A 72089-nucleotide genomic window follows, 5' to 3' on the forward strand; every position below is an offset into this window, starting at 1 on the left:
TCTGGGTGTAATATAAATTACTCATCGATGAGTTCGAAAGTACAGGTCGCACTCGGAACATTGTCACGCAGTGAACAAGCATCAAAATTCCTCATTTCCAACATAATACAGCCAAACAGCGCAAAAACTGCATAGACGTCTTGGAAGTTCTAATGACAAGAAAGTAGGACGATCCTATCATAATCACTCCCAAGAGCCAGTTGGTCCAGAAACGAGCACATGAACGAGCAGCTAATAAGAATAAAGCCAGCCTAAATGAACGACGGAGCTGCAATTGTCTAGGTATAGCACAATACTCGTAGGTTTACTGAAGAATATTCGATAGCCAATAACCAGCTTTTCCATTGTATAGGCTAATCAAATAGGCGTAGTTCCGACGTTTTTGTCAACGTTATGTTCTACTTGAAACCAACTTAAGCGGACTTGGCCGAAAAGTCTCATTTGCAAACGAATTTGGTTGACTGAAATGAATTTGGTTTAATCTTTTGTTCATGGTAATCTTCCTTCAAAACAAATTAGTGCTAAACTGAGGGCATTTGAAGGTGTGATGCCTCTGATGATAAACCACCCATCGATGTCGATTCCACGACAAGGGAAGAATACGGCATCCTTCAAAGAAAACGATTCCGGTTCCGCCGAACACAGCGCCAGGAATCAACTCTGAAGCACAAGACCTAGGCCAATGAAACACTTTCAAGAAACAACGAAGAATGTTTCATTGAAAAAGTGAAACGCTTTAGTCATTTTTGGACTATCGCTTTCACGAAACTTCAGTTTTCTGAACTACGTAATAGAGCGGGATTGATGGGTTTGAGCCCTAACGTACAACGGAGGTCACATTGCAACCAAATTTCATGCAGCCACAGAACTGCAGACTTCCATAAACATGTTGGAACATGAAAGAGTAGTGCATTTGTCTGGCCTGCCTACGAAACTTTTCAGTCTGGAGGAATCATTGCTACCGAACAAAACTCTCTACCTTCTATACAGAAGTTGGAAGCGGACGGACATTTCATAGAACAGATTCAAGAGGAATGCCTTGAGCAGACTCAACAGCTCAATGAGCTGTCTGAGGACGTCACCGGAGCCACCGACTCGGTAAGCTGAGATGGACTGCCTAATGTCCCACGGAAGACGAGCTGTCTATTCAAATTTGTTATGCCTCATCAAAGTTTTCCATAATGGGATTATAGCTTGGGCGTGAGGCCGCGCAACTATTTTGAGTGGGTTAGAAATTTATAATTCACTCAATCAGGGCTGTTCTTGCTTAGGCTCTATTCATCTCCTGCCTAACAACCACCTGCTGGGAGCAGTTCTGTCACCGCCATCGCAGAATATCCTACTCTCACTGTTTGCATGACTACTTATTTATTTCGAGGATTTCCTCAGCCGAACTACCACTACCATGTCCCTACACTGGTACTTGCAGACGGCTGAGTTTTAATCTCAGGTTGAGGCACCGTTATACCTGATTACTTGTCTTTTATCAGCTTGTACAAAGAATTCGCCATAAAATGTCACGTATTCTTCTAGCTGGTTATCCGACAGCGTGCTGAATTCATTTCTGCTGTGTTGGTGGTACACTATCAGCAGGCCTGATATTTGGTAATGAAATAAACACAGGTTACAAATGAGGGCGTGGCGTTTCGTCGTTTTGAAAAAGGGCCCCATGCAGCCATTACGTGCGTTTAAACATTAAGACTGTAGTAAATAGGGTTGTTGTGCTCTCCCTGCGACTATGCGATAGGGAAGTGTGGACACTATACAAACAACATGTTCGTGTTCCTGAGTGATCTTACGTTCTTTGGCTGCGCGAAATTCGCCAGATCAAATGAAGCACCGAAATACATGAAAAGCATCGATTTGGGAGTTGATTACAGCTTGATGTTAAATCAGCTGCGTTAGTCAAGACTTGAAGCGGGCGGCTGAAACTCGCATTCCAAGAAAATTGAAGATGGAAAATGGAAGAATCTGACTTTCAGCAAAACGTAATGAACGACGGCTACTCATCGGATCCAATGAAGATTTGAGGCGATATGCGTTATAGTGCTTGAGAAGTATCTAGCCGATCGGAGGGGTTTGAATCTCCCCGTCGCAACGCCTACAAAGTAAACTGTGTGGTACGCAGACGCAGGTGACTTAGTGGAATGGGTCTGGTGGGAAGTTAGCGTACTGATTAGTTCTGTCAGTAAACACAGTCACCTGGAACTGAGGTAGGTTTGCTCTATTTTCTTATGGCTGCCTGTCCATGTTTATTTTACTAACAATGATGGCTTCTTTAACCGTAGATATGGTGGAGTATTTTTGGATACCACCTTTACAATTTCTTAATGGATGTGTTCCATGAGCACTCACATGGTGAAATATTAGGTGGTAAGTTATCAAACTAACACTTGGAAGCATTGAATGATTTTACGGATCCCCCAATGGTAAATGTGTGACTGGTACCGGTGCCCATTATTATGGCATCTTACTTAAGCCGGTTGTCACCTTGCAACTGACCTGTGAATGTTCGACCGCCAAACCCATTCTGTTGATTCTACGCAGTCATTAACAGCTTGTGCTCAGCACCACATTCGGCCCACTACAAACCACCTACGGCCCTCTCCCCATACGTTGCTCGGGGGCTAATCGACAAATTTTCCCGCAAACACGATTAGTCTGTTTGCCGTTCGAACGTTTTCCCATCGTTTTGCAGAGCCGAGTTTTGAATCCCAACTTTTGGTTTTAATCACTTATTTCCTATCCCTTGGTATCCCCACTGACATTCCCATATGCTCAAATGGTATCTAGAACCGCCAAGATGCATATTTCTATAGACCACTTCTCCATGACAGTAGGGCATTTTTAGAAGGCACATCATAGGGACAACCAGGCCTGTATTTCATTATGGAGATGGCCCTTTGTAAATGTAGTCGGTTATCCAAGATTAACTTTGACTGACATTATCTTACAAGATTCCCTTGTCTAGCAAAAACAGGTTTCATGCCAACATATTTCAGAGACCGATCGAAAATAATAATTCATCCTGCACTAATAAAGACAATACCTGAAATTTTACCGTGTGGTATCAAAAACCTTTCAGAATATCGTTGGATCAGACATATTCTCTTGTTGGTGCTGTGTTCATTAATCCTAAGAAATGGTTTGCGAACGGAGTGCTAAGCGATTACTAACCCCAACGAGCAGATCGAAATGAATAGTGTTTTTCCGCAGAGCCTTCGAAGGAAACTTCAAAGGTGCTATAAACTCGGTGTCTTCACACTAAAGGTATCCTCCCGTAACAGTAGCAGTAGAATTCTTGGATATGTACACTCTTCGAAGGCCCCATATATATTTTGTCACAACATAGAACCGAAAATTGGGTTTCAGTTATGAGTGATTTCACTCACTGAGTATGGTGTGTTGAGCGATTTGAGTCGAATCCCATATTCCTAAGAATATGAAGTGCCCTGAAATGGTCAGACAAATTTAGCATAAAGTTCTCTGGTATATGTTGATTTGGTTATGTGACTTTGTTGAAGTTTCATTTGAAATTGCTCCAAAGTTGACCCTTCATCACTTAATTCGCCTGAATGAAGCTAGAATATGGACTGACATACGCCTTCTAAGACAAACAAACGATTTAGTGGGCAACAACCGTAACGTGAATTGCGCACAGGATGACGATTCGAAGAAAGTTTGAATATGTTGTTCGGGCATTCGAATGAACCAAATATGATTTTTGTGTTGACTCAAATGGAGAACATGAGAGTAAATTTCCATACAAGTATTAGGTCGCTGTTAACAAAATAGTGTCCCCGTAGCTCGCTGGATAGTTTGCACTGTTTGGTGTTGATTGTGCAAATGCATTTAGCTGAACTACAATTGAATTTATACATCTCGAACGCCAACCTGATAACAAGCAGATAGAGCTGTTTAAAAGCTATTTAAAAATTACGCTTATTCTGCCTCTGGAAGAAAATTTCGGAGAGCAAGCACAGAAACAGGCTACTTGTTATATTACTTAATTTGAGTGCAAATAGTATGAGAGATGCTCCAGACGAACGGCTTGGACTATTTTCGGTTTATCCAAGAAGCGTTTTGCTCAAAAAACGTTGCTGTCCTCGTATTGAGAGTTGCGTGTTTCCGTGATGATTTTGTTCTGGAAGGAGAGCCAGTCTATGTCGAAATGTCGCAAAACACCGTACAGCTGCTTTATCAATATTGTGAATCAAAAGTAATATGCATCTCACGAAACTCCGGAGTGGTTCAAATCGCAGCTTTCCCGTTCCTGCAGACGTCTACTGTCTCATACTGGAAGTTGTTCCCCGCATGACGTGCGTAGGCGTTTGTGGTCACGGGCTAATCTAACGCACTGATTGACTCCATTCGTGATTCACTGTGCGGCCGGACGCCAGTGTGTCGTACTCGTGCACTGCAGGTTTTGGATGGTCAGCTAATGAAGGGTAATTTCTTTCCTTGCTGCGTTCTATATACGGGACATAAGAAACATCAGTCTGAATCAACGCTTCTTCGAATTATGCAGCAAGCTTCATCAATTAGCCCAGAAACCAAATGGAATTTCGTCGATAAATTGTACGTAGCTGTTCCGCATTTGTCTACTTTTCCCGCCGCATAAATTTATTGTGCTTTTTGAGTTCGGCACCTTTTTTTAGAAGCACTGTTTAAGATGTCATTCACAATGGGCTTCATCAATGAACAATGGCAACGCGACATCCTTTCCAATTGCAAGCTGATGACATCGCTGGTTCGTCACTCGCGGCAGAAATATTGAAGTAGCCACCGAAATGCAAGATACTGGCATCCTTGTAGAGCGTTGTGAGATCCGGGTGTGCTCGATGTACAATGTTTCTCATTTTTATGATCATTTGATCTCAATTTTCGGAGTACCTCTGGTGTATACATTTGATGTGCCTATAGGGTAATTCCGTTCAACACAGCTAACAATTTAGCCTATAGTAACACTATCGCCTGGTAATTACAACATCATAATGACAGCGTCTAGAGGTAATGCATTTTGTAAATGTAGTGTCGATGGCCCGTTTAGATGTGGTGACATAGACCATACAGCGGTCCTATTTTTCCGCTTCATTGAACCGCTGGTAGAATTGCCATAATATGCTTCTTTTGGCAGAATAAGGTAGGTAAACGCTTTGACCGCTGTTCCGAAAAAATAACGACAGACATAGTACATTTGTATCATGCTTTTTAGATAATAAGTGCAGAGCTAAAGGCGTTTCATTCCCGCGATCTTCCGGTCAGTGCTTGAACAATTAAACGTTTGGCCACGAGTGGCTGATCAGCGGTTTGATCAGCTCTCACGTACCCTGGATATGTCGCTATTCATACTTAATTACAGAAACCATATCATGTGGTCATGTATTGACTAACTCCTTGCGTGACTTATAAGAAGAAAGTTTCACTTATCTTGTGATATTATTCACCCATTGAAGTTCTTGCTGACTGATAGTAATGAAAAGAGTATGAGTGATGAAATCTCTATAGCATGTCCATATATATATGGTAGCCGGCTTTTAGGAAGTGTCTTCCAAAAAGTGCACAGCTTTCCATCCTACCTAAAAATATTGTACGTTTTGCTTTTACCCGTGTTTTTTGTTATGCGCAAGCAGATGTATTTGATCTAAGGCTATTTTTAGCTATTTTTAACCAGAAAACTAGCATGCAAGCACAATAATTGGTATTTTGGTTTGCCTCAAGCCACGGAGGTTTTGTGGGACACCGATGAACGACATAAGGCGGGGCCACTTCCCCTAAATCCATACGAATGAAATACAGAGGTTAGCTTTGTTTAACTAGTCTTTCCCAGTGTAGTCCTTCTGCATAGACGATGAATATTCTGACAGTACTTACTAAACCCTTCGGTGAATGAAAAGTCATCTATTTGAACTATATTTGCTTCAGTCTTATTAGACTATGAAAATTTTCTGAACCGTAACATCTAAAAGGTGCTCATTATTTGAAGTCATGATTCATACACGGTTGAATCTGATGGTCGTTGGCTTGTTTGCTGTGCTGGGCAATTGGATTGCAGACGTTTCATCACCAATCGAGGTGACATCATCAGTGCGTTATCGCGGAGCGTAGGAGTGCGTAGCGGTGGGTTGGTGGTTGTGACACAACCAGCACAGCGAACAAGCCAACGACCACCATCTACGCTACATGAGCTACCAACATTTTCCTCTATAGAAAACGGTTGAATCTTTGGTTGACGTACAGTTTAAATGAACCGAACACACCAGCATCAAACTGATACATCAAACTGTTGAAGGAATTTCTACGACCTTATCGTTGCTCCCAGCAAGATGACAAATGCAGTCAAGGAAAGGTATTGTATGGTTTGAAGATGAACAGGGTGAACATAGATAATCGGATTAAATAGATCCAAACAGGATCAGACATGCACTCTGCTTCTGCATTTGCCTGAGGGGTCGCACTACGTCCTAATCGACTGCACCTGTGCACCGGCAGTTCGTGCGTGTGACCGGTTTTTGCGCAACTGTATAATTCACTCCCACATCTCTCACAGACGTGTTTTTTCTGATGAGTCCTCACCAAAAATGAGAACACTGAACTGAACTTTCGTTCTCATTAGAAATCATCACACAGGATATTCTTGGTTAGAGTTCGATCTTCAAATATCTAACATGCGATGGGATCATGCTAACAGCAATCCTGCAGCGCATGCCGAACCCACTCCAATTACCATTATTATTATTATTTTATTCGGGAAGTAAAATAGGTTCGTGTTTACCAAAGATGACCTAAAGGCGTCTCAAACATCTGGAGATCGTCTGACTGTGTCGTCTAAAGATAAACAGTATCACACTTTCGTAAGAACGTTTGGTGTCCGAAAATTGATAATGGGCAATGTTGCATACAACTGCAAATATCTGAGCAGAATGAGTTAGAAAAAAATTGTCAATCGACGAAGCAGAAGAAGAACCAACCAGCTTGCAATTAGTTCTTCGTTTTACGAAAAATTTCGACTGATCAGATAGGATATCGGATTATAGCGACTAACATTCCAAACAGGATAACGTTGTGACAAAATCTAAAGATAAAAATGGACATGCTACTAATTAGCGCGGGTGCGCTTCGCTCATGATAATTTTTTGCACGTAGCAATCAATACAAATTTGTGTTCCAGAACGCCTGTGGACAAGCAGCTCAGGGTTTGTTCATGCACAATTTCCAACTGTTCGCACTAACTTAACCAGTTTGTTTTCAAATGCATGTTTGTCTTCACCGACGTCGCGTTTTCTCCATTGGGAGAAGGCAATACGTTTTTTCTGCGTTCTCCAGTTGATACTTGATCGAACAGCTCTAAATTTATTAAAACTATCACGCTATCCAATCTGAATTAGAACAAGGCTAAGTTTCTCAAATGTGGAATTGGGAACAAGTAGGCGTCCTACTCTTTTGTTTCAACAAAAATTTAACCAAAAAGGAAAATACAGCACTTATTTAAGCTACATGATTTCACCCATGTTCATTCACAAGGGCTTAGCCCTTATCAAATCTGACCATGATCTCGTAGTTAAATCTCATCACTATAGAATTTCACCTAAAACTACCGTAATTAAAAGGTGCATAATAATAGTAAATACTGGTGCTAAACTATCATGCCATTTTGATAAACGAATCTGCTAACAAATGAGTGGAAGGAAGGCAAGCGGGTGATCACTTAGTGGGACTAAATTCCTTCTAGTGTTGCAGGAATCGAGCAATAGCAATTTTACTAAACCTGCCAACGGGAAGGAGACACACATGTGAGCATCGCATCAAGGAATTAGCTTAACCAAGGGTGCCTTGAGAACTTCAGTCACATGTACACAGAATTTAGAACCACAGCATTCACAGAAAGACCTGCATAGGTTGAAAACGACAGCAGTTCAACAACAAGATTCAATACACGTCATGTCCTACGGGTTTTTCAAAGAATTGCGAAGTAAAGAATGTTGTCACCAATTAGGAGGGTTCGTTGACTAAGTGACCCATGGTGGAATGTGGACGTTTTCACTTCACATAGCTGCGTCCTGCCCGTTCTTCCGTAAACAGTGAGTACTCGCGCATAGTATAACCGTCTTATCTTGATTAGCCCATTTCCTGCTCCAGCGAATCTTTTCCCACATATGTAGGGCGAATGTACTGCAGTCCGCCAACATTCGCTGTGCGACGAAGGTGCCGGTGTTTAAACATTAGCAGAATCAAAGTGGGGTTTACATTTGAAGGGTACAAATTTACAATCCGAAAGCAAGCTCTCAAAATGGCTTTTATGCGGCCCTTAGGGAATTTAAATTTTGGCACCATAATATATTGCAGGGGTACAGCATCCTCTGTGGTTGTAAGGCCTATACCTGGATGCTTGGGTTTATCTCTACATCTAAGGAAAACGATGATTGGTCCAAATCTTTTGGACTCCATCGTTCTCCGCAGGACAGTTTTGGTGATCTACTGAATGGAAAAGATATCCAGCCATATGTGAATAATACTAATGAAAGCAAGACATCCTTCGCTGCGGAGTTATTTATTAGAAAATGCCAACTGACCAGTTACAGACTATTTTACAGGGAAGCAAAACTCTCATTTGCATCTTATTTGCAAAAACTGAACGTCCATTTCTCTTGAACACGTCTACTTGAACTTTCCTAAATATTCACTGTTGCTCAAATCCCAGCAAGTGCTACAAAGCGACTCCACAAATTCCGCTACAGATCTCCTTTTTCAAGAGACGCAAAGCGAATTAATGAGAAGAAAACATACTATTTGCATACTTTCCCCATCAGTAGTATCACCGTTACACATCTTTACCCTTTAAAGGTGGTTTCCATGCCGTTAGTTTTCATTTGCCTCTGTCAGGTCGGCTTCGGCAGCGGGTCCAGTTTTCATTTGCCTCTGTGAGGTCAGCTTCGGCAGCGGGTCTACGCGGCCACACTTCGGGTGTATTATGTCACTTACGAAGCTGTGTCCCATTAACTCTTTTCGAACCCGACCATCTAGAATTGTATGGACGTTCCCCCGGGCGTTCGGTAACGACAAACGGCCCCTTCCATTGAGTTCCTAGCTTCCGCGACCCCAGTGCACTGCTTCTAGGATTCTGATGATACTTCCACTTGACCTTCGCGCCCTTCTACTTGCCGTTTTCTTCCTAGTCCTTTCCTGAACGGCGGTTAAGTTATCTCGAGCTCTTCTTCTTTTTTCCTTTGGCTCCTCCAGAGACAAGCGTTTTGCCGGCCACAATCCCATTTCCTAATCAACCGTAAGGCGTGGATGTCGACCGTACATCAGCATAAACGGAACTTATCTGTGGTGGACTATATGGAATCACGATAAGCTAGCAACAACATTCGCAAGTTCACTTACTAATCACCTCCTTTGGTCGCCAGCCACTCCTTGATCGTTCGGTTATTACGTTCGGTTAGGCCGTTTGTTTGCGGATGACATGGCGCTACTTTGCCGTCTGATACCCAGCTTCTGCAGGCTAGTCCTAAACTCTTCACTCTCGAACCAATGCCTCTGATTGGTTAGGATCACTTTTAGCACTCCATTGTTGGCCACGATTTGGTGCATCACCACTCCACTGATCGTTGTCGCCCGCTGATTAGGCACGGCTGCTGCCTCGATCCACCGAGACAGGTGTTACTTCATTATCACGATGTAGTGGTTCCCACTGGCTGTCACCGGAAAGGGACCCATGACGTCAACGGACCACAACTCGCCGATTTCTGAGACAGGAGTGGGTTCCATGGGATGAGTTGCCCCTGTCGTATCCGCTTTCGTTAGTTGACAACGCTTACAGGACACCATATAATCTATCACCCCACTTCTCATCCCGGGCCAGTAGGCCCTCTGCCGAAGTAGGTCGTATGTCTTGGTGCACCCAACGCGAATTAACAAGAAGAAAACATACTACTCACATGACTCCTCCACCAGTAGTATCACCGTCACACTAGTATGGATTCTTCTGACCCAGCATCTCTTCTACGCTTCCATGTCGACGGTTACCTTATTATTTGTGCATCAGTGTCCATGGGGCACTTAACATGACACTTAACATCATTCTTATTATCCCGCAGGCACCAGTGGACAACTAATTTTTCTGACATTTTTTCCAGTATTTTGAAATTATTCAGTCCAATGAGCAGGATGAATCCAGAGATGACCTCCTAGTTGATTCACAAGTAATTGTCCGTACCTTTCGTGACACAAGCTGCTCCCGAGAAAAAAACATCGGCGTTTACGGTGACCTGCCACTGATCAGTAGTTTTTCCCACCGATTTCATTTTCATACTCAGTATATTCACAATCCACTTTCTCTCACTGGTGCTCACATTCCTAGACAATCAAATTCTTTCCACATCACTGGTCTTTGTTAGCTCGTAGATCAAAGCAGCGCAATGGTTTGGACTGCCGCCAACACTAGTAGTAAATTGACCAATCAGCACCCAGATGATAGGCAAGCGATTCCAATCTCTCCTGGGTACGACCCAATCGGGTAATCGCTCGAGCGGTAGGTGTGTTAATCAACACTCATCCCATTGTTTGTGCGCCGAACAAGTCCTACTTGTTGTACGTGTCTGAGATGGCGAATAGGCAATAGACGCACAGTAAAATTGCCCAAGGAAAGCAGGTGCCCTTGTAACATACCGCAAATCCATTTGGATGGGAGTAATCCGTAATGACTGTTCGAACCTCCTTTGGATGTTCCGACTATTAAACCTTGTGCGGAATAGTTTTCTCGTCGTTGAAACCAAGAGATATAAATAAGTAAGTGATTTGAAATGTGATGTATCATGTACTTACCTGAGAGTAGGCTAGCTTGACCAACGCCACGCAAACTGAACCAATCGTGCATGTGTAGTCTTTTGTAAAGCTTCTCCGATGTTGTCTCATTTGCTGCTGATTAAATTCGGTTTACTTGATTCACTGTCACTATAATGAAAGAATAACCTCAAAGGATGCCTTCCAGTAAGAAAAACTGTAAATGATAACTAAAGCTTTTAAGGTTTTTACACCCTCTGTGATATTTATTCGAGCTGAAAGGATACTTTTCAATAAGGACAATCATCAAAACTACTATACTGTTCCTAATTTCGGATTGCTCCTTCTACATGATATTTTTTGACGCCATCGCAGGTGAAACTATATTGAACGAACAACTGATTTCAGTGGCTGGTAAGTTAATGGTCACCATGACAAAGGGTCGAAACGATCCGATTAGTGAATATTTGGGCGAATGTTGGTAATGTGAAGGATTTGGAATGTTTATCGAGCGATCGGTCCTGCAAGTGAAGTTAATCCATGCTAAAAAGCCAAAGCGGTCATATCCTGTTATGTCCATTGACCACAACTCTAGTGCTTTGAAGACAGTTATGTATCCATGTATGTATGTATGTATGCATGTATGTATCTGTCGAAAGTATGACGGAAAGTAAATCGACTTGGCACAGTGCAGAATAAGATGTAGGCAAATAAAATTATCATGGTGAGCTTGAACCGTTCACAATCCCACTGTTCTTAATTGAGTTAGTTCAAGCGTTATTTGCCACCGGTGTGACGGTGATTGTGGACCTTCCAAAAATATTTCACAAGCCTAAATCTACATGCCCGGACCGTCAATGAACTTCTGGATAGAAAGTTTGAATTTCACACAGATGTCATCAAGGATCAGATCAAGATATAGCCAGACCGAAAAACTGAACCTTGACTGGTGTCCAATAATTGATGGTCGGTGAGTAGTGATCCGTATAAAAAGGCTTTAAAGTATGTTAAATTTTACAGCTAAGCCATGGACGGTTTCAAAATAATGTTGAACCTCTGGTACTGCCACTCTTCCCGCCATATTACCAAAACAGCGCGATTGTGCCCATTGGTTCTTGAAACAAGGTAAGATTTCTTGACGAACGAAATAACACCATATTACTGATTGAATAATCATATGTTACCGCCACTCCATACTTGGTTTACTTTCTGGTGGTTTTTATCGACCTCCAAGCTTACTGAATGCACACTGTAGGTAAAATAAAATATCAGAATAAACTCATCGAAAAAAACTTACTCGCTGGTTGTTGCCAGTGTTCTCAAGGATATTTGTGACGAAACATCTTCTTTATAGCCTGTAACAGATATAGACAGAAGATTCCCGAATTGGAGTTTGCTGAGTACTAATTTACATCCAACAATCCGATTTCTGTCTAACTGTTCAGCCCCAGAACGTGGCTGTCCAGGCGAGCGGCTGAATTGTACAGGTTACACTAGAGTTGATCAGTAGTGTTTAACAAACTCGGGTGTTCACTTCTATGTTAAACAGAAATTTTATGGAAATTAAAAATATCACAGTGCTGAATGGATGTTTATCTAGATATGTGACTTACAACATTGTCAATACAAATATGCTTTGATTACGATGCCTACGACTTTTCACTAAACTCGGTATTCCAAGAATCCCGCGCTCAATGGAACAAATTAGTAATTGTTTACCCTTCCAAGTACATAATAAAATAAATTCTGCCACATACAATACTCAACTTCAAATCTTCGTACTCGAACTTCTGAACAGCCTAGTTTTCGCAATCGTATAGACGGACTGTGAAATTGTTTTTCATGTATTTATGACCCTCCAGTGACGCTTAAATGGACTGCGTTCTCTGATAGCGCTCTAAAGACTGGCATAGTCTTCTATAAATGCAGTGACTGTATATAATATACATACGACTAAATCCAATAGGCTCCGTATAGAATAGTGACAACTGATATACAAAAAACTAGATAGGATCGCTTAAAGCCGACGGACCTAGCAGTTATTCTGGGTACCCGTGGCAAGGCAACGCTAACCAGTCTATTCCTTCGGAGATTCACATATCTTCAAGAGAAAAGGGATACACCATCCACTAACCGTGGATAGCAACAGAAAATTTCACAAGCTTTTTAATGGTTTATCAGCTAATTTCTCTTATGCCACTAAAAATGGATGAGTATGTAGATAGGAGAATGTTGCACAAATTTAAAAGCAAGAATTAAAAGTTCCGCGAAAACTCGGTTTGAATATTATTTCTAAAAACTGAGCTCGGCGTGGTGCATACCATGGCCTATGGTATGGTTAAACAGAGTGTAGAGGAGTAAGACGCAATCTGGCGTTTCGAGTGCAGTGGGCAACTATCCGAATGGATAACACCCTGTGTAAGGAACTAGGACCCATTTGAAACAATGCTCCCTGCGTAGAATATCCGGCCAGAGAGTCGACGAAATTCATACACGAAGCACACACTTCATGACCGCTTTCCTTTAAAACATTTAGCAGAACCTAAAGAATTGAACGCGTCTCGGTAGTTGCCCTAAATTCACATGAGTCAAATCATCCAGTCAACCTCGATGACACGCGTACTGCAATTCACTTTTCAAGTAACACGTGGAACGATATTGTGCAGGCTGGTCGCTTCCGACTACCAGCTTCTCCCAGAATCACACCAACCAGAAAAAATGAAGGTGGATTGCTGCACTTGGTTCTTATTCAATTGACTGTTAAAATCCCCGGTAGAACTTTGCTTATGGCAAACGAAAAGTCGAATTATAACGTCTTACTTCACTACGTTGACCAGTGGCAAGTATGCTCTCTCCATTGGTTGTTTCTGTCATGACCTGCATGCAAAATCCGAGCATCTAACTTCCCGATTAATCCCAGAGCCTCATAACCGTTTACTATTATACAACAGTTATTCAAGTTTGGTAACATATATAAGCCTATTTTAAAAGCTAGGCAAACTGCTACTCACAAGTTTGCTGAAAACTTTTCGACAGCCCACGACCGATTTCGCCCTTCTTGGGGCTCATCAGGTAGGCGCAATCTCCGAGTTTCCGTCAACCTTAGGTTCTAAGTGAACCCAAATTTTACTGGTTTCGAGAAATACATCCATTCGCAAATCAGTTTGGTTTTTACAAGACACTCAACTGAATCTCCCGTTTATGATATTCTGCAACTGAATCTGCTGCACACAGGTCGCTTCATGATTCAGTTGGCCCGATATTCGCGATTTCGCGGTATATTTTCATAAAGGAAACTACTCACAAGGTTGCTGAAAACTCTTCGACAGCCCACGACCAAATTGTTTTGCAAATGAGAGCATTTCTAGTCACAGTGCTGTTCAGCCGCTCGGGGCTCACTGGTCAGGTTTCCTAATCACTGACTGGCAGACAGCTGGGTCGAGACTCCTTAGAGTTTCGCCATATATGCACCACTGGTGATTTCCAATGTGGAGTAGAATGCTTTATAGTGGTTTTCTGTTTTCCAGTATAGATCGACCTCACTTGGACGGGTGAATCTAAAATAAAAATTGTTGAATCTCCTCGCACGATAATCAGTTTGCTTTGCAAGCACTCCTGAATTTCGGAGCTATCTTTTACATGTGATTTGAACTGCCTTACAGACATTTAGTTGATATGAGTTACATTCGTCGATTGAGTTTCACCTATAACCATCCGTGAGAATGTTTAGTAGATTAGACTTATAACGTCCGTGATCACTTCTCCATTGTATGGCTCGCTAAAATTGCTGTATGTAGATGTACAGCAGCAACATTTCAGCGATGCCCATAAGCAAGCCGCGTGTTTATAACTTAGACCAGAAAATTTCGCTTTGTTATTGTCTTTTTGCAGTTGCCCTATTCGTCGACCAGTAGTTAGGCCATCTCCTGTTTGACAGTAAGCACCCGAAATACGTGATTAACTGCTGCTGCTATACTTGTGATCGATGACCAACATTGAAATGGTGGCAAAACAAGCAATAAAATATAGCTTCGAATAGATGCCTTATGTCTGTGTGACAGGCGCAAATTGTATCTTCTAGTGACCGTACATTTCCCCTCCAGTAGGTGTCGATTTACATTGCACATCCGTAGCTGAGTTGTGGGGAAGGCGAACTAAATCAATACTAGATGGTTTCTGTGATCAATTTATGACCCCGAAGACAGAATAGCTTAAGCATTCAAAATATCGGATTGTAATATGCCACTTTCTAGGATGGGATTTCCAAAATTTATTCTTGATATAGGACACTTGATGCGCCTAGGGACGAGAGTGGGGTAGAACATATAAACGTATCCAAATAAAACTGGGCTGAATAATTCGTTATCTTTGTGCATCCTTCAGGGTAAGTGTTAACGAAGGATAAATATACTTGTCACTGATTTATGTTGTTGCTGTGTGAGTTCAGATCTGACAATTTATATTATCAAGCAATAAGTGTTTATATTCTAAGGTCGCCTTCTATACATTTTAGCAATATTTTTTTGTGATTAATTGCCATTCATCCGAAGAGCGAATCTGGAACGCCCAATGCCTTCAAAAGCGGTTTAAAATTAGAATTTCAAAATAGCCCTAGAAGAACAATTATGTTGATTAATTCGCTCTTCACTGTGTAGCAGAGAGGCAATCAAAAGTGCGTGCGGTTGGGACTGCGGAGAACAGAAGTTAATTTGGTTTGAACTGATGGAACACTTTCGACTGGCTTCGGGGCATACCAACTATCCTATGTGACAGTCCTTTTTCTCGTAAGCGCCCGTAACTGGGCGGTGGAATACGATAATCTTTTACATGTTTAATTGCATGGTTCTTGAGGTACAAAGTAATAAAAGCTTGTCACAAAAACACTCATTTGCTCCCAAACTCAGTTTTAGTGCGAGGCTTAACGGAATCCTTGCTGAAATTCACATTATTCCCCTGGACTCAATTGAATGTCCCGTAAATATCTTCGAACATTTTGGGTTCAAACAAAAAATAAGGTAGCAGAGACTTGGAAAATGTGCCTATATAATGTGGCTTTAGTTAATCGAAACCGATCGTGGGTTCTCGAAACATTTTGCGTGGCCTATTTCAGTAGTGTTACTTATGAAATCATCAGATTAAAAATGCTTGGAGACCATAAGTTGACCATCTTGCAACTATGAATACAGGTTAAATTCCCGAATAAAATTTGAAAAAGGGTGTTTACGGGAATATCATACTAAATATCATTCACACGACATATAATACCTGATGGTGGTTCACTTTTAAATCCCTGAATTTGGTGAACATTCACCAGAGTGGTCAGTCATAGTGAATCCCCAAAGGTTAAACTGATTATTACACTGAGACTGATATAGACAACCAATTAATGGCCGAAGAGCGAGTGCAAATCAAAACTTGTGTTTAAGTATTGAACTGTCTACTCAGAAATGTTGGGTGTAAGCTGACGGTGGTTAAATTTTGATTAAGCGGTTTCCTGCTGAGAAGAGATTTTATGCTGTCCGAATGAACGCAGGTATGTAGTTAATAATATTCACACCTACTTACACTACTTATCGAATGCCATTCAGTCAGATTCGTTCTATAACCTAGCATACAATCACCGGAAGTTGAGCGAACTGACTTACATCAAACACAATATGTTGGAATCAGGACACTGTGGAAATGATCGCAAGTCGAGGATTTGTTCCTTTCTTCCTAAAGCATACCACACGTTCACTTTGCGGAACTTTTATAAGACAATAAATGCTACTTGAAAGCCCACTTAGATACCAAAAATGAAATCAACGGTTTTTTCAGCAAATTATGAAAGGTAGAAATAATAGCGCAGTTTATTGTGGCTATTTTCATCAAAATGTAAAGCAATGCCGACCTCACAAAAGTGTAATATTTTTGGCTCAAAACACGTTTTTCTAGAAAAAATATCACTCACAAAACAATTGCCGCTTCTGCTGCTTCGAGGAGGCTCACAGTTCGCCCCTGAATGGCTTGTTAATTGACACAGTGGCATGTTTGCGTCCATGGGGTCAAGGGAACTCGACGGACCATAACGTTTTTCACATCCTTTGGAGACATGTTGAACAGAGTACTTTATTTGTTTTCCGCATTTTTTATTTAACCGACGGAGAGCTTTTGGAAGGAATGATAGAAATGGTCCACATAATGCTACAGCCAATGCACCACTTGGTTAGAGGACCGTTTTGCCTCAAATGAACCCAATACCACCTGGTTTCATAGGTACTAAGTTTGAAATCATGAGAAACAAAGAGTGCGAATCGTAGCATCAGTTATACTTCAACACGGCAACCTGTGAGCTTTTGTGCTGCGGTGGACTAAGCCATAAAAATGTGCTTTTGGGAGCAGAATTTTCAAACAAATATGCCGGCTACATTATCTTTATTTCCTACTAGAGCATTATGAGTTCCCGTACAAGGAACGACATGACTGCATAAGTTCCGGAAGCGCTTTGGTGACGATTATCACAATGTAAACAGTGAAAGTACCGTCATGGCGAGCAAAAATTGTAAAATGTAGTGCGAAAGGCCGGAAAATTCAGGAGATTTTTTCTCAGCGTATGCCAAGGCTCTTTCCCATTTTATACCAAACTAAAGAGAAAAGGCTTGTCATTTTCCTTAAACAGTATACAAATTCTTCTTCAAATATGACCTTTCACATGAGGATTCAATCTCATAAATGAGCGATTGAGGGTAAAATGGCCACCATTCTTCCGGGGAATATGGGAATAACAGAAGACGCAGGCTCTGTTGCATGTTAAAATGATACGCTCTAATAAATGATCATGAAAAATGACAGCTCTATGTTCAATGAAAGTCTAGAGGATGAAATTCACTCACAAGGTGAAGTTGAGTCAGCACCAGAAATGACCCTGAATAAACTAACTGCCCGCAGCAAGTAAATTCGGTAGCTGTTACTATTGTCCACACTTTGAACGATTTCTGTTATTTATGTTTTTAGTGTAAGGGTTATTGGCATTCGTGAATGTTGTTGCGGCCACAAAGGTGTAACTGCTGCCGCGTTTTGTTGCGGAGATCAGCGGAACCACGGTTTTTTCCTTTTCAATTCACCAGACTCAAACAAAGGGACGTGAAGACATCTTCCAACTATAAAATTAAATACTTTTTCTCCCCAAGAAATTGCGCTCCTATCTAATCTTTCACTTCCGTCTCCATAAGCGTAGCTGGGCACCTTTAAAAACGCTACCCATAAATCCCTTTTATCTTGGCCTTTTTTAGCCGATGGTTACACAGAAGCTAGGGAAAAAATCCCCTCAATCTTTCTACTAGTTTTCTGATTTTTTTTAACGACAAGTATTCCTTCGTTTTTCATTAATTACACGCTCCTCTTTGCTTCATAAATCTCGTGTCGTCCCAGGGATCTTCATGTAAAGCTGATGTTCAGTTGTTTGATCGTCAGTGCATCTCAGCAACTACTATGCCGAGTAATATGACAAACAACTGACTGATCTCTGCGCGGGAAAGACAATAACCACAGCAACATGAGGAAAAATGTAAATTGAGAGTAGCATTTTGGAGCTCGAAACCAAGAGGGTAGTAATGAGATTAAGGTCTGTATTTCTGAAGTATCTTCTCAAAGGTTCAAACAATGTCCGAAATTTCAGATTTTATTTACTATTTTTCCTAATAATTCGGAATTAACAAACCAGATCAGCCTAGTAAGATCCTACTAATCCAAGGTCATCTTTTCTGAGACAGCCTCAGTGAGTAAGCAATCCACAATACAAACAGAGCGCAAAAAGTGTACAGTGTGAGTAAATTACAGCTGCGTTGTGTGTACTGTCTTTTAGACAGTTATTAAAGTAGTTAGCAGATAAGATGTATTGACTTGTGCCCATGCGCTTTCAAAAAACTGAATCAGTCAGATCGTTTGTTTTTTACTGAAGTCTTTTGTCGCGGTCACATAGAAATCACGACCCAAACTGGGTTAGTAGATGCATTTTCAGAGAGAGAGTTGTGCCAATGAGCGGGGATTATGACCAAATTAAAGAGACCGGGACGTGTAAAAGTAGAGTCAGAGTTCAAAAACGTTGTAGTCATTGCGCGAGTGGACAGAAAATTATTGGTTATTTTTTACTCTGATGCGTCCTGTATAATTTATTCATCTTTCGTTTGTACTGTATAACTTTAGTGTGATAGCTAAATTTGACTTCACCGGTGCAGTTTTAACGTGATTTCCTGCACGCTCACAGACATATTCTTTAAATCTATGAAGCGTTTGCAATCCGGAATTGCTAACCAATGGACTCACTAGATACCTTGAGATACTCTATTTAATTTCGGGGTGTCCACAGATAACTTCGCACTTGTGTGCGAATGAAAGTTCGTAAAGAACACGATGAGCGATTCCAAAAGACATAGCTAATTTCTCCGCTAAAACTCTAAGCCCTAGGTCATATGTGTCAATCAACCTTTAGTTTTGAAATACAAGAGAAATATACGGAATACGTGCCCCAAAAACTCCGTTAGATACGACGTACTCAGATGATTCTGGGTTTCTCTTGATGCACACCAGTTGTAACTCTCGGTAGTGTGCAACGGAAGTTAGTGGTAGAGTGAAACTGAATGAGAGGATTGTATAAGATGACCAATTGTCGATGACACACTGTTACTAAGCTGACCTTTCATAACCAAATTCTTATTTTTTGCTGTCCCATAGATCCATACGACTTCGGAATGATTCTTTCCTGTTGAGATATGCTCCCAGCTGTAATGCTATTTATATAAGGTGTGAGAGTAAAATAAGTTCATTGAAACACAGAGAAACGTGGAGGTTTTTTAATTATAAAGCCAGAACATAGTGTAGTGGAATAGGTTTTTGTAATCCGACGTTTCACTTGCCGTGGGCGACCCTTCTCAAAGATTTCTACAATTAATTGAATACGTGTCAAATGCAGCGACATTTGGGTCCACTATTGTGTCTTATGATTAAGGCATCCTCGTGATCAGTTGGCAGTCAGACTGGGTTAGCGTGCCTGGGTGTGTGTAAAGAAACTCTTTGAAATGTTTCATGTATCTCGTCGTCCTCAAAGCAGCTCTTTCATGATAGATTGAATTAGGACAGGGGATATCAATCATCATTCAGGTACGCAGCGCTCTGACAACTACATACTAATGATGAGGCAAACTCTGTCGTCTTTTGGTGGACAATGTAGTTGTCAATAAGACAGAATGCGTGCAAATGGACTTAAGTGTCCTGTACGATGTCCGCAAAAGGGCTGCAAATAGACTTCAATCGACCTTGCGAGAATAAACATATCGGACGCCAAATTCGACAGTAGTCTTGCCGTTTGCCATTTTCTCGTTACTTTCGAAATAACACGACCGTATAGCTTAGTTCAGCCAAGCCGGATTCATCACAACCTGGTTGCTTGTTTACTCAAAATGTGGATCGCAAACGGTAAGAGATGAATGGGCTCACTATGCTGCATGGATACATAGTTGGGAGAATATAGTAAAACAAACGTTTTGTGAATAACTTTCCTTCAACAAAGCAGATCATCGGTTACGGCAGTCTCTGCAGATTGAAAGGATTTATTCAACCTGTTATATCACTGAGAAGCTGGGTCGTTCTGCCAATTTAAAAAAAAAACTAGTGAACTAAAGAACCAAAAGGGAAGCTTTTACTATTTCTAGAGTAAGCTGGGGATTCGCTGATGCTAAATTACGATGTTCTAAACCGCGTGTGAAATCTCAGGCTTCTTCCCAAAAATGTGATACCCAATAGACACCCAAAAATTACCCAGCTATTTTTAAAATATCCTTGAATATTTCTTTCAAGTAATCATAAAATCAACTTAAAAAATCTCCGGAAAATGTGCGTACATGTTATCAGGGAAAAAGCAGCCGCAGATGTTCCGATCCAAGTTAAAGAAATTGCATCCTCATTTAATAGGCGGAACAGCGGGCAGAATAAGATACGGGCAGAACATTATACACCATAGTCTACCTGAATCATCTGCACCCGTCGTCTTCCAATATGTGATGAGGCACTGTCTCCAAAATCCTTGTTATTCTCGCAAAATACTTGGAAGATTCTGTTAGCATGCTATCAGTAGTGGCATTCTACCCTGAAGAATTTTTTACACTCGGCATCGTTATGAACTGATCGGGTTCTTACTGGTTGTGAAAGTCTTTTGTAAGGATGTAGTGGTTAATCGGAATAAGTCATGTAGATTGCCGGGCAGAAATACCGTACAGTCCTTGTAGAATTTGAGAGGCTTTCAGTGGACCGACTTTGGCAGCGACTTTGCACAGCTAGTCAGCTACAAGAGATGCCCCAAGTCTGTTCTTGACCAATCCTCGATATTGTCCATGTCATGGAATATGGTGAGTCAGCTGATTGACCACACGTGCTAGCGGTTGCTCAACACTACGTGGGATTTTATCAGCTAAGTTGCTTTTCTTGCATTTAGCTGTTAGCTATCGACCTCATCCTTAAAGAATCAGGTTCATAGATTGACTTTGTGACGCCTGTGGAAGCTGAGTGAGAATATGGCTACCTAAAAATGCGGAATTTTTCTCAGTAGTATGAAAATTAACGTATCCTTTTACTAAAGGTACGAGGGAATCCTGGTATGATTTGTGAGAAGCAAGTAAGCTTTGCGACCATTTGTGGTATCACCTGGTGATAATCATCAAGGTGAAGCACCTTCATCAAAATACTGATGGTAACGATCATTTTGATGCTCCAATGTCCCAATTACATTCGTGCAGTTTTCCACAAATACTAGCACTGCAATATTCATGTACTTCCTTTTTCATTACGTAATGATAAATCTGCTCTTTGCAGGAATCGCTTTCGTGAGAAATCGTTTTTCAGAAGGGCTCTTGTTTGTTTGCCCATGAAAAGTTTCGTGGTATCCCATAAGCGAATGGCTCACAGAAGTGACCTTTTTCCCATCATTTAGACGAAAATGATAATATCAGTCGGCAACAACTGCCACCTTATATGTGAACATTACTCTTCCCCACAATTCATTCCCATTATTGGCGTGGTTCAGCTTAGGTTCAGCTTAGCAAGGGTTAGTCCGAAGCGCTGGTCAGGATTTGGCTGCCCTGTCAGCTCGGACGAAAACTAGTTTGAGATGGCCTTAAAATACTCAATACGGGTTGGAAACACAATTTCTTTCTACGGTGAAGTCAAAATACTCTTCAGCTTTGTCTGGCGTTGCATTCTCTTGTATTAGTAATCAGTTCCTTGATTTTTTCCCGTTCGTTTTTAGCGCTGGCAAAACTTATATCGTAACGTCCAGTATTCAGCTGTTCTCGAGGTGGATACATCTTCTGTGGTATTTTTGGGTACACTGCGATGAGCAGTAGCAATAAAATCGATAGGATTATCAACATGTAATTGATATAGCTTTCAATCTAGCTTTCCGTTATCTTGAACGATTCCAGTCTGCTATTTCGCGGTTCAAACTGCAACGTCACGTGGTTGACGGTAAAATGCATAAAGCAGATATCAGAAAAACGTTCCATGAAACGCCGAAACTAATCTCGGCAACATAGTATGAATAAGCTGAACGAAAGCTGTTCCTTCTGTTTATTTGTTGGTGATATTACGGTATTTGTGACTACCGATTTCAACCCTAACTGAAAAACTGTCAAATTTAACCTCTGCACAGTGAAGCATTCGGCCTAACAGAGCGAAGATTTACTTAAAAATGGGGAAATTCCACAACAGCCTTACGGGTAATGCGAATGCGTCACCAATAATTCCCTCCTAATCTACCGTTCGTTACTGGCCTAAGGAAGATTAGTCTATGCAGTTTTGTGGAGTGTTTCTGCGAACAAAGTTACCGGGAGTGTGCTGTAACCAGACTCAACTACCCAAATGGTAATCGAAATTCAGAACAGCGTGAGGAAACCTTATATCGTTGGAATCGAGAACTGCCTATGACCAGCTGACTTACTGCTCGTCTATCTCAAACTACACCAATGGTCATTAATTTAAATAGGTTGTCTTAACTGACAAACTCGTTACTCATACCTTGAATTCTCGTTACATACAACAAGCGGTTTACATCAGTCAATCAGTGAATCAATATTGAACACATTTCTTCCTACACGAATCTAGTTCGATATCGATTGTGGCATGGGCAACAGGGTAACACTCATTGCCAGCCGAGCGTGTCTACTCAACTAAACCTACCCACAAGCTGTCAACAGGTTTTGCCGGAAATGTCACTGTGTTCGGGTGATTCGCGCTACTCCAACCCATTTTGAAGTGAAGCTGGCGAACTGCTTTTCACACCCTCCCAGTTTGTCCAGTGAAACGTTTGCCACTTATGTGACAATGTGTTCGTGCATTACCTCTCGTATCCGCATGCAGATGTTATCGTTCATTTTCCATCGAATCGTGTTTGTGTCTGAAACTCTGGTTCGAACTGCTGTGTTCCACTGTCCATGGTAAAAATCGGAGTAGAATAATACCATGTTGGTGAGTTGAATTAATCTGCTTCTCATGAATAGATATATTCTACAGTTTTGGACGCGCCAACTTCTATTATATAGTTATTTGCTAATTAACCACCAATTATTGATATACGGGTGTGGAATTTTTGGTTAAAAGGTTACTGGTGAACAATATGTGTTAGACTACCAGTGACAATGGCAAAAGAAGGGTATAAACTTCACTCTATGAAATCTGCCGGCATTAATTTATGATACAATTAACTTCAGAATTTCGGTTCACACCTTTTTTGACCGCTAATCTCATTCTAAGCACTGCAGCATTACCATCTTTGTAAGATCTAAAGTATCCAAAGATTATAATTCACATTACAACTAAAGAACAATTCTATTTCGGAGCAGAGTTAGTTTTATTAGCAGTCAAACACGCCCAACATACTATGAGTAGGCTTCAATAAAATCGTATATTATTAGACCCCAAGCTACATTTTTAGGTAATGACAAACGCATTGATTTAGCAATGAAGGTTTATTGCCCTGGGCAACAGTTGAAAGGATATTTTCTCCTTGTCAATTTCTACAAAATATTCTAGCAGAGTGCTTGCTGCATGCCATGTTGTCAGTCTGAAAATTGAATCAAAATGAATATGACAATATGCATGTGAAAGTGAACATGATTTCCTCGAAATGCGGCTCCTTGTTAGTGCGTTCCGAGAAGAATTATGGTCCATCTATCTGAGTGAAACCACAGTACAGCTCAAAGGGAAGCGTCTAGCGAGCAGTGTGACACCACACTTTCCAACGCTCAGAATGCAAGGGAATAGCTGAATTGGTGAAAGCTCGTGTGGGAACAACAACCATACTTCCTAACGTCCAGTCCTTTTTCTGTCGGAAGTGTTTTTAGCACTTTTGTGTAGAACACATTTCAGGAAAATAGAACCACGTCTCGATCTTCATAATTCCCTTCGATATAAAGTTAGTATGTAACAAACTTTTGAAGAGTTCCGTAACCCATCATTCATGGAAGCCTAAGGAACAGTTTGCGAATGTTTTGTGTATTTAGATTGGCTGAGGAAGGAAAAACACAGCGATAATCACAGATTTTCCGCATAACTCAATGCTTCGATCAACGTGGGTGTCTCTTGCCAGCAGCAGAATGTTCAGTACCCGAGTATTTTGTTGAAATTACGATATGGATACTGCAACATAATATTACCTCACTGGAAGCACGTGAAACCGATCTGATAGCACGAGTCATGAATGTACCATTTTCTGAATGTAAATTTGGTATACCATTGGAACGTGTACGACGTGTACGACGCAGTAGACTACAATTCTGCCTTACTTACTCCATCCGGAATGCTCGTAATTCATCTCATTTGGATGATTCCCTTAAATCACTAGGCAATTTATAGTGAAAAGGAAATATCAGTCTTTTTTGACCTTGTTTAACACAGAGAGTAGAATAGAATTGCATCTACATTACCGCTCAAAGTGACCTCTCATGTATACCGGTTTCTCTGATAAGGGTCCAGTTCGGTAAGAAGGTATCGGGCCATCATAATAGTGCCTAAACTCTTGTAAAATTAGATTTATTATCGCAAATGGGATGAAGCCAAAAACTTGTAGTTTTCCTAATGTGGGATCTTAGCTCTACAGGTGTTAGAAAACATCGCATATGCGGTGATGAACCCCTAACTTGAGATCTCTTGTCATCTAATATAATGTTCTTGGATGTCTCATTGTAGAAGGTCAATATAAGGACGTTCCTAGCGGACAACAACTCTCATTTTTGTGTGGTGAAAAGTTAAACGTCCTGAGAAGAACAGGCTGAAAAAATCTTACTAAATCAGTGGACTTAACAACGCTTTACGGAACATTCAGATGAACGATGTTTGACTTTTAAATTGGAGATCAATAGTAAATTCATGTTTGATTGAAGCTGGCTGAGGCTAGCTATCTTCAATTTAGTTTCCTGTTTTAAAAGGATACTCCTAGAGGAAAGCTCATTCGAGCAAATGAATCGCTTGTTTGACAAGCCAGCTTCTTAGAGGGAGCCATCTGCTCGTGTGACTGATAATGAACTCAAAGATTTCTGGATTTCATGAGCTTGCATTTGGAAGCTCAATAGACAAGGACGAACACAAGGACGAACCACTAAAGTTTGGTGGATCATAAGCAGCCATATGGTAAGATGATCAGACCCTAAGACTTGCCAAGGGACAACGAAGCAACGTTTGATTTGCGGCGCACTTTTACCTAATCATTTTAATCAATCTACGGGTAACAATGGTTTCTGGACACAAAAAGTCTACGCTTATCGTTGCATATACCGTTCCTCAGTGGTTCATATTAACCTTTGATTTTGTGCTAAGAATCAACACTCGCTTGTAGGTGCAAACTTGGTCCCTTTCGATAAGTTTTGTTCACCCACAAGAGCGGTCATACGAGGGTAACCAATAGTGGGCAATAACCAGAAGACTAGTTGCCAGGGAAGGCTGTAAATACGTACGTACTTAAGTTCAGATGATTGCCCCAGCGCCTAATCACGCACCCTGTGAAGATGGTGGTTAAGTTTAGCGTTGGAATGCTTTCATTTTCTTCTAGACTGCAGTGAGTAAGCGATGTGAAGGCACACGAGCAATAATGCAGTATCAATTACCAGTAGAATATGACTAGGGAGTGCTTTCTGCCTTCGATTTTTTGTCCACATGGGCGGTGTTAAACTGACGAGTGATATATGTTCTCCAAAAAGGGGTCTATAGAAACGGTTCAGTAAAACGTTGACAGTCATACGCAAACGTCTTTATATTCAAGTAAAATTTAATATCTCCTCAGAATGTATGTTTAAGGATCGTGTAACACCGAGGAAATTGGTGTACAAGACCAAATTATACATGAAACTTGATATCCCATACCCTGTAGACAGTGCGGCCATGCTTTTCAACTTGCTTGAAACGTCCGAATACTCAAACTCCGTGAAACTTAATAGGTGTTTAAAAATAGTGATGGCTTTTCGGAGTAATTGATGCGATGTTCTTGATTTCACTTGCCTTGATCTTCCGAGAAGTTATTTCTAAATTACACGGTATACGGATGATACGTTCTTTTCATCTCTAACTTGTTAACGGCTCAGCAGCACGAAACTGTAAAGTTCCGGATGGCGGCAAGCATTTCTGCTTCGGATACACGCTTGAGGTTCTTCGGAACCAAAGAAAATATGAGAATACTACCAGAAACAACCCGTCTCTATTTTCCCGTAGTTTTTCAGACATTTGGGCGAGATGTTGGCGTCAGTTTGTTTGCCCCATCCGATGCTCTAAGTAATAGCGTCGTCGAAAGAAAGTCAGTGAAGTAGAAAATTCTCTGAATTTACAAGATGTGATCATACTGAAGATAGCGATCGCAGTTTAATTAGCGCCTGTTATTTGTCGGTCAACCAGAGAGCATAAAGACGGAATCTGCGAATAGCCAGTAGGATTCTGATCGCTAAATGAATGTCAACATTTTGTGTATGGGAACCCTACAGTTATGGAGTTCCTTGGTTTAAGTGATACTTTCAGTTCGGTAGACCAACATTCTAGCCCCACACGCATGTGGATCCCACGAATGTAGTACGTCCTCTGTATTTTCCATGTACTTGTATACAGTTGACAGTGGATGGGGAGCTCTCCAGAGGCTTTCCAACAAGTGTCGCTGTCCCAAAAAGACGTCAACTCTCGTTATTTTTTCTACTTTCATCGGTGAAGAGGTAAGGAGGCAAAATCTGTAAGACCCTGGTGTCAAGCAAGAACCATGTCAACCTTGAATATGCGGATGACACCGCTCTTGTTTTCGAACAAAATCAATGAGTGCAAAGCTTACTAGAAAACTTGTTCAAGGTCATCCAGCTCCTCACGACCACAAAGTGCACATGCATTCGTTGAGCATTCCTCTAAAGTTCCATGGAGAGACATAGGAGGTTGTGGAACACACCAAGTACGTCGAAAGTTGAAATGACTTTGATGGCAGCTTGACAGACAAAGTCAAAGTACGAATCCAAAAGACAAAATATCGGTTGCTAGTTTGAGATGATTGTGGCGTCGATAAACCAAATTGCTGGATCACAAATGACGGACGATTCGGCATACAATGAAGACTATGTTTTTGTACGACTGTTAGACCTGGTCACTGCGCGTGGAGAGCGCTAGACATATTCGGGCTATAGGCCAACGATATCTCAGAACAATGACAAAATTAGAGTCTTATCCTCAGTCACGCTATAAAAAAGCTCCGCTAGAAAAAACCGACTAATCCATTCAAGTTAATCAGTCAGATAATGGGTAACGGTACTTTCCCTTCCCAACTGTCGCCTTCAAACGGAAATGCGGCTTTACAATAAAAAGGCTTGTGGATGAAAGGTGGATATATTCAGGATAACGTACCAGCTCCAAGTTTTGTTGACATAGATTTTAGGCGAAATTCTGACTGCTGCCTGAATATAAAGAGCCAGAAATATGTGTTCACGTGTCAGCCAAGAATAAACACAAACCAGCCTCCAAATTAAGGGTTCATTTCTCGGCTGATGTCTACGTAATTTCGACGTGCAAATGAGCTCTATAATTGTCGCTCAAGTCAAAGATGGGTCAAGCCAAATTTAGGGAAATAATCCTAAGGGAAGAGTTCCGAAGAGGAGAAAGACGATATTACGTGATTCTTTCAAATTAAGCACGTGAAATAAATGTAACATTATTGAATAGCTTTGCAACGGCAACTAAGGGAGAATCCTCCATTCTCTGTGAAGTGATATTGCAAAGCGGCTGATTTTATTGACAAATTGCAACTGTATTCAAGAATCGAGTACTTGAGTTTCCGGGATTTATACCCACTAATGAGCGAAAAACAGGATGGAGAAGACAATAAACTGTCTGCAAATTCGTTGCGATCGAAACATGTGCTCAACATTGCAAGCAAAAGGTAATTCAGGTTCACCTTACTTTTCTCGATAAGTAGAGTATGAGGAGATAACCGCAACTTCTGAGGAACATTCTGCACTTTACTGCATTTTTTCTGGAAAAATAAGAAATAGTCATTTTCCTCTGCCAAATTATATTTTGGGTATCTTGCTGTGTCAATTTAAATTTCCCGTTAATTCCCGCAAACTTTCATGCTGCACGAAAAACACGGGACCCTGCCGATTGAGCATTTCCGGCCAACCTACAAAGAACAATTTTGTCGTCAAAAAAGTTAATCGACTAAATTCAAACATCCCGAGAAGCTTTATGTGAGGCTATGTTCAGCTGTGTTTGTTGAAAAATGTGGGTAAGGATTCCGGCCAAATTTGTTTAAACGGATATCCAGTACGCTTTCGTAGGTTCTCGAGACATTCACGTGACTACCTCAAGTTCTTGACATACCGTTTTCCTCATAGAAGACTGTCATCAGAGGAGACCAAATATTGCCGGAAACCACTTATGTTGGCCTCCCAAAATGCATTTCAACGATAAGCTGCTCCTTAAAAAAAGAAAGCTTGTGTAGCAGACAACTCTGTCCGTGTTTTTGAGACAACTGCTTCAGAATGAAATTACTGTTGCCCATATGCGGTCTATCATAGGTTATCCGCTGTTGGATTCGGAGAAATCACAGTAAGTGATGAAATCTATTTTACAAATACAGCCTAAATCCTGTAATTATTTCATGTTTACCTTGTTTGCTGAATTTGTTAGTTCCGTCAAAATTTTAGTCATTCCCCAAGGTGACATTATCAGTATGTCAGGATTTCGTGCTGTCCAACAAGCGACATACCACCGAAATGCAGCACAAATTCATCTAACTTTGCATCGATGATGTCACATGGACCAATGGCACTGCGTCTGCAATAACAGCGCCAAATTCAGTGAACATGTCAATCACCAACCATGCTACAAAGTCTGGCAATTCCTGTTCTCAGAAAGTTGGATTACTTCTGTCGTCCCCATAGAAACGACAAAGAATTGGGATTCCGTTCCAAAATTACGCGATTTCCACGCGCACCCAGTTAACGATAAATTGAACGCTTGGATAACGTATATTTGTAACATAAAACACTTGTAGACTAAGATTTTTCTACATACGTTAACGGCCAAACAATCACATAGACATTTCACCGAAAACTTAGGTTGCAAATCTCCAGCGAGATGCAAACACAAGCGATCTAATCGTTAGACATTCTGTGATTATGAATTACGGGGCTTATAACAGCAAAGTATGTCCATTCTATGCTTCTGTCGATCTTTAGATTCCAGTTTATCATGCAGTTAGAAGTTTCCACAATCAGGTGAAATTTCCCGTTTACAAGCACAACTAACAGACGTGAAAAGAAGGAACATATAATCGTTTGCTTAGTCAGACAAGTCATATTTAAGTATTGTCTGGGAGATGGTACAGGATAAATCTATCTACTTATATACATTGATCAGCTTCGCAGCTAAAGTGAGCGGATGATGCTTAGAATGTACAATCAGAGCCTATTGTTGCAAATATTCTCTGTTCAAGGAATTAAACCGTTAACTCGCGTTCCATGAGTATTTTCCTACTGAAATATGCTAGGCCATCGGTCTAACATTTACTGCAGGTATGTATCTGGATCACCCGTTTGTTGGTTTTCGAAGAAGCTGGAACAGGTATACCTATGATAAAGTTGCGTGACTTTCACGCGCAAATATTTTGGTGACTGGCTTTTGATTTGCTACTCATCCGGCTGTTTGCTAGGTCCTGGATGACCCTAATAAGTAATGTGGATTTAGACGGCACGGAAAGAATGTTCAGAACAATCGGGATCGAACTAATCGTTCAGAGCATATCACTGAAGTTTTATGATATGCCTAAACACCCAGAACCTTAGGGTGCTAACTTTATGCTGATAAGTCAACAAAAGGCTTCTGGGAAAAATAAGCAAATGATATGATGTATATTAAGATACCCGCAAACACATGCAGCCCACACTTATGCGCATTCCAGGTTTTATTGAGCAACAAACACTTTTGGGCAAGTGTCTTGGAGGCACAGGCGGGAAATTTTAGCCAAGCTCTCCAAGTAAGATTCACTCTCCAGGATGGTCTTTAGTAGTCTTTCCCCTCGATGAACAGAATACACCGTCTTAATAGGGCCAAAAAACTATATGCCTTTGATCTCCTCTCTTCGAGAATTTAGAGTCATGAACTGCACTTGCAGCCAAATGGAAATGACTAGTGATTAGATTTTGTAAAGTTCTCGAAGAGCATTAGAATGTTATTTATATTTTGCTACAAGCCTAGAAGTAGCTTACCACTAGTCACCTAGTGTTGTAGCACTAAATTGTGGCAAGCAACGTTGCCTGAAAATTACTGGTTCATAATTCAAACTCACTCGTGAATTTGTTGACAATTGAAATCACGGTATACATCAAATACTTAAGTAACGATCGAGTGCGAATCACATTCTATGCAGACCTGTCTATCTCAGAGAGTAAATCCTGAAAAAAACAAGCTTTTTTGAAAGATTCTAAGGTCACACCGCATGAATTCTTTTGCGCTTCAGAACTATTTATCGTGATACCACGATATATTTTCCGTTTGAGCTCAAGCATACATATATAACGACGACACGCTTTGTAATACGTTTTTTAGCAAACACCTAAGTGTTAAGGCATAGCTACAGCAGCGGAATCTAGCTTTGGGTAAATATAGCCAAGATAATGTGTCTGCTCTGGGTTGCAGATCTATAGAATAGTTGCCAGCAGGATGCCAGCTCCGTCCATCTGACGCTTGGGGTCCCACAAAAAGATGTACTTGCCTTTGGTTTTCATTCAATCTGTCTATTTTATTTGTGTTGCAAGCATACAAAATTGACTCTTCTTTTACGAACTTATTTTCTTCAAAGCTACGTTGGTATTCACAAGCTGTAGTCACTCAAAGAAAGATAATAATAACTTGAGGAAATTCTCGCTGTTTCAAAAGACCATTCCCTTTGTAGGACTTGCTGATGATAGCACCACAAGAAGTATCCGCTATGGTTCACAACATAACCCAGAGGATAGGTGCAAATATTGTCCAAGGGTGCAACCTTTCAATGATCACAGTTTGCTTCACATAAGCTCAACAAAACAAGGACCACCTGTGAATAACATTAAAGAATGACGTGAAGGGATTCTTATCATAAATACACATTGCTGTACATTTCACACGTAGCTGTAAGGAGAATCTTCATAATTATAATGGTAATTGATTAACATTTATTCAGTGTTTTGCCATCACTATGAAAATTGTACCTTAAAATAGAGTCTAATGCTACTGAACTGGATTGCTTTTGAACATTGAAGTAACACCTTGTCATTTCCTTTCCTAATTCAGGTGGAGAAGTGATATTATCAGAAACAGTAAGGAGGCTACGTGACTTCAAGTAATGGCTGGATCACAACAAGGCATGGGGAAGCCTGCGGACATGATTTGTTTGTGCATTGGAGGTCGACTCTTTGTAACCCGCCGAGCAACCTTATACCGGCTACCAGAAAGCCGTTTGTATCTAATTGCCACCCAGGGATCCAGCTGTCAAACTATGCCCGGCACTGGTACGCCATCCCCAAATCCTTTGAACATGTCCAATCCGTTAAGTGGTTTCCAGAGCTCAAATATCAGTGAAAGAACCGTGGTAGCAGGTGCGACCATTTTACCGGCCAACGTGGCTTCCCTTGTAACTGGTAATATGAACCTTAAATCTGCATCTTCTCTATGTCGAAACCGTATGTCAATTGTGCCCGGTGTTTCACCGCAGCCAGCACCATTGTTACCCATGACAGATTCGAGTACTTCCATGAACTTGTCCGTGCCTGTGACTCCACAGCCATCTGGTCAAATGCCATTGGGTTTCTATCCCATTCAGCAAGCTCCCCCAGTAGTGTATTTTTACGACAGAGACCCTGAAATATTCCGTTTTGTATTGGACTATTATCGTACTGGAGAGCTCCATTTACCGTCAAGCATATGTGGACCCTTTGTGCGGAAGGAACTGATTTTCTGGGGTATTGATGAGTCACTAATCGGTCCATGCTGTATGCCTGCGTATATGCGATATGACGAGGAGAAAAGGACAAAGAATACTCTCTTTCGTGACTGCTTCGAAGATATTGATTCAATGCAAAATCTGGTGAAATTCTCCAGAGGATGGAAGAAGTGGCGTTATCGCATGTGGTTGTTCATGGATCATCCAAGTTCCTCTTTACCAGCTAAAGTAAGTAATGAGAGCTCATGCTTCATCTCCGAGCATATAACACACCAAAAACCCAAGCACTTTGCTCACTTATTAGTTTGTTAGTTGAACGGTCTTCTGGCCAGGCTACTTTGTTCGACTTATTCACAAAGGAGCTGTTAAACCTGCCCAACAATAAATCAAATTTCTGCCGGATAAGCCAGCATGGACGCAGTTCGCTACTTAATCAGTCATTACTGTTGGTTTTAGTATTCGTTGAAAAACCTGTGTAAAACCTTTAGCCACCTTACCATCAGAAACGTGATTTGAAAGTTTACTTCGGTACCTCACATTGAGTTTGGCTGCGTTTTAATGTCGAATGAATCTTGGCAGTATGAGGGGGCTTCGACTGCTACATCCAAAAGCCGTGACAGGTTGTTTCACGCAGTTGTAACTTGGGTCAGACAAATTATTCTGTTCCACACGGCTGAATTCAATCAAAAATTGATGAAACAGAACTGTGCGGTTGCAAACCATACATTGGCGTGACAAAATTGCAGCCACATTCTAGGGAAGGGGGTTAATGAATTAACTGATCAGCTGTCTATCCACATCACTGTATGCAAGTGATACCCACGTGCAAATGCATATCAGTGTCGTGTTGCGATCAATGCACCTGACTGAATTATGCTTACCTTAGACGGAGCCTAACTGTCGAAATAGACTAAAGATATCTGGGATTTTCTCGGTCTTGACTGTGGTTCCAAAAAGATTCAAGGTCATATCTACCAAAGGGGCAGTAAACACCGATGGATTTCAGTGTTGCCTCTCATAATCGACGGAGAGTTAATGTCCACGATTAGCAGCGTTCTGGCCAAGCTGTATCCAGAAAGCCGGAAATAACTGAAAACGATGGAAGTGGACATTCAAATACTTAAAAAAAAATAATCAGCTGTTTTTGACCTCTTTGAAAACAGAATCTTGTTCAGTTAGGGAATTCAATTCCATCGATATAAAGGATTCCTAGAAACACCGTACAGCTCTTTCATCTCAAAATGCGGAAGCAAAACACTGAATGTTTATAGATGGAGGGCTAATGCACTCGCCACAACCATACTTTTTATTGCTATGTTGGCTTTCCCAGCGTATGCTGATATTCGCTTTTTTATTGGCAATAGGTCTGTCAACACTTTGAAAAGTTGGTACCAAGTGTCAGCCACCGCGTTAAGTCCATTGTTTGGTTTCTACAAACCCATTGTCAGTCAACCGCTTAGCAGCCGATTTTGACAGTACGTCCCTATGGCTGCAGGTGAAACATATTGCCCCACATAGTATAGGGAAATCGATAGACGACTGAGTGATTTCCGAATCCGTTTAAATTGAAAACCCCTTTTAATCTGGCCCTTTCGAATTCCGAAAAAAAACAGGAGGGTGACAGCATTTCAGTAACAATCAAGTTTCCATGAGAAATTTCCAAACTTCTACCAGAAATCTAAACCTGCAAAATATTTAACTTCTCCTGTAGTTGAAGCCAATCTGTGCACTCCAGAAAAATCTTTGAGAATTTTCAAACTCATCACGTTCCGCCACAATGTTCTGGTTACGATGAACAACGGTGTTCTTAGCTTGCATTCAGAGAAGATATAGCGCCCCTCATCCAGAAACGTCGCCCGGTCAGGTGTTGGTTGGTCATTCGAGCAACAAATTTATAGATCGAAACGGAGTTCATCTCATGAATTTATTCTCATCCTGAGCGATTTACGTTCTTACTAACATTTACAGAAACCCTTTGATACCTATATTTCAAATGCTCTACTTAGCGAAGTTCCAAATGTCCTTTGTACTGCCAGCTTAGGTTTGTGATGAGGTTCCAGATCCGTTTAACATGATATCATGTAGTGAAAAATAGGAATTGGCGTAGTGACTGTGAAATCATGCATCCGACGTTGTGCGGTTATAAGGCACTAACTGTACGAACTTTGGGCATTCATCTTCGTTGCGTTGTTCGCGAAAACAAATTTTTGCAAACTTTGAGCTCATATTTGTTGGACAACTCGCCATAGTGTTTCATTCGAATCTTGAAATGAAACTCTTTAGAAAATAAAAACGATCAGTCTGGATGTCACAAATTTGATGCAGTCCAGATATGGAATGAATGTTGTGTTAGGTCTCTTAGATATGTAACATCCGTGGTAAGTTTAAACATAAACCGAAAGCGAGCGACCATCTGCAAATGCTTAGAAGTGCCATAGGCTTTTAAATTTGCTTTATTTTCATAGGAGTTCGGAGAATTTGTGTTAATATTTAGTAAATGATACAAACCATGCTTCAAACAAAAACGTGATTATATCAGTAAATCAGTAGCCATATGGTGAGTACGAAATTAGCTAGATATGGATCAAAATGTGGGTTTTCACGAAATCAACGAAGAAACTTTTATGGTTGTGACTGGTGGACTCTCACTCGAGCAGCTAAACCCGGCTAATTCTCAAAACAACCGTTAAACAATGATCGAACAAAACCCTTATGGCTGCATCATTATTATCACCAGGGATATCCTGCCGCTGATGTTAGTTCTACTTACAATGCATCCATGTATTTATAGCGGCAAAAATTAATTGAGGCTGAATTAAATTTAATTGCTGCATTTCGTCAGATTGCTTGAAGACCGCACAACACACTCGCAATTTTCTCTATAAAAACGTTCACCTCCCAAGGCTCTTGGGCAGCACCTGTGGTATATCATAAAAACTAGGCAGACTGCGCCTATTTTCTTCATTTGATTGCATACAAACAATTGTCCGTTTCTTCCGTTCGAGTCTTCACCATCCAAAAACCAATCCCTCTAGAAACGGAAGCTAGAAGACCATATTGTTGCGATTAGCACTATCGGGAGGCGGAGCACATCCTACAACCAAATAGGTTGCTGATTTACAAACTTCTCGATCAGCCACATCTGAACAATTTATCCACACAATATGGTGAGCGATGCCCCGATAATGGTGGATTTTTTCTACATGCAAACCTTTTTCACAAACAAAATTAAGGGTTAAATGATGAGGATTGTTTTTACAAGCGTCTCTAGGGAATAGAGAAAAAAATAGGATGCAATACCTCTGTACAATCTTTCGTTCACAGATGCATTATGGTCGAGACTGACGACATAATCTTCCTAGTATTACTGCACTTGCAGCCATACGCTTAGGTAGACAAGTTGTACAAGATTAGTCATTTCAACCGCAGTTGTTTCCCACATCCGCACTATGCCGGCAACAGCAGTGTATGTAAAATCGATGACGTCTAATCTTGGTGCGAACGTATTGTGCCTGAATGTGTGTTTACTTCTTTGACCAAAATTATATTTTTTTTATGTTTCGCTAATTGAAGAACTTTATTGGGCTCACGGCGTTTTCGATTTTTTTCGTCGCCAATTTACGTTTATACTGTAGGCATTATATTTTGTTGCACTGTCAAATATTGAACTGTATTGTAGTGCGACTCTATTGTTCTGCATGCGAGTTTTTATGTCATACCCTCAAACAACCCACTTCAGCGCTTTGAAATCCATTAAAAGCTATGTCTACGACGCTGCTATAAGTACCTTCCTGTAAGCAATGTGGTAGGCACGAGGACGATTACTAGTGGGTGATTGCTAGTCCTATTTGCTTGCTTTGGATGAATTTCATGCGCGGCACTGTCCACTGGACTGACATTCAAGTTCACGGAATCTCAAGCGTTTAGATGTTCCAACGTGATATGTTATATTCATGGATTTTAGCTCGGGCAGACTGGTGACGTCAGAAACGCCACCCAAGTTTATTTTCCTCCGGTTCTTTCTGCGTGCGGGGAGTTAATTTCGGCGCACACGCAGCACGGCCAAATTGCGTATGGTAATGCGGCGTGCTTGATGCGACAGGCTACTCCGGAAGTGCATAACAGCTCAAAGTCGTTGGTTATTTCTGTCTGCTAGCCCACATCATTCATTAGCAAATGAAATTACCAGGTATGCACCATCGAAGAATGTATTGTTTTGCCTGCTTGTTAGGTCTAGTCACTTGTTTTTCATGCTTACCTCAGACAGCTTTAGCAGGCTGAGCACTTGGCAGCGCTGCAAAAAACAAAGTAATATTGCGTGCTTTCGCCTCATACTCCATCGATTAACCAACAGTCAACTTGCCCACCATAGATTCGCCCGTAAGGACAGTATTTTATATAGTATACTACGGTATGGTTTGGTATAGAATAGTGGAGTATAGTATAATATATCACACTATAGTTCAGCACAGTGTGGTATTGTATAGTATAGTATAAAGATGCCTGCGGTCTACTAATCTCAGAAGAGATATGTAAAATACCAGTGTTTGGCTCCGAAAAAGATGCGATAGATAATCGTAACTTTCATCTCTCTTGACTTAGGCTGGAATTTGATACAAACACTTCCTGAGTGAATGAATCAATGTTTGATTGTAACGCATGCAAGCATATGCAGAAATCTTTCATCTTCTCATCTTTTATTCAGGTGTAATACAGTTGAATCCCTCGTGAAAGTGATGTGCAAATGAATGCATTTGATGAAGTCCGTCTAATTTGAGTTCAAGTGGAACGTAAGATTGATAAAAACTCAGGGCCGTATTTTTGATGGGCCCGACAAAGGATGAAACCGGTGGTGGCCTGCTGAAAGATGAAAGATGAAAATCATCTAAATCAGGTCCCTTTGGCTGTACACCGCTGTTGTTGCTAGCACCAATTTATTGAAGAAAATCCTGGCTAATTTGCCAGTTTTAACCGTGATCATGCGCTATTATTTATGGGAAATGAGCAATTACCCTTGACGTGAGATGATGTTACGCTTGCTCCTCTACGTTGTAGGGCATGGGGCATTTACATGCAACTTGATCCTCATTAGGATCCCAGCCGTTTAGTACATGAAACTCAGATTAATTTTGGATCTTAAAGACTTACCTCTGGTATGTCTGTGTCTGAAGCGGTTCATTCCTAACGCCGTCGCACAAGATTTCCACAGAATAGCATTCACTATGCACACAACCTCCATAGCTTTCAGTAGTGATCCTGTCTGATACATTGAATGTGATCCGAAATTTAAGAAACTTATTAAAGTTCCCCTAAGCTAGGGATATCAACAGAGAATTTGTCACGTGATGTTAATTCCTTCCGTATCAGCACACGATTTCCGGTTTCTATAAAAATGTGTTTTTCAATAAGTCTAGGGATGCTGCGATTCTCCCCATGTATCGCTGAACTCCAGTCATTTGCGGAAAAATTTTTAGTGTTCAGGTCGTTTATGGTTTTGAAAAGTAACTTAGATTAAATGAAGCCCAAACCATTCAATTTGTTTCAAATCTCATGATGTTCTTAACACTTGATAGAAGCTTGTTCAAGATGTAAATGTGTCACGAATAACTCATGCTTCGTTGTCCATTTGTTGTCAGCCTGCATGGAGCGTACAGGATGGTAAAGCATACTCATCAGCCGAGCTGTAAACAAAGATGCGTATTAAATCAGATGGAAGTGAATCGTACAAGTGTGATATTTTTGACAAGAAAATCCTCTGAATAGCGTCGATTTGGCTGGTTGCGAAATAAACTTGTCTACTCAGGGTTTTTGTAACAACAAACTTGTATAAAAATGTTAAACAGCCTTTTTCTATGACAAGACCCAGGTGCACTGTCTGTTGTAAAGGCAAGCAATGTGCAACTTTGCTGTAAAATGGCCCACGCACGCTCACATATCTGACTCGCTTTCCACCAGCAGTACGAGGTTGGCCGACCAAGTGAAGCAGAAGTAATAATCGTTCGGCCATGAACTTCTTCCAAGCAGCAGATTACCGTCCACGATGAAGCATCCAAACCCCATAAATTCACTGTAGTTTCAACGTTGACGACACAACAGTTGACGCCGACTAGTTTTGGCAAGCAAACAAGAGTCAATGAATTGAAGCAAACAGGGGATGCAGCAAAACATATATCCTTTCTCACGTTGACTTTTTCCTGATGGCTCTATGAGTGATAAACATTTAAGGGTGCAGTGACGAGGGTGATCATATTTTCTACTTACGTCGAAAAGAGTGAAGACTGGAGGAAATTTGTATCAAGTCTTTTGGATTGGTTCGTATCTGAAGCAGAGATATAGGATAATTCATGTTCATGTGAGCTAATGTTGTCGGTATTCATAAAAATGAGGACAAAGGGACGGAATCTTCATCAAGGCTCTGCAGATTTGGGTATCAGCTCACCGTTGATAAAAACTCATTTTTTTTATCTCCGTTCTATTTGACAGTGTGGGACCAAAAAACCTGACGATCATGATATAACTCAAAGTTTCGTACTGGAAAACCAAACGTCTGCTCAAATGCCATGATGAAACAAACGAAATCGTTTCTTTATTTTCTGGTACAATTGGACAGAAACATCGATAGATATGTTGATTCTGAACATGGCGTACACCATCCCATTATACACTATTAAATGCGTTTCTCTGTGGCCCTAAGTACTTACGGTCGTCACCGTTTTGATGTTCCCATCGGCTCAGCGAAACGTAAGTTCCAAAACAACAAGCTACCTCCATCGATGCCTGAATTATTTGTCAATATTTTCAAGTGAAAGGCCGAAACTTGAATTACACGTCACATGTACGTGACGGGGACGTTTGAGATTAACTTCACCACAAAAGTTCAACACAAATCACTATTGTATTCCTTTAAACTCTTTATTACGAAAACGTCAAAAACTACTTCCCACACTGTGACTATGCTGACACAGACATAACAGTTACGAAACTACAGTAGCCTAGCTCAAAGTACAGGCTGCAAATGATTGTTTTACACTTATGGTGGTCCTATCGATAACCCGCAGTTATTCGGAGTGATGAGCCGTGAGTGAGCGAGTGATGAGCCGATTGATTATCCAATAATTGAGCTTACCAAGTACAAGTTACAGCCACGGAGGTTCCGGCAAACTTAAAATTACAGGGCGACCTTGACGCTCCTTGAACGGGAAGCCCTAACATGCAGGTGAAAGATCGGCGCAACCAAGACGGTTATCGTGTCAACACTCGAGGCGGTGGGCAAACCATTCACATCGCTGAAGCATATACACCATCACTAGTTCAAACGTGAAAATTCAGATGCCCCCAGATTGCGCTGGTGGAGTGGTGATAACACGCCCATCTCGCAAATCAGGCTGGTGGAGTTCAAGTACCATCACAGCCAAGGATATGAACTGCTGAAGAGCTCTAACAAGAACTCACCAGAATAACTTCACCGGAATCGGAGGAGGATTGTTCAACTGATGTGAATGCAGAACGTCTGGCTCTATATGTGGGTGTCTTCGAATATTATAAAAATTATTGTAACGTTATAAGAATGATACTCCACAGATCAAAATTGCTCACGTGCTAGCGCCAGCGTTGATTATAATTTGCAAACGCAAAGCATAAACGTCAATGTTTAGCACTCACTGCCCGATATTTTCATCGACAATTTAATCCGCTCTCCGTCATGTGACTTTCGACCACAGGGCTGGATTGACATTCTCGTATGATTATCCTTCTATCCTAACATGCATGCCGTAAGATATGATGACTGACCAAGCGGTCTTAATCTCTTCACACGCGAACTAACTAACAGCAGTTCATATCCTAAAGAAGACTTACACCCATATCTTCTACCTTTTTGAGATATTGGGTATATTACTCCCAAGTGGAATGACAATTTTGTGGACATGGTATACCGCTTCTCATCAGCTTGACACAGCTACAGGAGTGTGAAAACAACGGAATGCGGTTTGAAATTTCGTCGTTCAAGACAACCTCCTGTTACTTTCATTTTTGCCAGGTTGTTTTCCACAATGTTTGACACAAAACGTATATTGTGTACAAAAAGGCGAACCTGAACAATGAAACGCTACGGGCTGCGTGGGAAGCACGATAGTAGCTACAACTAAATAACCAGTTTTGTCCCCGTTTATTTTCAGGATATTTCTCGGAGACATAGAAGGCGTTTACTCGGGTAGGAAAGTAGGACTAAATAAATCCCATGAAAATGGGACAAAGCAGACTCCAATTCATTTCCAAACCACATAACTTTTCTCCATTTTTTGGTGGAAGGTTTCATGAGCTTCATATATCCTATATTCGGTGTCTGGAGTGACAACTCAAGGCACACATGGATACTTTGGGGAGACCAAACATATGCTGCAAATGAATCGGACTGAAAACCCTTTACTCTCGAGTCAAAAAATACGGCTGAAAGGTAGAAGGCCTTTCCTGTGGAGTTATTTATTAGAAAATGTCAACTGACCGGTTACAGACCATTGAGCAAGAAAGCAAAACTCTCATTTGCATCCTATTTACAAGAACTGTACGTCCATCTTCTCCTAAGCGCGTCTTCTTGAACTTTTCTGGATATCCATTGACTTCAATCACTGATTGCTCAAATCGGAGTAAATGTTACAAAGCGACTCCACAAATTCCGCAGCAGATCCCCCATTTTCAAGAGACGCAAAGCGTAATTTCAAGAACAACAGATACCACTCGCGTGCCTCCCCATCAGTAGTACCGCCGTTACACCACTAGTACTTATCAGAAGATCACCGTTTACGACGCTTCTACTACGGCGTGTTGTGCTGTGTGCCATGTCACTATCAAGAGGATTGCTGCTCTAATTCTGCATGAATCCTCCGAAGGTGCTACACTGTGTGGTGCAGAAACAGATTCCTTTGTTTCTGAAGAATCTCACTACACAAATAGGCAACAGTATATCACATTCCTGCGTGCCTGATTTGCCTTGAGTTTTGAGGTTCTGCCTCTGCCACAACCCTCTATGTAAGTAAGTGTCGCCAGGTGGGTCACATAAAAGCCTCCCAACTTTAACTAATAAATACCCCAGTCAACATAACTGTCTGAATTTTAGACGAGAAAAATTTCTAACCAAGACAACCGATTAATAGATAGGGATTATGTTTGTCTAAAAAAATATCTGACACTGTGCCAAACCGACAGACTAGTCATCACTGGTTGCACATTTTAGGTAGGCTCTTGGCTCTCTATTCTACAACAACAAATCATCTATAAATGCCATCACTTGTCATTCGGTTATCGCTATCCATAGTCCACGACAGTGAAATATTTTAGTGAATTCGTCTGCTTCATTGCTAAGGAGTACATCCCTCTATTCTTGTGCCCAGTAGTAGACCGGCTGATAAATGCAGACAATGAAACACTGCAAACAGTCAAAATACGTTCATCTGAACTGGCAGAAGCCATGGGAATGAACCATTACCAACCAGCTCTACTCATGACCTGTGGAATTTTTTTCAACTATACTGATTAAAAACTCTCCATATTACACTCTTCGGGCTGATTTTGGCCCGGATCTCCTGGTATTTGTGATCTAGTTTGTAAAACAGGCAGACTTGTTCGTAGGAAATTATGCAACCCATGGACATCATTACTTAAAATCACGTGACGAAACCCGCTGCGTTGGCAACGTCTGTGGTACTCAAAGGGCGAGCTGACATGGAGTTTGACATGGGAGTCAAGTAGAATGAGTTGCTATGGTTGACTGTTTAGGCCCAAACACAGCAGGGATGAATGAACCCAAACGATGATGAAATTTCAAAAAAGCTTTCTTCTGTATATAGAACGCTTTCGTTTGTTTATCCTGTCATCTGATCAATGACACACCGAAATTGAAAGCTCGATATGTGTCAGACAAGATTTTTACATCTCATTTAATGTAGCCCATATATTTTTCCTCCAAGAACGATAAGGGTAAAAGAAATGCTGCTCATTGATTACGCGGCAGTCAGTGTTCCTAGCTGTCTAAACAACATAACAGGCCGAAAATTGCTGATTCTATTTAGGCCATGGGGCTTAGATTCGAACATAACTCGGTAAATTGGAAAATCAAATCAAAAGCTACTTGCCATCCTTTTCAAACCATCACCAGAGAAGCGCGCGAAATGTCTTTTTTTACATGAATCAGGAATGCTTTTCAGACGTGCATCTGAGGTGCGCTTCTGTGCGCTTCTGAGAAAAGGGGCGAGTACAAAATCACAATGGGGGCTGAACACTGCCTGCAGATTAGCCAAATCGCATTAGTTGATAAAATCGTTCGGCGGTACTTGCATTGATCCTGGTCGTTAATTCATGCTGGGATGCTATGACGAAGTTTCGTATTACTTAACGTCATAAAATTGACAAACTACTAACCCTAGTTTTGGCTGCGAAGTCATCAGAATGTCAGCCTTAAAATTGGTTTTCATGATGTCTACAAATATTGGCCGATTTATTGTAACAACATTTGCGTCCATCAGCAAGAATTCACACCTAATCATATCCCAAAAACGGCTAGCATAATGACAAATAGAACTGTAGCGTACGCACTCTCAACGTGGTTGCCACTAGTGATACGCGAATCCTCACAAGCGCCTTGGAACGGCCGCGGATCTAAAGCACAGGACGGCTTTGGTCCGAAATACATCATTAAGATGCATTAGAATCATCCTTCAATCAAATGTATGTGCGGCAACTCTGGGTGGGTGCATCCTGTACAAAAAGGATTGTAAAAGAGTTATCATCAAACGTTGAATTACAAAGAGCACAACCTGGGTATGGTAAACAAAGCAGTTATTTGCGAAACTGCGACGGCTAACTTCGAAAAACTGCCACTGGTACCTCAGAGCTGATGAAGCTGGGGTAAACTTGCCGCACAGACATGAAACGGCTACCAGGCAAAAACATTATCGCGTCTACGTATTTGACAGACATTATCTATGTTACTAAACTGCGAAAAACAGACCACGAGAACAGAGCCTAAAACTGACTATGGCGAGTTATGCACTAAGCTTGCAAAACATGGGCGATACTTCTGAACTTAATCCATATCAAAATCAGTCCAAACAATTAACTTCATCATAGTTTTGGCAAATTCAAACTTACCGCACCAGGTGTAATCGGACCAAATAACACTCCTACGATTTTGTGTGATGATTGCACACTTTCCGCTCATTCAGTGAGCGATAACGGTGGCCATCACAGTCCGACCTCAAACTTGGCGTAGACCCTCACAAATGACCGCACCGCTTCGGGTTTTAGACAGTGTCCCTCAGGGTAATTCAGTCTACTAGGGCCGGCCTGCGTCTGGTTCATGCCTGAATTCTTTCACCCTTTAAAACTCCAAGGTTCCATTGTTAAAATCAAAAATCAATCACATTCGCTGGGGTACATTTGTACCTGTTGAGATTTGGTTTCCTTGTGGGCCTGAAAATGGCATAAAAATCTATTTGCCTACTGGGTGCAGAAATCAATGAACAAAACGCATGTACCCCATTCTGCTTTGTGTTATTGGATATTATGTCGATATTCATATGACTTGGCGAGGAGAAATCAGCGATTAGAGAAAAATTTTTAAAGAAAATTTGAATATCGACTAAATTTGACCGAGAATTTAGTTAGTTTTTAAACGTATCCAGATGAGGATAGTGTGTTTTGAGAGATTCTTGTCTATGCAATGCACAAAATTAATATCTACTGCATGGTATTTTCCACCTGACACTTAGACGCTTGGAATGTGAATTCACGCATTTGGCCAAATTATGCTGCTTTTTAGATGCGGAGCTGTGTATTCCGTAAGAATAAAATTTACTACGCAGTCTGTGGCTTTATCTACTTTTAATAATTTAACGGTAACAGCCTTGCCCGGTCAGAAGTGAGCGTGCTGTTTTTTAGTATTAACACCAGGCACTGTGGCCTCACAGCAATTGACGAAACACCAATGAGGCCTCAATTATAAAAAATCATAAAGCATTTAAAGATCAGGAATCTCTCTACTAGACAGACATTTTTATTATGATAATGTGCCACTACTAATACACGAACCTATAAGTTTATCACAATGCAGACATTTCGGCCAATAGTTACGTCATCACTTTTTGCGATAAGGAAAGAGGAACGTTTTAACTGGGGACGCCCTATACAACATAAAATCAGTGCAGCATAAAAACCTACATAATCGTCTTGTCGGCTTTGTTTTTAAGCATGCATATCCGCATTGTGGCTCTCGGTACCAAAACGAGACAGAATGAATCATTACATTTTATACCCTTGCCGGAAATGACGCGGTCATGGTGATTACGATTACACGGTATTCTAATTAGAAAGCCGTTGTTCGCTTTCCACAACTCAAACAGTTCGAACTGACATTCAGCTGGAAAATTTCAACAACAGTCTCTAGATGATTAGTCTGTTCCTGCCGGTCAACTATCGATTTTGGTGGGAGATCTAAATTCGCCACATTCACTGTGCAAATGACCACTTAAATTTACGATACCGTAATTGACGTGCATGTGCATGAATCTCAAAGCAATCACAATCAATCAAAATGGACGATTATGATTGAAATGTGAACAGCTGTTTCCATTTTTCGATGCGTCTATATTTTTTTAATTGCGCCGCCAACTCCGTTTGTACTGAGAACGTCCAGAATTCTGTGCATGATAGTGCCCTATCGGACACGGTTAAACTATAGTTTTCAATGAGTCAGGCGATCCCTGTGATTTTTCCATTGGACGAATGATCAAACTGTCGATAAAAATCAAACAATTGTGGGATTCGGTCTATACATGCGCTCTATACATGCGCAACTCCAGTAACCACAATGGAGTTGAGCATAAAGGAAACTGAATTCCGATCAGCTACACGCGTACGAAGTAACAAAGGACAAACGAACATTTGGCGTCACTGCTGCAATTTGTGGGATGAGGAAACACATTTATTTGCAAGCAGCTAAAAGGTGAATTTTTACATTTCAAAATCGATGAGCAACAAGCTCACCCTGAATAATTTCTAGGATAGAAACGATTCAAACGTAGCTGTACCACAGTGTCCAAAAGAATGTCCTGAAATATGTGAAGGCAAACAATCAGTACCAGCGAAAGATGTTCTCTCACTCTTATTGTTCCCAATAACATCCTCGTTGTTAGGATGACAAAACTCACTAACTATAGAAAGGATCGAAGAAACAAATGACCATGTTGCACGCACTGTTGATGTCAAACAACTAGCTCAGCGGTTTTTTTTAAGCATACTTGGACTCAAATCTTGTAAAATCTAGCATCGCCAATAGATTGCTGATCATAACAATTGGTATAACAGGAAATCTAATTTCGTCTCTCAGCTGCTGCAGGAAAAGGTTTGAGATCACACAGGCGTCAGTCAAATGCAGTGCACCCTATTTTTGGCTTCTAATTTGAGCCTGAAGTATGATAGCGGCAAATTTGAAAATGTTACGTTAGTACCGACTCTTGGGAACGGCCAATGAAGGATGTCGAAGATTAAAACGTATTGCTCATCTCGCTTAACTTCTGTGTTTGACCAGAACTTACTTGCTACACACACGAGTATGTGTTGATTATGAATTGCGTTCACCAGCGCAAGAAATCCAAGCTGAGTGGAGCTTCATTATTGAGAAAGCGTATGACACAACAGACACAACAGACACAACAGTTGTCAGTTCTGAAGCCCTTGATTAGTAGCCACAAAATATCACAAAATTATCGTTCCTAAGTTGATTTCGTATACGATAATGCATATTTTATTGTGAACTAAGAAGACTCGCACAATGCATCTCTATCAATCACTAGTCTCATTTACTGAGTGGTTTAACTCCGATATGCAGATAGTAGCCTTAAACGAAACCTTCACACTACTCACAAAATGAAATTACACCAGTCCGAAAGAACGGTTGACAATGCGCCTGCACCGGAATCAGGACAGTCAGGTTTTCTGGGATTGTTCTGCACAGATACGTCACATGTGATTGGACCAGTGTGCTTTGTTCTCGCTGCTAAACTTAAGAGTACCGAGATTTTTTTCCTTTGAAAGTAGTCGTCGCGTGTCCAGCCAATCAAATTGTTTTGCTGAAATCGGCCCGCAAAACACGCTAACTGCAAACAAAGGCCAAAACAATTCTTTGTGAATGAGACACTTTGCTAACTCACTCTCCAGTAAGTCAAACGCAGTAGCCTTAGAGGATGCATTTGGTGGAAAGAAGAAATTCTCTGAGTTTTGGGCGACAAAGGATTTCATTCAGTTATGGTGAGACAGCCATTTACTTCCCAACGGGTAAAAGCACTGTGTTCAGGCTGACGGGTTCAGAGTGAACAGTGAGGTTTACCGATAGCACAAGTCCATGGCCTAGGATTAAATCATTGGCGAGTGAAACCAAATTCATTTACGGATGAGCCAACTAAGAAATCCCCGTGAAATCCGTTCAGAGAGCCTCAAGATGCAGCGACCATGTTAGGACTTATCCTTGAAATGTGCTATTGGGATTCCTAACAGGAATATGATTCTAATCCGGCTGTTCTGGAATGGAAGAAATGTGGAAGTATTTTTAGGCTTATTTTTGTGGATATTGCCGCCAAAAGAACAGAATTCGGTTTAATATACACTGATTGTCCTTGGTCCCATATGTGGTGGCCTCAATAAAATCCCGTTAATAATTTTTTCAAGGAATTTGAGAATTGTAGTACGTCTTACCGTATTTATCACTTTAATTGAGCTCTTCAAAATTTATTGTGTATCAAACTCACTTCAGATCACATGACGCGAAAGACAGTTCTAATATACACAATTAGTATAAGAACAAAGGTAAGTGGCGAACACGATAAAAATAAGGACCTCCCAAGTTACTTAGTTGCAAAACCTTAAGAGGACGTTATCTGACAAACTGGAATGAGCAGAATGAACGCCAAGATAGTGCGTGTATCAGGGGTATGTAGTGATAACTTTACAAAACTGTCTATTTTATTTCACCAGTAGGGCGACCTTTAGAGAACGTGCTTTGATTGGTGCAGAATCGACCGGGGTTTTGTTCAGGCTGATTGTTTCATGTTCATTGACTGAATAGCATAGACCTGCATCCACTATACTCCGTTGCAAAACAGCAACAGAAGATATATACCAACAGTTTCTTGGTACCACCACACAGTCAACCTCTGAGGCTAAAGAAAAAGGTTTTCGTCAAAAAAATACGCTCCAAGTGTTGTGACAGAAAGACTTGTTAAGACTGATCCAAGCTGTTAGGAGTATCGTACCACTCTAGCTCTTCATTGTGTGTACGATTAACACTAGTGAACCCGGCAGGAAGTTCCAAGGCACCAATGCAGGTATTCGAACGAGAGTAGTGAAATTTGATGTCCATGTTGTTAGCCCCTGGAATGATCAGGTGCAATTTGCAGGGCAGTAATTCATCTTTAAACAAGGAGCTAGTTAAACGGGTTTGCTTTTAATAGGTCTACTCACAGGTGAAATGTGACTGCAGCCGGTTGACAATTTGTGAGATCCCAGTGCTCCGAAATCATCCCAAGGATACATTACACATCCCATCTTTTGCCTTCAGAAGAGCACTGTTCGGTTCTTATGATTAAAAGCTCGCCTTCCGCAACATGATGGTTGGTGAACTATGGGCGTTTGAGCAATCACTTTATTGCGACGACAACGTGTAACGGCAAAACATTTGTTCGTAAGCAGGTGTCGCAGGCACTGCAATGTTCATATTCGTGTAGGTTAAATCACTAAGTAGAGTGTATCACATGCGCATTTAGATCTGAATATTTACAACCATTGACTGATGATATACAGAAATGGCTGTTTGTCTGTTGTCGAGTGGAAGAACTGAACACTGGCAATTTTAAACCATGCATAGAAGACTTTTTGCGGATTTTCTTGTTTGTTCTTTTGCTTGAGAAAAGACCGGATAAAACTACCTACAAGGTAGCTGAAAAATTCTGTGTAGTTATTTTTACCGGAATGTTTTGAAAACTTCTACCCTTTTGATACAATTTGCAAGCATTCCGGTTCTGAAGAATGAGTTACGCATCACCTCGATGACATGAATACGATATATTCCGTGAAATGTAAATATGTACATTTTAAGTGAACATAAGTTGGTAATGTCCTCAGGATGGTTTGTCGGTAGTGGTTCTGTAACTTTCTGAGATAGCTTTTTTAACCAATTGCACACTTCACTTTCACGCTTTACACTTCTGCCACCATTATAATGTCTCCTGTGGCATTTTTTCCGCAAAATCTAATGCCTTAGATTTTAAAACATTTATTCTAATCATGTCAGAAGCTTTACCTGGGAAGGATTCTTACATTCATATTGGTATAAATTTTTACTTAACTCTACAGAAACGCTCAAGTGGTTTTCCAGAACATTACCTGAATTCATTGAGAAAAATCGACCATGATAAGATCTAATTTTGTTTAACGTTAGTAAGCTTGGATTAAGTCTCCAGAATTTTACCCTGAAAGCTAGTCCTAAATCCAATTTACCACGTTGATTCAGACACAGTCATAGCAATGAACCTCCAATGAAATTCCATTGAAACAATGTATATTTCTATCTCATTGAGTACAGTCAGCTTCTTGCTTTAACAGAAATGGTTTAATAGAACATCAGTTGTCCACGGGCAACGGTACTCCCAACAGTCCGCATCTCATTCTGTCTCTGCCATTCAGGCAACCTCTTCTTATTTCTTTTTTGCAGTTCAAGAGTACGGTGCACATTTTCAAAGTAATCAAGATTCACATAAATGAAGCACAGAAGAAGGTACAAATCTTCTTCTGTGCTCGTGTTGTATGCGATAGATTGTTGTGTTCTAAACAGACGGTCATGCTTAATGATAGCGATCACCACAAATATGTAACAGAGGTCAGTCTACGACGGATACACACATTCGCATATCGATTTTGCTTGCACGTTGGACTTACCGAAAACTGAGTTGAATATGTCGATTTTGATTTCGTACTTTTACTGAATTTGCTGCACCAGGTGGCTGAATTTTTTGGTTAGTATGCTATCTGGCACATCGCAATGCACTTTAACATACTACTCACAAGGATGCTGAAAGCTCTCCGGCAGCTCACTACAAGTTTTGCTCATCTTAGAGCTCATGAAATAGGCGTACTATCAGGATTATCGTCAATCTTATGTTCCACTCGAACCCAAGTCGCATAAAATTTGAAGAATACACTAATTTGCTGGGTCCGTATTTCAGGATAGTCTGGATTCATTTAAATTTATCCAAACCGAAATTCGAAGTGCAAACGATACGAAGCCTTAGCCGTTTAAGTTTACTGAGAGACACTTGGAGTGATCGAGAAATCAGCGTTTCAGAAAACTCTAGAAAATTACCAACGGTTTTTTTTCACAAAGGTCGATATTTTACCATACTATCTAGATCATCAAATGCTGTAAAATTATTTTTTTCATTTGGTAAACGCGAAGAAATACTCAATGCAAAAAAAAATATGTTATTAGGACTACCATGATAGTCTCTTCCTGACTATGGAAACACTAACACCAGATTTTAGCAGCTACCGCGGCGTCATATGAACTTTCAGCCATTTTGCAGGAATGGATATGTCCTGGCGTTGACCCATTTCAAAGAAAATGCGGTCTATTCTGACGATTTCATTGTGGAAATAATTATCAACCGCCGTATTTTTGTTATTCTCCTGAAAAGTTTTTAGTGGTACACAAAGGGCGTTCATCCGTTTGTGCGCTGGTTTGATCTTCTGGACTGGTGGATTTTAGAAGGCATGAAACCCAGCTTTCTATAAATACCTTTCATTCTTCGGTAGTTCGGGCACTGTCAGCCTGTAGATTTTGTCCTGATGCTATCTAAATAGTAACATCATGAATCAAGGACACATTAAATATATCCGGGTTTTCACAAATACCGGGTGGGTTTAACCCAAACACGGTCCCATTTTTCACTCGCACTTACTGAGAAGCTTATCTAAACAATACATCTGATCGGAAGTGAGCAACGTTGATTTGGCAAACTGAAGACAAAACAGCATTTACCAAGTGGTGTCCAGTAGCAATCCCTTTTCACTCCATTCTAACCGTCATAGTCGCTTGTGTCAACTCTTGGTTTTGCATGGTCGGATGTTTGCCTAGAATCACCAACGAATTTCTAGCATTTTTTTGTTCAATCCATATTTGAGTTTGCCGCGCCTCATTACCTATTCTAACCGCATGAATGAAAGTAAATCTTTATAGAATTTGTGTTCCACACTAATGAATTCGCCTGGGACGTTCATCATGTTAGTCGCTGAAAAGTGCGGAAGTGTTGGCAAGAAAAGTTACAAAACTCAAAGCGGATGAGAGAGATAATTGTTTCTTATTTCTTCTTCTGGCGTTGCCTGACTATTTATATCGAATCCTACCAAATTTTACACTTATAATAAATGCTTGTAAAATTCTTAGGGTTTTATCTCAACATATCCGACACATATCTACCCATCAGTATAATAATTCCTTACCCAGTGATTCTCAAAAACCCCTCTGTTGATTCAGTTAATTCAGTGACGATTCTTACTAACCCAAATCATTACTGAGCACTCAAGATAGCTAAAAAGTTCAAGGGCAGATTCACTGACGTGAAGGTCCGTAGTTCGAACCAGACCTCTGCCTCTCGGCTTCCGTTGTCGAGGCTAGGGGTAATTTTGCATTACTTTGGACCCCGGCACTGCACGCAGGTATCTTAAGGGTGGTGGGGAATTAGTGCCGGAAGTGTCTATCCAAGCACCAAATAACCAACTTGGTTCTCTCCATTAGTACTTCCTGCAAAGGTACGTCACACATGACACATATATTGAAGTCTTAGGTGCATCGTTTAGTTTAGTCGACCAAATTGGTCGACTCAATAACGGTTCGATGACTGACTGACTGTAGACGTATGCTCTGCAAACCGCTATTTCGTGGCAAACCTTTCTTTAAGTAATCCGTGTTCCTTCAAGCATACCTTAATTATCTGAATCTAATTAACTTATCATCCTCATCAGTAATCTGAACACGTGATTGACCGATAGCATTGGTCAAGTGTTAACTGCACTGTGCAAATGAGACAAAAATTCCAGCATTTATTACATGCAGCGAAAGTCTACGATTAGGTGTAATTCGAACACCATGATTGCGACGAGTGCTTTCTTAATTCATTTTCACATTAGTTTAGAATTCTAACAGTTCGCCGATTTATAATGTACTTTTGCATGTCATGCCGACAGTGAATCATTACTTGGAAATACATGAGAGGAACTTAAATTCGCTTCCTGTGTTTCAGTTAAGCAGTAAATGTTTAATTCAGTTTCCGCAATGCAGTATCACGTGTACAAAGAACGGCGAGTCGCTTCACTTACAGTGCAAACAGTTTATTGGGTTTTCGGACGCAAAAGGCACATAAAGGTTACAGTGGTCCTTATCGGAAAACTAAATTTGACATGAACCATAGACCATTTGAATTGCCCCGACCGGTATCTCACGTCTAATATAAGTACCTATGTATGGTGATGTCAGGCAAATAGAAAACTGAATAATCATGAACGGGAACCAAACTAAACAAAATGCGGTCGAAATGCCGGGCCCTGAGTGCGAAATTCAACTCAAAGCCTATTACTTGCATAAAGAGGTTTTTGGCACTTTCTAGGCTCAGATGCTAGTTTGCGGTTTCCCGTCCCCATAGCATATGTCGATTTATCTCCGCTATGCATACTTGGTTTTCTATTTAAACCGCCGACTTACTTAGGGCAGCTCAAACCGGTTACTGGATGTTGCAGACGTCATACCAGAAGTTCACTAGTGTCACCCCAAAACCAACCAAGTATCGACGTTTTTGGACAGATATATGAAGGATTGGATGCAGATATCAAGTGAGTTGGTGCTAACCAGACAGAATCTACAACCGCTCAGCTGATAAAAAACTTGTTCTGTAGGAGGAAATTTGAGATTAAGTATTGCACCAGAGCGTTGGTCCATATCTTTGCATTATATGACCCTGGCTTATTTAAAATATAAAATCCCACACTTTCTCTACCATTTCTTTGTACAGAAAAATGTAGTAACTCTATCGTTTTAGAAGTATTTGTTTCATAGTTGTGATGATGGGATCGTTCTGATTTTACTCAATAAAATTCTTACCGGCAGGACACGTTTCTGAGTAGTTAGAACCACCAAATTGCTGACCGACCAATAGCAAGCTGTAAAGATGTCCTTTGATGTCTTCGCATTGTGCAATTATTTTTCACTAGATTTCTAGTCCACCTGGGACTCACAGCAAATATCAAGCACTAATAGATTAAAAGAAGCAAGGACGCTCAGGGAACTTGTGACTTGCCTCTGTCATATACAGAGACCGCTATCAGATTTTTCACACAACGGTTGTATCCGAAACAGTATAGTTCGGAATTAGGCGTCAGTGTGTAAAAGGTAGACCAAGTTCGCCTTTTGAGCACATCTACCGACTTCAGTATTCATTGGTTAATTGCACAGTCATCCAGCATTATTTCGCTCGTTTCCAAACACAAAGACAATCCACAGAAACGAGAATTCTATGCAATTCTTTTTTATTACATTTTATAACCGATTCCACTTATTCCTGCCGCACTACTCAAATCCTAAACTTCCCTTTTATCCACGATTTTCATTAACTCCATATCTTCTTTACTGTTAGTACGAAGTGTACTGAAATGCCACAATATTCTCCCATCTGTGTCAACATCCAAATTTTTGTTTACAGCTGCTGAGCAGTGGTCCCAAACCGTAAGCTTCCTCCTAGAAACCCACTCCAATCTAAATCCATCTAAATCTGAAACGCTGCTTTTTGCTTCCAAATTGATGGGTGCCACCGAAAATGTCTCCACGGAACAGCACCCCGTCCACGAACACATCAAAAACGAATATATGCATGGGCCGCAAAATGATTCTTTGTTATCTGGTACTACTTGGGCAATTGGTTAAGTACATCTTAATACTAAGTTTCCCGTTCTCCTTTGGGTACGCCTTCTCATAGAATATCGCTATTTTGAGTACTTTTGCTCATCATCATCTTCATCACTGACAATAACATCAAATGAGAACACCAATGCTTCACTGCTGTTGCGATGTATTGTTATCTCATGATTGATGAGGGATCATTGAATCAAATGGTTAGAGGAGTTGATTTCTTTGCAAACATAGCATCATCAGTCAAAGTAAAATTCTTGTCGTAGCATGTAAAATAATTGTGTAATTCAGCAAATAAAATCGGATATTCAATGAGGCACATTTTACCTTTGTGACCAAATATATAAGGGGAAGAATATGGTGTAAAGTTGACCCATAATGACTGTCCACATAAGTTATTGTATTGGTTTGCATGAATGGTGTTAAACAACTGAAGTTGTAAAACAATCAGATAAATTTTAAAAAAGCTGGGGTCTCCGTTAAGAGAATTTTGTATACTGAAATGTGATAATGAATGAAATCCATCCTTTGACTATGTTCATTATCAAGTTTTGAGTTTCTGACAGCTGTCTATTTAGAGATCGTAGTTCAGATTATGTGATGTTGGTAAACAAAGGAGAGTAATCGAACGTAGCTCACATTCGTTCCCTGAGCCAACTTACAACAATAATAAAACATTCGCCAGGGATATCTTTGTAATACACTACACAAAAGGTTGCGGAAAATCCATCGACGATGAATTTTCAGCAACCTGAGGCTTCAGTTAGCTGCTAGTTTGATTTCCATATGGCATGTAGCGTTTGATAGAACATATCAAGAAGCGTTGTCTTTTACGGAGTTGTTTAGAAAGTCTTCTAAACCCGCACGAATGTACATATTTACACGATAGAGATCTACGTAAACCTCCAGCTGAACAACCCTGTGTGTACTACAGAATCTGTTAGCTAAATGCACTTCGGTTAGCATTCTTTCCAAGGCATTACCTAAATACTTACTTGTTGCTCTTTTGCTTCAAAAATAATCGTATTTGCTGATGGCATAACTCTAACTGTATTTCAGCGAAAAAACTGTTTTTATGCGTGCATTTTCACCATACTTCCCACTGGCAATTATCTGAATTGATGTTCCTCAATTATTGACTGAAGTCAATAATTACCTTGTTGTCTCTGTTCAGGAAAGATCTCCGAAAACTACCGTATCAACCCAAGTTTCAAAGAACGAACTATTTGGTGCGAGATTTTCTCAGTCAAATTAATAGTCTTTGCTCAATGTTTTCAAGTGACGTCAAGTTCATGTAATTTTTTGTATACAACATGCGGTTTGCTTCGTAAAGATCCATTTGTTAACTTGAAAACGCTCGAAGATTAATCATGAGGAGTTTATCACAAAATTTGATGTCGATAAGGTAATGATGAATTTTTGGGCTTCAGCTTGACTTTTATCCTCTAAGTCAGGTCTATGTGTACCAGGTAGCCTAGAAGTATTTTACGGTGGTTCTCCTCAAGCCGGGAGATAATGGTCACCGTGAAGTTCTTCAAGATGATGCAATGCGCAATCAAATGTACCATTCGGCTATTACTATATGCTCCGCAGTGCGCTCAACCTAAACCTACGCATGATGCAGTGCTATTCATTTTTCAGGTACGCACTTCAAGCAACGTGCTGAGACATTAATTGCTAAATCCTCACGTAAAATATCGAGAGTGTCTGTAAGATTTTCTACCGGTAGAAGATAATGAGCTTTACGGTAGCGTGACGGTTTGTGCACCTCCGCCACTCTCGCAGAGTCTCTCATATCGGGTTGGACAATGGTTAGTACTCTGACGAGTACAGTTTCCTGGTCCGCCAGGTTCTGGTTTGGAACATGTGTGGCAACTTATTCCCCAAGAACAGTGATATGTTTACATTTCCAGCCAAACACCCCTGCCTCGTGGTCAGGCTTTTGAGTTAAGGGCTCACGCTAGGGATCCTAATAATCCTCCTGTCTAGGCGCCATAAAATTATCCAAGCCCATGTACAACTATGAATTGCACATACACAAATAATGTGGCAGTGAAGCGTCACTGTTGAGCACTGATGTCTTGCTGTCTCTGATGATGGTGATGATGATGATGATGATGATGATGATGAAAATACCTCTGAATCCCGACAGCTATTCGGGTACTCTAAGTGGTGCTCACAGAAGGACAATATGATGCAATTCCAATAAAGCCTCTACTCAACAAGTAGTTACTCAAAATTGCCGTCAGCATCGGATCAAATGACAGAAATTTGAATGGTGCGTGATGTGCTATATTCTGATGAATACTGGTTTATCAGGTGTAGTTCACTGCTAATGAAAATTATACTAACCAAAGAAAGAAAGTTCAGATCGTTCTAATCATTTGTAGGCTGCGCAATGCTAATAATTCCAAGCCCGCGGTAGAATAGGGTAATAAAATAGCGTGAATAGACTTTATTCATAAAAATTAAATAACAGTAAGAAATTCATTCAATGGACCGTAGTGCCGTTATATACAGTGTTTCAGCTCTTACTCTGAAGTACCCAAACAATTGTAATCAGTGTCGTTTATTATTGCCGTTTTATTACATATTTGGCAAAGCTGTTCCACATCGCCTACTGATAGGACTGATCATAAACAGCAGAAGTAGAAGATGTTGCTATACTTCGGTACCTCTCTAAATGAAGTGAATTATTCTTTACAGATTAGTCTTGACTTCAAGAGAAAAAAGGTGTAACTGTTGAGAGATGTTTAGTCTGGCTGTAGCTTGCGAACATTTATGGACTTAGTAATAACAACCAGAAAATCGCTCGATTTTTTTACTCAATAACTTATGACGATTGGTCGCAAAATGTCGTACACTTCCCTTCTTTTTACACATGATAAACTGAGTAGTTGTCCGAGTTCTTCGATCTAGTTTAGGAGGAAAAAGTACACCTAATTTGAGAGGACTTAATGGCGATTTTCAGCTAGTCTGACCTCAACTGGGAAGGCTTATATATGCGGAATACTACGCAAAGATGGATACCACTTAACACTTCCCTCCATTTTATTGCCTTCCAGATTTGGGCATCGTGTCTGCTGGTCCTTATGATTGCGTCGGTCATGTGTTATTGTCTCTCGACACATGAGGGCTTCCGAATGAACTCTACGGTTCTTTATACTACGCACAGCAAGCTACTGCCAACGAACCCAATTTCCACAAACAATCAACCAGTCATTTCCACAAATTACCCAAGTGAATTACCTCATTCTTTGCAACGGACGTACTATCCCCAAACAACCAGTAATACTCAATCGCATAAGAACCAAACCGCAGGAGAGAAAAATAATTCCAACGTATCCTCCTTGTTTCACATATGCGGACCTCGCGGGTCGGCAGAAAATCCAAAAATGGAAAAGGATTGTTCTACCGAACCGACCAACGGTTTAGTTCTAGCAGACATCACCCTCAATTGCCTATTTACTGCAGAATTCATGCTCAAAGTCCTACTGGCTCCAGATAAACCAAGGTTCCTTTCCTCAATCGTATCTATTTTGGACATAATCATTTTGTCTAGTTACTGGGTCTATATGGGTCTGTTCTACGTATATTATTATCATCCAAAAATGTTTGTCAGTACAGATGACAGATTACGCGAAGAACTATCCGGATACTTATGGCTGATGAACATTTTATCTATGGCGCAGGCGATGCGGATTTTGCGGATTTTCAAAATTTCCAAGATTTCTCGCATCCTCCGGGTTCTCATTTTGACTGTGAAGAAAAGTATTCCCGAATTGGTGCTCCTGGGTTTCCTCCTGATGAATGGAATGTTTATGTTCTCCTGCCTCATGTACATGGCTGAATATCGCATTTCTGACACATTTCAAAACATCCCCGAATCATTCTGGTGGTCCATCATCACACTAACTGCGGTGGGTTATGGGGACATGCATCCCAAGGGAGGTCCTGGATATTTCGTCGGCTCCGTTACTGCAATTTGCGGTTGTATTGTCACTGGCCTAGCCATTCCAATCATTGGGAACAACTTTAACACGTACTACAAATACATGAAGAATCAGTTGATGGAGGATAAGTATCTTAAAGCTTTGAGGAAAGACATGGAAGCAACTGGTCAATCTGGAGGAAAAGGGGGTATTGGAGCCGCAGTAGAGAAGGGTGGCTTACCGCTACCTGGTCGCAAACCGAGGCAACAGATGAATCGACGAAATATCCGGGATCGTGGACGTCACAAAGGTCTAAAAGAGAAACTGGAACACGCACTCCATGTAACCACGGACCCACTGCGACGATATTTTACGCGTGGTTCTGGTAGTCGTAGAGTGGGTAACCGGTATGGTGGAATTTCTAATAGCTCTGCAGTTGGATCTCTGCAGCCACTGACAGAAAATCAGCATATCACATTCAACAGTACGGCAGCAAGGAAATCCATAGCTGATGCTATCAAACTGCACCGCGAAAGTGAACATGGAATTGTGAATGTGACTGGAAGTTGGACAGGATTGGCAAAGTTGGGTTTCGACTTTAGTGACCGAGAAGCAAGACCAAGTCTGATATCGCCACTAACAACAGACAATCTGCTAACCTCCCTTACGCCTTCCAAACTATCTTCTCTGAACACCCCACACATCTGGATTGATGGCGAAGAAGCCGAAGAGAATTTGTCCAACAACGGTTGTCTGCTTACCCTTAATGATGGAAATTCTTTTGGAGCAGGCTACGTTGATAGCGGTGGCGGAATTTTCAACGATCACACTGGTCCGAACCTCCACCAGTTTGAAAATATCTCATCACCAAGACATTCGTATCATGAGGTGGATTTTATACCACTACAGCCACAGCAGATGGCACATCCTGGGATGAAGCAGATGATCAGCAACAATGTTTCTGGATTACCAGTCAGTCAAATTCAACAGACTGAAAATTCTCGCAGTGCTCCAAGCTCACAAGCTCAGCTATCCAGCAATAATGGGCCACTAGAAAAACGTACTAACTACGTTTAATACAGGAACGCGTTCTAAAACTACGCATACTCTTTTGACTTACTTGATGCTTACATCGTATACGCATTTAACTCCATCATCAGCTTGACAAGTATATGCATATTGTCCATATTTTCAGAGTTCATCAGCTCTCCCCTGGGCTTATTTCTGGAGACACCACTGAATTTTACACAGCAAACATGTGGTGTATCATTTGAGGCTGACGTATCGATGGTAAATATGAGACTAGGTATTCGGACCTTCTGCAAGGTACACGCTAGGGTGCCAGTGCAGTCAGACATTAAAAATTATCCTCTGTATGATAATCCACCTTTGAAAAAGAAACGGAAGGCAAATTTTTCGCCGATTTGTTATGGAAATCAGCATATCTATCAAGGCCATCCTACATCTACTTCGAGTAGTCATATTGTCTTTCCTTGTTGTCACATCTCTTCCTCAAGCAACGGTAACGTTTCAGATATCTATCCTATGAACTTGTCTGAATTTACTCACCTCCTAATAACTACACGCCCTCCAGGTCCTGTGATAATTGTTAATCGGTAGCTACCACAAGGTACTTCTTGTGCAAATTTGGGTGATTCCTGATGTTTGTAAGCATCGTGACAGCACATATATCCGTAGGCGGTTTCCACGGCCGAATATCAGCTTATTAATGATCATTTGTTCAGGCTTGTCCTTATTCGGCACTGTGAACCACGGTCAGATATTAATGGAGCAATCACCTCCTTGGAAGCTCTCCTTGTTTGTTGAGAACCTTGTTTTGCCAACAAAAACCATAGACTGTAAGAAACCCTATGTGGCGAATCAGTTATTTGATCTCCTTGAGGAGAAAAACTCCACCACCATTAATATGACGGGCTTGATGTAATTCAGAACACACGTTAAATCATTCCCAAGATCACCCTGAAAGAATGAGATTAAGACGCTGGAGAGCTCACAACAGTGTTTCCTGTCGGGCGAGTTGAGGTATGTGATCAAACTCGAGGATTAAAAGTCTTCGAAATAACTGTCTGGCGCTAAGCGCGGAGTTATTGTTTGAGACACTTTTGACAGACATTCAGTAGATTTACAGCTAGACAACGTTTCAACATTAACACAGCGTATCGTCAGGTTATGTGCCTAGGTAACAAGGCTATTCTAGTCTACAGTAACCAAGCAAGATCAGGGCCGAATTGGGTTAAAAATGTTGTGGGTTGTTAAGCTTTGGGACCGATGGGTAATAAAGAATCTTAGATGAGTTTGAGCCGAGTTTATTGTCTGCCTTTCAGTCAGTGCGAGGATTCGACTTTAATGTCGTTCGCAGTTCCTCCTGGCCTGTGTAGGTAGGACATTGCTATAACAGCTGGATAAGAGGGTTGATTATGTGGATTTGAAGCCTATTGGTCCTTGTGACACTGGATGGATGGATACTGGATGGTGAGAGAGCTTCTGTAAGCGTTTTCACGTGAAACGCTCGATAAACACATTTGCAGACCAATATGGCTTGCATCCCAGCTAGTAATTTGTTCAACTGTTACGTAATTAGGCTAAGTTTATGAGCTTACTTTGTCTGTGAGTATCATTGGAAGGAAACGTATACGGGATTCTGGTTACCAAGACAGTGTTTTCCGCTCACAATATCGATGCGTCGCGCATACAGTAGAGGACAGAATCTAGGCTCTAATTCAGGGTTGGGGGCATCGTACGATGAGATAAGATAAGTGGAGCATAACCCGGAGTATGAGACAGGAGGGGCGAGATAACTTTGGATTTACTACTCAGTGTATTGTTGTAGGACTAGGACGAAACACGGAATGAATTTGTTTGGGCATTTAAACGTTTGTCGTTGCCATGGGGATCCAGATTCAGCAACAAGTATTTCTTCAACTAACTTCTTTTTGAGAAGTCTGGCAGGAACAATCTCTACTAAGCACATAATAGCTCGGATTGAACTTGATATGTATTTGTAAGTTGCCATGCCTAGAGAAAGCCTAGTGTTGGATGTTGTGCGGCTTTACCGGTTGATTTTCGTGAGTGTTTGCGCACAGGTTCTGATGTCCGTCCGAGAAATTAATCAGAGATTGCAGATACGCCTTCGTCAAAATTTTGCGTCTCAATGGGATGGATAACGATGAGACGTTATAGCCTGCTAGATAACATTCAATGTAAGTTTCATCCTGCCAAAAATTTCAACTTTGGTGAAAAACCGAGAAGCCATGTTATATGGTAACTTTCAAAGTCTTCCGCCTGCTATTCTGTCACTGATTGATTGGTATCAATGGGCTGATATCCCATTGTGGTCGAATTATACAGAGAATAACGCGCTAACTAGACGACAGCTAGACGACAGTTAGACGACAGCCAACAATATAGCTGATCCTTTCGAGAAATACATTCATGTGCAAGTCAATTTGGTTTTCACGAGGGACTCAACTGAATCTCTCATTTATGATATTCTACAACTGAATGTGCTGCACACAGGCACACAGTTGGCACGATATTCGAGATATCACAGTATATTTTCATGAAGCAAACTACCATTGTTCGTTCTTATCTAGAGTAGTCTGTTACGTGTTGGTAGTGCTATCCACTACTAAAGTGACGTCCTCACATGCCCAACCAACTTATCACTTGATACAGCCCACAAACCTGGCGAATCTCGAGTAAACAAGTTCTAGCTTGAAGATTCAGAACAATCACGATCATCCACCAATTGAGCTTGAGTGAACCGTAACAGCATGTGAAAACGGTTGACACCACCTGGCAAAGACGTGAACCACCGGCTATTTTGGTACCAATCACACGGAACAAAAACTTCAGTTTTCGGAAAAGTTTGAGAACCAGTCAGTAGATTTAGTGCTAGGCAGATTATCGATTCTGAAAAAAGGCTTCATCGTCCGCTGAGATTTTTGAGTTCATGCTGACAGCACCATTGTTGTGGCTAAAAGCGGGTTTCCAATATCACTTTCGTCATGGAGATAGAGTCCATGTCGGGTACACTATCCTCCCTGAACTGCGTGACACATAAGGCTGGGGAAAAACTTAGAACTAATATCTACCAGAAAACAACAGGCACAGACGTGAGGGCGCCGTGCACAGTAGTGCCCCATCAAATAGTATCTCAAATCGAGGTTACAAACAGACTTCGAGAAGTAGGAAACCCAGTGTTGAATACGTGACGTATTCCTGGAAGCCCAACTGAGCGACGCGCTAAATCATAAGAATTATGTGGCCTTGAGTTTTATCAACCAAATGCGGTACTACACGTGAAAAGGACAAAAACCCCGAATTATGGGGATTTCCGTTTAATTGTTGCACGAATTAGTGCAAGTCCATAGAAAGCACAGAAAGAGTGGCAACTCGATGTGAATTATCCACAGACGTGCGCGCGCAGCATGCGGCTACTCAATGGGCCAAAAAGTACGCTTGAAAAGTTTAGTACAATTGGTTCGGCATTATAAGGATCAAAAAGGAGTTGTGTAAATACCGAATACATAGGGTAGGCGTAGAAAACAGTGGGTTCAAGCAAGGGAAGGGTTTGATCGGGAGAAAGGAGGCACACCCAGTGAGTTCGATAAGGTAGCACTTAAGAAGTGTGTTGACTCCTGATGTGGTACAGCGGTCATTCCTTATAAAGCAGTAACATGTGAGGTTATTCGAAGACTTTTAAGCACAACCAACAGTTTCGGTGCACCTGAAGAATACCATCCAAGTTGGAAGGGCTAGAGACTGTATGTATAAAACTAAATGCAACGATCACACTAAGGTTTACGTAGGAAAAAGAGCCAGGAGCATAAGAGAAGGACAATCAAACCACAAAGGAATGCTGATGAATACCAAGAACTGGTCAGACTGATGGTGATATGTGTGTTAGGTACAGGACAAAATATAGATGCAGAAATCTTAAGAAGTCTTAAGACGGGGAGAGCTATTCTTTCGAAAGCGGCCGATGACTGAAGCAGTGGAAGTCATCAATGTGAATAGAGTTGAGAGTGTAGAACTGGCTGACTTAATGAAAGCGGTCCTGGATAAGCCAAGCTAACACCTGGTGTTGTGTGGTTGTCATTATACGTAGAATCATCAGATAAATGAGTAGAAATCCCGACCTGACATAAGTTCCCAGAATGCCTCTCCATTATTAATCATCGTAGGTCTGGCTCATCCAAAAGGTGCAAATAACGATCAACAGGGCTTTTCAAGTGAAGTGAACCGGAATGAATAGACACAAAGCTGGACCCACCGGTCCTAAAAACTGCTGATAAGTAAAGTAACTTAACTAGCACCCAATAGCAATTCAACCTAAATTGGCTGATATGTTCTCTTTTCTCTTTATATCTATAAAAATCTTGTAACGTAGTTACTTGGTATGATGACGTATTTGTGTAAAAAGCAGTAAACCTACCGACGGCTTCCCAAACGTTTCACATTCGGCTTCATACTGCATTATTTTACTAGATATTGAACAAAATTCCATATTTTCAGCATTATTCCGCGTTCACTGATCAACAACTTTTGATAAATTCAAATAGTCTACAAAGTGTTTGTTTTCGCGGAAAGACACTTTATACTCGTTTTTTGGTAGGAAACTGATGGTTGAAATTCATACTTCCAAGAATTGGTGCTGGTGTTCCCCAATTTCATCCTTTTATCATTAATTATCGAACAGCATGGTCGAAGACATAAAAAGTGAATGCAAGCGATGAATGCGAAAGAGTAACAGGAAAATATGGGAGAAAAGAGAAAAACGTCTCATTCGAAATCATGTCAAGAACAGTTCCAGTCTGATGAGATGAATCCCAAAGTATGTAAAAATTTTGATATGGAAACACGCGTCTAAAGACTAACAACAGAAGAAAGGACAAGCAATCTTGAATGCTGTTCAAGGGGTGGTAGGTGCTAGAACAGTCAACACTCGTACATCAGGCACAAAGTGTCCGTCATACTGGGTCTGGTGTGAGATTAAATGGTAAAACTGTACATTCAACGCCATGTGTTACGCATAAAAGTGTCATAAGTAAGCAGGGAGTCCGCAATGGCAAGCAAATACAAGTCACTGACTGCGACCTTAGGAAGTCTCAACCCAATAAGAGCCTTAGCGGAGTGAGGAAAGCAGATCTCTCAAAAAGAGATGATCATCGGTTGGTGAACCAAAACGTCGACATCACAACAGATTGCATGTAGGGCTGAAATTATGGCGAGGGAATATTCATCAGCACCATACTTCTGCTTCTCATTCCACACAGTCACTCCACGCCCATCCGAGACTATGCTGACGTCTATTACAGTTGCACGGCGATCTCGAACAGCGATTAGGTCAGGTTTGATATAGGCCGTCGAAGTAGGTGCTCTCAACTCCTCGAAGACGGTGTATCCCAGTCGACGGAGGCGTTTTGCGAGTTACCTTGCAACCCGATTATGACGAGCACATCTGTCATCGTGCGTGATCCAGCAGTTCTTTATTACTTATCACCAATCACAAGCTAGTAATATAAGAACAAATAGTGTAAATGTGTAGACCAAACTGTTAACGAACTAGATTTTGCAAATATTTTAGGTTTTTTGTTAACCTCTCAATTGTGGAGGAAGTGTGGTAGTTCTACCTTACAGTCGTGAGTATAGAAATATCCCAGAAAAGCAATATTTTAGTTTTTTCCGTGAGCTCATTGATCGATGCGTTTCATTTTTTGACAGAAGACACTGATCATAAAATACCCGGAAACTCCTGAGCCCTTCTTTCCTCTAGAAGCCCATCAGACAGACGTAGTCCTTGAGTCGCCTTGACCCATAGCCTCTACTGCAAAAGCTTCAAAATGTTTCAAGATCTTTCTTTAACAGATTTGGAAATCTACATCCGAATGCCGTAGTTTTACACATAAAACGAGACCATATAAAAAACTACCGGAAGAAACTGGTCCAGCCTCCAGAAGGTGACGAAAGGAAGTCACATTTTTACGATTATATAGTGTGATTTTGAGATGCTAGTAGGCAAAACAAGTCCAAAGGGCTGCACCGATTACGGTAGGTACTACACTGACTAAAATAAAAAACTTGGAATAACGTAAACATTGCTTACCGTTCCGGTGTAGATAGTTCTGATTGCCGTTCGTTAAGAAGAAAGGACAAGCAATCTTGAATGCTGTTCAAGGGGTGGTAGGTGCTAGAACAGTCAACACTCGTACATCAGGCACAAAGTGTCCGTCATACTGGGTCTGGTGTGAGATTAAATGGTAAAACTGTACATTCAACGCCATGTGTTACGCATAAAAGTGTCATAAGTAAGCAGGGAGTCCGCAATGGCAAGCAAATACAAGTCACTGACTGCGACCTTAGGAAGTCTCAACCCAATAAGAGCCTTAGCGGAGTGAGGAAAGCAGATCTCTCAAAAAGAGATGATCATCGGTTGGTGAACCAAAACGTCGACATCACAACAGATTGCATGTAGGGCTGAAATTATGGCGAGGGAATATTCATCAGCACCATACTTCTGCTTCTCATTCCACACAGTCACTCCACGCCCATCCGAGACTATGCTGACGTCTATTACAGTTGCACGGCGATCTCGAACAGCGATTAGGTCAGGTTTGATATAGGCCGTCGAAGTAGGTGCTCTCAACTCCTCGAAGACGGTGTATCCCAGTCGACGGAGGCGTTTTGCGAGTTACCTTGCAACCCGATTATGACGAGCACATCTGTCATCGTGCGTGATCCAGCAGTTCTTTATTACTTATCACCAATCACAAGCTAGTAATATAAGAACAAATAGTGTAAATGTGTAGACCAAACTGTTAACGAACTAGATTTTGCAAATATTTTAGGTTTTTTGTTAACCTCTCAATTGTGGAGGAAGTGTGGTAGTTCTACCTTACAGTCGTGAGTATAGAAATATCCCAGAAAAGCAATATTTTAGTTTTTTCCGTGAGCTCATTGATCGATGCGTTTCATTTTTTGACAGAAGACACTGATCATAAAATACCCGGAAACTCCTGAGCCCTTCTTTCCTCTAGAAGCCCATCAGACAGACGTAGTCCTTGAGTCGCCTTGACCCATAGCCTCTACTGCAAAAGCTTCAAAATGTTTCAAGATCTTTCTTTAACAGATTTGGAAATCTACATCCGAATGCCGTAGTTTTACACATAAAACGAGACCATATAAAAAACTACCGGAAGAAACTGGTCCAGCCTCCAGAAGGTGACGAAAGGAAGTCACATTTTTACGATTATATAGTGTGATTTTGAGATGCTAGTAGGCAAAACAAGTCCAAAGGGCTGCACCGATTACGGTAGGTACTACACTGACTAAAATAAAAAACTTGGAATAACGTAAACATTGCTTACCGTTCCGGTGTAGATAGTTCTGATTGCCGTTCGTTACTTTTTTGGTTCTGGGCAAATAAAGGCCTAAAATTCCGCGATACATGTTTCTCTCCTATGCCACAAAAACGAATTGAAGGGAATCAGCCCTTTGGCAATGGAACATTGGCATACAAACAAACGTTTCATCAGCTCAGAACCCATTTGTCAATTTGGGAAAACTCGAATTCGTAGCAAACACAACTCCGAGTTTAAAGGGATCCTTAGGTGTACAGGGTGATTAGCTTAAGGTAAGTATGTGAGTTTGGTCTTATGCATGACAGCAGTAGCAGTTGTTTTCAATGCTGTATCACAGTGCTAGAAAGAGCGCTAAGACTGTTTGACTATCTTGAAGATGAACACGATACAAGTGCTATCACACTGACAAGTAAGCTTTCATTTGCTAAAGACCAGCTGATATCCCATGGGTTTCCTCAGGTAGGCCTTGGACTAGGATCTTCGTCAATATTATTTTCCACCTGGATACTAAGTGGCAGAGTACACTAGTTTGCAAATTAGTTTGTTTCTAAAGAAAGATTCACTTGAATTTCACCCGAATACTCTGCTTTTCAGTTTTGATCATCCGTGTCACCGAAGCACAGCAGGAGTTGGCTGAATGCAGAGAGTACGCATCACGATCGTTAGAGCAAAAGATTAGTAGCATCAGACTATGATGTTTGGATAGTGTATTACATATCCCCAACCACTGCCCACCCATAAGAATTGTTTCCCGTTCCAAGTTACTGTTGGAGAAAATTGCGGAAAAACGAGAATGCAGTTGACTGATGACACCGCAAAGTGAAATCAAAGCTGCCTCAGGCAAACCGAATCTTGTGAATCTTGTGAGATAATGGCGCCTTGCTGCCCGCAGCCCATGTTAACCGGCTTATATATAGACAAAGGCCTGGCAGCACGTGTCTCGACCGATCTCAATTGTCTACATGCTACCATTTCTTAGCCAGAGTGTCTGGCTAAATTTGCAATGTTGTGTTGCCCAAATATGGCAATGGATCCAAGACGACCATTGGAAATCTTACGATCTATTGTTGCTCGTGGTTTTTACATTTTGTGTTGAACAGGTTCACTGATTCTATGACAAACAATCTAATGACCTCGTGAACGAATAACGAACGATTTGGAAATTATCAGGGTGGTCCACAAGTTCAGACTCAAGTTGAGCATCGAGAAGTGAAGTGTGTAGCCCTACGACGGGCTTCTTGTGGGCACTTTGGTGAATTATTGCCTTCTGCTTCAGCTAGCCATCTGACGACGGTTCCCAAATTGGTTTTCTGTTACTCTTCGTTGCGATATTTGTTGAGCCATACAACAGACGTGTGAGAAAACAGTTCCGTTGAGTATCTCCAACGTAATTTGTCATAGCCATTATTTTTATAATCCAATCGTATATCGCTTCACCGTCTATGTGAAGATCGTGCGGAAAACGCCCGTAGGATTTCCACTACTAGGAGTAACATACCAAAAGATTCCCATCAAGGTTTATCGCTTTAAAAATGACAAGAAGAATCATTTCATTTCATTTATTAGTGTTTCTTGTCTGTCTAGTTACCATAATATGATGGTGATGGCTACAAATATTCATTCCTAAATGTTACAAGTAGTCTTTCGTCTCTTGTTTTTATTTGCAACAGTTTTGACATCAGCAAAATCTGATGGAGATGTTGACCTCTAGTGTTCAACCCTCGAGTTATGTTTTGTTCGGCAGACATATTTGGGAGATTTATTTACATGGGAGACATTTCGTTGCTACTCTGAATGGAGTGTAAGTAAATGCAAAACGCCTATAATGACAAAAATCCTAATTGTGGTAACCGGTTGACGGGCTTTGTGGCTTTTGACGAGGCACCTTACACCGGGAAGGTGTTATTTGTCAAGCGCAACGACCAGTGATGAGTTTATGGTAACTCGCCTACTTTTCTTTTCGTCAATTTACGTTTCCGTATAAGTTCAGAAATCTCCAATTCAAGGAAATTATACGGAAAGTTTCAACGATCCGCCATTAGAAACAAATAAGACTTGATTTTGCATACCAGTTGTAGTATACATAGCAGGAATAACATTTGATGTGCCAAGCTTTAGAGGATAGTTCGTAGCGGTGAGGATAAAATGCGAAAATCGTTGAGCAATAAAACCTATGGGCAATATTCGTTCTTGCTGCTAGATCTGACGCATCTTAAGCTACTCGTTCACAGGACTGCGCTTGTGAGCCATTTTACTTTGTGGCGCGATAAGTTTCCCTATAGAATGCGTGGATAATGCCACTGTCTTGCGTAGATAATCAGTCATAGTGAGAACGTTTGTGAATCACGGTTTCATCCGGAGGAAGGAATTCTAATGATACCCGATAAGCAGGGGAACAGCTACCCTGTATAGTTCCGCCTGATTTGAAAAAAAAAACATTTTACGTGCAAAATAAAACTTCTGAGGTATCAGATATATCAGTGATTCAGATTAGTTGCATGATATTCGTAGAAATCATGTTCACATCCTTCAGGTTGGAACATTCCCCATCTTTTCCTAAAGTAATTATCTCAGTGAATCCATAGGAAAGTCAAGAAGCACTTTGATTGAGTTCCGCTCTTATTAGGGTCCACCAGCAGTGCATTTCCTTGGTCATGCCTGAGTTTAACATTCGGACGTCTGAGATACAAAGTGAGAATATTACCACCATTCCACACACTGAAACGACCATTGACTTCCGGACTGCGCTCTGCTCTCTACAGCTTCATGGCACAACAGTATTCGTGACATTCTGTTATCGTCATCATGACCACTGGTTAAAAGCAGCTTAATAGTGACGGATGATGAGTTAGAATTTGTTGCCGGCTGTGCAGCTATTCGGGCTTCGCGTCATGGTGAACGCGACAACTTTAGTGCGCAATGTCTTCTGATTTCCATATAAATATTCAATGATTCGTATCGAGTTATCTTCGTAGTCTTCTCAACAAATCTTATGGAAACATTCCGCATAGTCGATAATTTTGCCTGCCCACTACAGAGGTACACCGGTACAATTGGTGTATCTACACATGATCTTCATAAGGACAGCGTAACCTAAAGGCTTAGGACCATTAAATGAATGAGAACCAGGTGGAAGAATTTAACAGGCTCATGCTTAATTGTATACAATCATTCAAAACCGGATAACCAGTCGTCTGTTTGCCGTTTGATTGCCGTCTGTTTCATCACTACAAGTCTCTGGCTTACCACACATCGGTCTTTGTTGCGAACCGTGACAGATGCTAAACTAATGTTGCTTGTCGATCCAACCAGACCGGTCCAGTTTGATCGAAAAACATGTATACAATGTGACTGTTTACCGGTGGAACTCAAGACATCAGTCGTTCAACACGCTAGTTGATTAGTAAGTTTGTCGTAGTGACGCTTTTCTTCATTCTTGAGTAGTAAATCAGACGTTTTCATAAACAAACTCCAGTTTTTGGCCATGAGGGTCAAAGGGAGAAAAATTGTTTTCCCAAGCCGTCTTGTCGAGAGCGTTGTTTTGATCCGCAAGTTTGCATAGAGTAACTAGTTACGGACTACATTCATCAAGGCACAGATTGCTAACTTCCGGAATTACATTAGCGTGCCCTAGATTTTAATGCACTCGAAGCTTCGCGTTGCATAGTTCCGGGACAAACCGAAGGATTAAAGGAGTACTTTGAAGCAACTCTGGTAAGTTTAACCCTGACGAATTGCACGGACTTTCTTCTGGGCCGATAAGAATAGGTGAGTAGTAGAAGTAGTAGAAGAAAAGTGATTAAGCTATCAAATGGATAGAGATGAAGTAACCGGTTCACGTAATTTACATTACCTACCAGACTCCTCAACTAAGTGTTCATAAAAAAGCTAATAAATATACGCTGAACAAATGGAATACCTTAAACTAGGTCAAAACCCCGTGTGGACGTATTGTATACAAAGCCCACGGAGCTGAAAAAGCTCAAAAATTCAGTTGGCTTCTAGAAGCGATGTCCACAACTGACATAGTGAAGATACTGAATGCGCTTATTATCAACCAGGACAGTTTTCGTTAGCCCACAGATGAAAGATGCTAGTAACTAGTTCAATCCCTTGAGGTTGGTTGACCACCTTAGAGGTACACCCAACGATTTGTAACATCAGTGTGAGTACCAGCACAGTCAACAATTCTGGTAAGGTTTTCTTTCGTGACCAGTTGACGAGACTGAGGAAGATGTGCTACTACGTACTCTTTGGTTTGGATGCCGAAATTGGCAGCTGGCTGCCAGAATTTCCTAACCAACGGAGGATATATTATCCGTGCGTACACTGACATCCTGATCAGCACTCAAGGTGATTCGTCCTGTAAAGAACTGAGCTGCCAAACATCTTAACGAATCAATTCAAAGAAGCTTTTTCCAAGGGATATTTTATGCATGGGGTGGTCTCTTCGTAGAAGAAAGTCATACTGATGTGTAAACTCTCCTACCATTAGAAGGATGGACGGAAACTGGCACCAAACGTCACATTTTGACTCTTTGGTAGAAGTATAGTGCCCTCACACCTATAAAATTTACCGATTTGGAGTAATCGGGAAAACAACTTTTAAGTGATTAACTAGTGGTAGACATATTTCGAATATTTAGAAGGTTGAAGGTTCGTGTGGGGAAATAAAAACGAAATTTTTTCTTTTGGGTAAACGCCCATCATGATCATTACACATAGCCATGAGTAAAATGGTTCCTCTTGGGAAAAACTGACGAAATATGAAATTCGTTTTAGAGGTTGAGGTAAACTTTTTCCATAAACAATGAAATCATTCTCGGTGCAGACCATGTAAAATTAAAACTCATTTGTTTGAAATCCACACAAATCTCGAGGAAAGACCTAAAGCAGAGAATGGAAACAGTACGTTTATCGTCTGTGAAAATTGTACACTTATCCGAAATTTTCAACGTAAGCTTTTTAAAGTTATTTTTGGCGTTTAAAACTATCATCGATCTCACCAACCAAAGGCCTTGTACGGAATCCAGTCGTAGTTATGTAGTAAGCCCGCAACAATATTTAGCTGGAACTACGTATATTCACCTAGTAACACAGTTAAACGTAGTTTTGTCTGGCTTGTTATTTCGTTTTTCTTGTCATATATCTTGGACAAGTTAATTCCAGAACATCCCCCATACGGCTCAGCAATAACCTAATCGTACCATCATGGTGCGTCTTTCATCACTGTTCATATCTTCGAAAACATACACTCCGAAATGTTTGCCCGGTTGAAAATTCATTGACTGTATTCCTTCAGATATTCAGTTGAAACATAGAGTCCTAATAACATAGTATTCCTACTACATACAACCTTTACTTTCCTGGTAGGGACGAGAATATGTAATGTCTTACGTCGGTAATTGATTAAGGGGCCGTTGATCTGTTCACCAAGCTTGGCGATTGAGTTGGAAACGTTTTGAGGAGCTGAAGATGTCTCCTGGAATGGTGACGAAACGCTTTCTAATCAGTGGCCAAGCTCAGCGAACAGATCAAAAGCCACCTGATCAGTTACCAACTAATGCACCCGAACTACCAATATTCCAACATATTAACAGTGTCTTACAGTCTACAAACAGGCCACATCTGTCCAGATGATACGGAATTGCTCAATAATACTTTTACGACCCGGAATCACACTGAGGATACTGTTCTCTGCCATTTATGCAGTTAGTACGTCAGTTTCTGTCACCTTCTCTAGCAGTTTCACCCTCCACATTTTCACATCTGCACTATAGCGGCAAACTTTTGCTGCTATATATCCAATAATCACCCACGTTCTCGGGTACATTTCAAAATTTTCCATTGTATACTCTGTGATGAAGATCGCAGTCGACAATGGCTATGTTGTTTTTTCGTAAGTGGCACTGTCTGAGTTTTGCTGCAGTCCAACACCAGGTTTGGTGTTGCAGTAAATCAACGGCTTACGACCTCGGTGTTATTATGATCCAAGTTCTGGATGATGAGAGCCGTGGTTAGTGGTGCTTTGGTTGCGCCTACAACTGAATGTCATAGAGAAAGCAAATGCTATTCCCTAAACCGCTAAGTAGCCCATCGGCAGGTCTATCTCAGAATGACGGAGACATTTAACTAGCTATGCTGGAAAACACAAGCCTAATGCGCTAATGCCTCGCGGCATTTTGAAGCAGTTCATCGCCTCAAACAAACTGAATATCGTTGCAAACGTATGACAACATCGAGGCCTTCGCAGGCATCTTGAATAACATCCCAATATCAAGCATGAGAACTACTGTTGAATGTACGCAGACTGTGTTACCTAGTTGCTCCATAAAACTTTGGTGCTGATTTTACTGGACGCTGTTTAAGCAGCTGTCTCAAATGTGATCTGCAAGTTTCTTGCAGACAATATCTTTGAGTGACTTCAGAGTGAATTAGGCTTGTCAGTCGAGTTTGAGTGGTCATAAATTTCGAAACCTTGGTGTTACTGAATACTCTGTCTTTGTGTTAATCGACCCAGTTAT

The 72089-nt window shown here is 41.0% G+C and overlaps 1 protein-coding gene across 1 annotated transcript; it reads left to right on the plus strand.

The window, feature by feature from the left end:
• Nucleotides 1-31651: 31651 nt before the first annotated feature.
• Nucleotides 31652-58258, plus strand: T265_02001 (hypothetical protein; the record flags this gene model as incomplete). The annotated part of the gene is made up of 2 exons (XM_009166139.1): nt 31652-32476; nt 56315-58258. 2 exons carry the CDS (start codon nt 31652-31654, stop codon nt 58256-58258), a joined length of 2769 nt encoding a protein of 922 aa, XP_009164403.1.
• Between the last annotated feature and the right edge of the window lie 13831 nt (nt 58259-72089).

Source organism: Opisthorchis viverrini (genome assembly GCF_000715545.1).
Source record: "Opisthorchis viverrini unplaced genomic scaffold opera_v5_22, whole genome shotgun sequence".
NCBI lineage: Eukaryota > Metazoa > Platyhelminthes > Trematoda > Opisthorchiida > Opisthorchiidae > Opisthorchis > Opisthorchis viverrini.